Source organism: Mercurialis annua, linkage group LG1-X (assembly GCF_937616625.2).
Source record: "Mercurialis annua linkage group LG1-X, ddMerAnnu1.2, whole genome shotgun sequence".
NCBI lineage: Eukaryota > Viridiplantae > Streptophyta > Magnoliopsida > Malpighiales > Euphorbiaceae > Mercurialis > Mercurialis annua.
In genome coordinates, this window is record NC_065570.1 from 14,741,312 (window position 1) to 14,813,400 (window position 72,089).

General features: G+C 34.2%; 3 protein-coding genes and 1 long non-coding RNA gene across 4 annotated transcripts in view; 2 read left to right on the top strand and 2 right to left on the bottom strand.

Annotated features, from left to right (window-relative positions):
- The first annotated feature begins 17,132 nt into the window (after positions 1-17,132).
- Positions 17,133-27,848, top strand: LOC126685998 (extra-large guanine nucleotide-binding protein 3). Its single transcript, XM_050380007.2, has 8 exons — positions 17,133-18,507; positions 18,627-18,764; positions 22,561-22,665; positions 22,760-22,939; positions 23,706-23,883; positions 26,197-26,444; positions 26,597-26,769; positions 27,101-27,848. Exons 1-8 carry the CDS (start codon positions 17,614-17,616, stop codon positions 27,696-27,698), a joined length of 2,514 nt encoding a protein of 837 aa, XP_050235964.1. The 5' UTR covers positions 17,133-17,613; the 3' UTR covers positions 27,699-27,848.
- Positions 27,849-47,344: 19,496 nt separating this feature from the next.
- Positions 47,345-48,341, top strand: LOC126664764 (uncharacterized). The gene is made up of 2 exons (XR_007637465.2): positions 47,345-47,802; positions 47,882-48,341. It is a non-coding gene; the product is annotated as an uncharacterized LOC126664764 (long non-coding RNA).
- Positions 48,342-51,707: 3,366 nt separating this feature from the next.
- On the bottom strand, positions 51,708-61,177 carry LOC126656528 (DEAD-box ATP-dependent RNA helicase 5). The gene is made up of 12 exons (XM_050351117.2): positions 60,602-61,177; positions 60,415-60,522; positions 60,254-60,334; positions 58,307-58,385; positions 57,291-57,376; positions 57,164-57,220; positions 56,965-57,032; positions 54,852-54,920; positions 54,613-54,706; positions 52,295-52,459; positions 52,132-52,224; positions 51,708-52,040 (listed from the first exon to the last, which is right to left on the bottom strand). Exons 1-12 carry the CDS (start codon positions 61,118-61,120, stop codon positions 51,948-51,950), a joined length of 1,512 nt encoding a protein of 503 aa, XP_050207074.1. The 5' UTR covers positions 61,121-61,177; the 3' UTR covers positions 51,708-51,947.
- A 9,495-nt stretch (positions 61,178-70,672) lies between these two features.
- LOC126658606 (phosphoribulokinase, chloroplastic) overlaps positions 70,673-72,089 on the bottom strand; it is a 6,517-nt gene continuing 5,100 nt past the window's right edge. Inside the window, exons 2-4 of the mRNA XM_050352674.2 lie at positions 71,614-71,698; positions 71,457-71,541; positions 70,673-71,364 (exon numbers count right to left, since the gene is read on the bottom strand). Of these exons, the coding sequence (XP_050208631.1) occupies positions 70,871-71,364; positions 71,457-71,541; positions 71,614-71,698 (664 nt within the window). The 3' untranslated portion in view covers positions 70,673-70,870. The remainder of the gene's footprint in view (positions 71,365-71,456; positions 71,542-71,613; positions 71,699-72,089) is intronic.

Consider the following 72,089-nt stretch of genomic DNA (forward strand, 5'->3'; position numbering starts at 1 on the left):
ATATCATAGGGTATATGTATATGGAAATAAAGTACTTGACACTAAGAAAACTGAATAAGAAAGGTGACGTGATTGTAGAATATGTCGGTACCGATGATATGATAGTTGATCCTTTAACTAAGGGACTTCGACCTAATGTTTTTTTTATAAACATGTTGCTAGCATGAGGTTGTCGAAGTTTCAGATACCTTTGTTTAGTGGGAGGCTAATGTTGTTCTACTTATATTGTTTATTGTACATTGGTACAATGTGTTTATTGTACCTTGGTACAATGATGTTTATTGTACGTTGCTACAATGCTGTTTATTGTACGTTGTTACAATACTGTTTATTATACATTGGTTTAATTTCAGTTGTATGTTTGTACGTTGGTACAAATTTCGTTGAATGTTTGTTATTATGTATGAAATGTTAATTTATTTGCAAACATTGTTGAAATATATGTTATTGTTAAAAGTCTTAAGACACGTATTATCTTAAGAAGAGGCCTGTGACATAACGTTAAAGCCTTGATTGCATGTCTTGTGATAGATAAAGATCTCGAGTTATAAAGAATTGAGACATACAGACTTTTATAAGTCATAAAGGATGATTTCTGATGCGTACTTGTGTTGCATAGAGTAAGAAAGCATGGTGACCGATAAAATAAAGTATGCATTGATAATTTGATCATAAACTAAGCATTGTTATATCTTACAACATTACCACACTTAAAGTTCGATTAGAGCTGGATAAACATTAGAACTATTTTAAAAAGATATTTTGATATTAAAATAGTTTTGAATATATAAAAATGATTAATACCACTAACATCGCCTAAGTGGGAGAATATTGGAGTTTTTAATTCCATTTATTATCTATGGGTGATGGAATAAGCCCACAAAGCTAGGCCCGCCAAGCACCTGGTTAACACATAACCCACATCGACTAAGACAAGCAAGGAATGCACGCTCGCCTATAAATAGACAGGTCCCTTACTCATACAGAGGGCTGGACATCTAAACACACTGGTCGCATATGTAGAATAAACAAATACATGTACTATCAGTCCAATTCTGTATAAAACTCTACTTACAATATCACCAAATCTATCATTTGGCGCTGTGTGGGAATCAGTTCTCAAAACAAAATTTAGTGATAGAAGCGGGGAGCGGTAAGAGCTACACAAACCCACAACATCACTCATAGTCAAGCTGAAGTGGACATGTTCAAAAGAAACCAAACTGGCAAGAGAAAGAGAGTTACAGTAGACAAAGATCCGGAGAAGAGATACAGGAGGAAAAGAGCTGCCTCACTGGTAGTCGAATGCAGCGTAGACCCAGACCCATCGCGAGGTGAACCGGAAGGACTGATCGTAGTAGCATCCAGAGTAGGAGGGCATAAGATCCGGAGGATATTGATAGACCCGAGAGCGAATACCAACGTCATCGTGAAGAAGGCCTATTGGGAGTCGGGAGGAAGCCAGATCCGGATCATACAAAAATCCGGAGACCTACAGGGAATTGGAGGCAGAAGGCTCAGAGCCACGGGAGTAGCAGATATTCGAGTGACTTTTGGCGACACAGGAGGATGGGAAAAGACGATTACTTCCCCTTTCCATATCATAAACAGGAACCTCCCATATGACCTTATATTGGGACGGTCGTTCCTATATGAATCTGGAGCTGCCATTGACACGAGGAACAAAAGGATGATGATTCCCACTGAAGAAGGAAAAATGACGATCGAAGGAAGTTAAGAGGAAGCAGAAGCCAACCACTGCATAGCCATGACCGAACTGCTCGATATAGATGAGATACTAGAATTACCATGTGAAGAATCGACGGCCGAACCAGTGGGAGAGACAAAGCCTTGGGAAGTCCATACCGGGAAAAGCGTGAAAATAGACACCGACATCAAAGAATCAACAGAAACGGAGATCCGGAAAGTACTCAGAAAGTTCGAAGGTACAATCGCCATGAAAGCCTCAGATATCAAGGGTGTGCATCCGGAGGTAGCATGTAATGAACTAAACGTCGACACAGCCATGAAGCCAATCTAACAAAAGAAGCGACGACAGACGGAAGAACGACATAGAATAATAACAAAAGAGGTAGAGAAGCTACTAGGAGCACGGTTCATCAAAGAAGTCAAATATCTGAACGGATTAAGCAACGTGGTCCTGGTAAAGAAGGCAAATGGAAAGAATCGCATGTCCATTGACTTTACGGATCTGAATAAAGCATACACGAAGGACTGTTTTCCCATGCCCAACATTGATCAGCTAGTCGACTCTACCGCTGGATACGTGATGTACGGCCTAGCAGACATGGCGCAAGGATAAGACCAAATTCCGATGAAAAAAGAAGACCAAACAAAAACAAGATTTGTCTAGGACGAAGGAACCTACTGCTACACCATTATGCCATTTGAACTGAAGAATGCAGGGGCAACATACCAACGACTGATGAAATACATGTTCAAGGATCAAATCGGCAAGACAATGGAAGTATACGTCGACGATGTGATCGTGAAAAGCAGAAACGAAGAAGATCACCCCAAAGACCTACGAACGATGATGGAGATACTCGACAAATTCAATATGAAGATGAACCTGAAAAATGCACGTTCGGGGTGGAAGAAGGGAAGTTCCTAGGATACATGGTGTCACAAAGAGGAGTGGAAGCACACCCAGAGAAAATTAAGGCCATCATGGAAATGACTCCACTAAAGAACCAAAGGGAAGTGCATATCCTCAAAGAAAGAGTAACGGCCCTGGGACGATTTATCTCGTCATCAGCGAAAAGATGCCTCCCATTCTACAACACGCTAAAAACAAAGGCATTAAAATGGGGAGAAGAGTGCGACCAAGCCTTCGACGGCCTAAAAAATTCCTAAAGAAACCATTGGCGCTGAGCCGACCAAAAGATGCTGAAACTCCATACTTGTACATTTTTGTATGCAGAAACGCCACTGCCACGGTTCTAGTAAGAGAGGAGGCAAGCCAACAACTACTGGTATACTATGTAAGGTGGACCTTAAAGGATGCGGAGCACAGGTATCCGGAAATCGAAAAGAAGGCGCTAACATTGACAAAAACGACAAAGAAACTGAGGCCATACTTCCAAGCACAACTGATAGTCGTAAGAACCGACCAACCTCTACGACAGGCGCTCCAGATGCCAGAACTCTCTGGAAGAATGGTCAAATGGTCAATATAGCTAGGAGATCATGACATCAGATATGAACCCAAGCAAGCGATGAAAGCTCAAGCATTAGCCGACTTTGTAGTAGAACTGACCGGATGTTCGGCGATGAAGCCGTAAGTTAAAGAGCAATGGGAACTCTACGTTGACGGGGCAAAAAACAAAAAGGGGAAAGGAGCGGGAGTCATCCTTAAAGGCCCGCATAAGGTGCGAATCGAGTGCGTGATCCACCTAAATTTTATGGCAACAAACAAGATAGCGGAGAACGAAGCATTAATAAGAGGGCTGGCACTAGCAGTTAAAGTAAGAACCGAGAACTTGAAGATCCATTGCGATTCACGGTTCATGGTGGGACAAATAGATGGGACGTTCGCCACTAAGGAGGAAAACTTGCTAAAGTACAACAAAAGGGCAAAAGAGCTTCTACAAGAAATTGAGAAGCGAGGAGGACAATGGAAAATAAAAAAGATTGGAAGGGAAGAAAACGTAGAGGCTGACGCGATAGCAAAAGATACATCGTAAAAAAGTGACAAGTTTCAAACAATGGAATTCAAAGAGGAGATAACATCACCAACAGCTGACGTGCCAACAAGTTGCCCCATATAAGAGCAAGACGAGTGGATGGAGCCTATCTAGAGATACCAAGAAGAGGGAAAGACCCCTGAAGACCAAGGAAAAGGACAAAAAGTAAGAAGGACGGTCAGCCGATACGCGATTTACGAAGGAACATTATATAGGACGGCCGCAAGCCACCCATGGTTCAGATGCGTACCTCGGAGAGAATGGTAGTATATTTTAAGCGAGCTACACGATGGGATATGCGGTGCACATGAAGGGCCAACAACCATGGTAAGAAAAGCGTTCTTGCAAGGATATTACTGGCCAAGCATGGAAGAAGACTCCAAGGAATTGGTAAAGAAATGCGACAAATGCCAAAGGCACGGGGACAGGTCGCACATTCCGGCTCAGGAAACAAAGCTAGCGCATAGTCCGTGGCCGTTCACAAAATGGGGAATAAACATCCTGGGGCCATTCCCAAAGGTGAAAAATTAGAAGAAATTCATCTTGGTGGAAATTGACCACTCCACAAAATGGATAGAAGTAGAAGCGGTCTCCACGATAACCGCAGCCAAAGCGAAGGAGTTTTTCTGGAGAGAAGTGGTATGCAGATTCGGTATACCCAAGACGCTAGTAACAAACAATGGAAAGCAATTTGACAGTGCAATTTTCAGGGGTTTCTGCGAAAATCTTATCATAAATCTACAATTCCCATCGGTGGGTGGCGCATCCCCAAACAAACAGAATGATGGAGGTTACCAAAAGAACAATCTGCAAAGGATTGAAAAGGAGGCTGGATGAAGGAAAGGGTAACTGGGCGGAAGAGCTGAACAACGTAGTGTGGGCATACAGAACAACTTCAAGGAAGGGAACGGGAGAAACAACGTTTCGCTTAATATACGGGGTAGAAGCGGTCATCGCAGTAGAAATCAGAATGCCATCGATAAGAACAAAACACTACAATGAAGAAACAAATGAAGAAGAATTGAAGCGATCTGTGGGCCAGCTAGAAGGAAGGAGATATGCGGCAAACATCCGTGCATAAGCCTACATAAGCCGAACATCCAAATATTACAACAAGAAGGTGCAACCAAGAAGCTTCAAGACAGGGGACCTGTTCCTAAGAGATGCTGCAATAGGGAAAGGCAATGCTGGCATAGGAAAGCAAATGGGAAAGACCATACCGAGTGACCAAGACAACCAAGAGAGGAGCATACCGTTTAGTAATAATGGAAGGACAAGAAGTGTCTAGATTCTGGATTTTAGAACACTTAAAATTATATCATGAATAAAACAGATCAAAATGTTAACTTGAAACAACAAAGTCCAAAGAAAAAAAAAGGGCAACAATAACAAACAAACAGGGAAACAATTTTTCAAAGGCAACGGCCACTGCATTAAGAAACATTTCTCAGGAGAAATACAAACGAATAAACAACAAGATAAAGCATTTGGGGGGGGTCTCCCAAAATGCAAAAACAAATTACTCGGGGAACATTCCTCAGAGGCAAAAACACGACAACAGCAATAAGAATAAAACGACAACAGAAGCGGCCATTGGTGTATCATTCAACTAAAATAAATTGCGCTGGAAAATACAACTTGAATATAAATACAGAAAATAATACTCCCTCCGTCCCAATTAAGAAGGGACATAGCCCTTATGCACATAGATTAAGAAAATAATAACTACTCTTGGCTTTTCTTATTTTACCCCTATTAATTATTGTTTTATAATTTGTGTGTAGAGTATTAGCTTTAATTATAGAAAGAGAAAATGAGGGTATAAGAGAGAATTCCTTATAAAATGGCACAAAAATCATGAATTGGCCTTCTTAAGTGGGACAAAAAAAATTGAGATATGTCCCTTCTTAAACGGGACGGAGGGAGTAAAAGATAAATACGATAATCCAACACGGGTACATGGCTATGAACTACCAAAAAGAAGGCTATAAAAACTATTACAAGATCACTCAATCGTTGTTGGGCATGTTTAAAAACCTAAAACCTGCAAACAAGAAAGGCATGATGGGATCCGGAAAGCCTAAAGATTGTGAGGCGAAGGGAGAAGGGAACCTGAAAGACAGTGGAGGAAGGCTCGGATGGCTGACAGGAACCGATACAACAGCAGCAGTGGTAGAAGAAGGAGCAGCAGTAGGAGGTACAGCTTTAGCTTGCTTGTGATCAGCTAACAAGCGCTGAGCTTCTTCCTTCAAAGAGCGAGCATCAACTGTGAGAAAGGAAGTATCCCCACCAGGATTCAAGGACAGATAATTCTCGCGGATAGCCCTCCAATGCAACCTTAGCAATCGAGAGATAAGGAAGGCAGAATCTTCCAAATTTTCTTCCACCACAGCGTGATTAGCCTTAAGTCAGGCAAGCTCGGCGCGAAGATCAACATTTTCCTTTCGCAGGAGGTCTTTTTCGATGAGCACTTCCTTCGCCTACAAGTCGGCAAAAGAGCGATCCGCCTGCTCTGTCGCCAGTTCACACTCCTTAGCAATATAATGCTGCTGAGCAATACGCATGCCATCAGTAGCGGTCAAAAGCGCCTGACCAACCGAATCAAAGAGAACCTCACCCTCCGAATGTTGATAAAAAGATGGGGGCTTCATCATTCCAAGGAAATCACGAATCTGGCGGAAGATACCCAGATCATGGCGATTACGGCCAAACGGAAGAATCAAATGAGAACCCCCATGAGCAACAGGAGGATCAAAGAGACCCTCACCCTCCAAACGTTGATAAAAAGACGGGGGCTTCATCATTCCAAGGAAATCACGGATCTGGCGGAAGATACCCAGATCATGGCGATTACAGCCAAACGGAAGAATCAAATGAGAACCCCCATGAGCAATAGGAGGAGCAACGATCTCCAGCCGAGGGATCCACTGGGGAAGCAAGGGCACCGGTCGAAGTAGGAGGGACAGATACCAGAAAATTTGAGGTCGCTCCGTAATGAGGAGACAAGGACGGTTGAACCATTGGCCGATTACCGGAGGAAGTAGGGAAAAGAACCCCAAATAGTGGCAACGGAACAGAGGGGGCAACAGATGCGGAAGGTCGAGTCTCGGGTTTCTTCTTGTGAAGAAGATCCGAATCACCACTTCGTAAACGTTTTCGTGAAACCAAAGCAGAAGCAGTAGCGGCGGACAAATTTGTTGAGCGACCTACCAATACAAATGATGAGAAACGATATAGACCAACACAAAATAAGCATGAACAACGACAAACAGCAAAAAGGGCTTACCAACAATAGGAGATACGACCGGTAAAGAAGCAATAATTGCAAACACAACAGGAAGAGGAACAGGGGGAGCGGCACGGTTCAACAAATATTCACTGATGTAATCAATGTAAATCCGGAACCCCTCAGCATAGGTAGTCCCAATCCACTGCATGAGAGCATATTCCTCAGTCGAAACCTCATAAGGCTCACGCGGATCAATGCGAGATCGCTAGACTGTAGGGCCAAGGGATTTGATCGAATGTTTGATGACGAAAAATTTACTCTTCCACTTCTTCTTAATCGAGTTAGGAAGGTCCTTGAACATCTTCATACCAAAGCGAAACCCCAAAGAAATAAACGGCAAATCCTTTTTCCGAGGGAGAGTTCGTCCAGTAGTGCACGTGATTGAGAGTCAATCTCTCGCCATTAAGATTGTGAAGCGACTTCAAACATATGAAGTGGCAAATAGCATTGGGATGCAACTGGGACAAGGCGATACCCCAGGACTCCAGAAACCGTAACAATAATGAATTGAACGGGAAGCAAAGACCAGCCTCAAGTTGCTCTTCAAAAACAAAGGAGGACCTGGGAGGCAGCCGAGAAAAGGCAAACTAACCTTCTATCGGAAGATCCATATGATACTCATGTGGAATGCCGTAAGTCTCCCAGAGTGAAACCAGCGACTCTTGGGTTAAGGAACATTTCCACTTCTTTAGTAACTGTCAGCCATGATCAAGGAAGAAATAAATTAATTAACACAAAACAGAGCAAGAGGAGAAAGGAAAACACAAGAAGAACAAAGAGAATAAAAAGGAAAGAAAAAGACAAATTAGGTAAATTTTGAAAATAAAAGAGAAACGAAATGACGGAAGGATACCAAAAGGTGTAAGACGCATTAAATGCCGCATAACAGGCTGTCAGTAAGGCACAGAAAAAGAGAAGGGGAGAAATCAAAAGGACGACCCGGCCCAAGAAAAACCCGCTTCACATTACAGGCATAAATATATATGCAAAGTCGTAACTAGAGGGGGGGGGGGGGGGTTAATGACGGAATAAGCCCATAAAGCACTTGGTTAACACATAACCCGCATCGACTAAGAAAAACAAAGAATGCATGCTCGCCTATAAATAGATAGGTCCATTACTCATACAGAGGACCGGACAGAATAAACAAATACATGTACTATTAGTCTGATTCTATATAAAACTCTACTTACAATATCACCGCATCTATCAATGGACTTTGTTAATGGGCTAGTGTTTTATTAAGTACGTGTGATCAAATAAAGATGGACTCGGCTCTAATTTGTATGTGGAGGATAAAGTGCAAGCTGGAGTTAATGGGCTTTGATGGGAGCCCGTTCAACTCCTTAAGCAGTACAAATAGCTAGGTCTCTTGCTTATTCTCATAAGAAATATTCTCTGGTTCTCTTATAAAGTTCAGATAAAACATAATGTATGAGCAATAGAGATCATAAGGAAGAAGATTTAAGTTTCTAATCAAATGGCGTGCAGAGATCAAGAACCAATGGACGTTTCCAAATCAGGTTTCATTTTTTGATCTCATATTCGATTCAATTGTTTTATGTGTTTTAAGTAACGTGCATATCGATCTGGCTAACTTGGGGATGTTAGTAACATGTGGTATCAGAAAAACAACTGCAAAACGTGGATTAATTATTACGTTTTGCAATTGCTTTTGCAAATGCAAAGCAATTATAAAAAGAACAAAGGGACAACACGGCCCCTGAACTTGTAACACAGGATCGCTTAATTTAGTTTTTACTTTTTTAAGCAACTAATTCTTAAACTCTTTCATTTTAGGTCAAATTGCCCCGTAATTTTGGTTTTCATTGATATGATATAAGAAAGGATTAAAACAATAAATAATAAATATTGATACGAGGTAACTCGGAGAGTGTCTCTCGGGACCTGTATCACTAATAACACCTCCAGATACGAGGTAACTCGATGAGTTTTGATTGGGACTTGTATCTCACCAGTAACCCGGTAGAAATTCTTGAGATTGGTGTAATAATATGAGAGCGATATGTATGATACGAATAGTATACATCGGTTGCCTTCGCTATCGATGTCAGGCGATTCAGTAACATCGGTTGGTTTTACTATCGATATCAGATGGGTGAGGTTAAATGGTTATGAATATGAAATGAAAGCTATAGAATCTGTATAAGATGTGATTGTATGTTCTAAAAAATATTTTATATAAATTTTTCTAAGGGTTTATGTTATAGTGAGTTCAAAAGATAAAGATTTATAAGTATGTTATAAAAGATTATATTTTACATAAAGAGGTTTTAAAATGTTTTAACCCTTTATGTAATATTTATTAGTAATATTGTGAACTCACTCAGTCTTAACTAACTCCGTTGTCCATCCAATTTTTTTAGATAATAGATAGGTTGATTTGAGGAAAGCTTGCGAAGGTATTTTGTATAAGACATGAAAGAAGACTTTTTATTTTAAATATCCGCAGTAGACTAGTGTTTTAATGGTTATCTATTAATAATTAGCGTTTAAACTCTGATGCTTGTTTTAAATGGGGTCATATGTATTATAAAAATATTTTATGAATGAATATTTGATTTGAAAAGAGAAAAACATTTACGGTGTTTTCAAGATTGCTACGGGTTTCAGAGCTATCACTTCCATTCCCTAGCGTCGGCCTCGCCTTGAGAATTTGGGTCGTGACAAACCCAAAGCAATATTGGTTGGAGATTAGTACGAATAGTGTTAACGATGCGAAGCAAGCCACGACAAGGTCAATCTAATCGCTTCTTCTTTTTCATTTTTTATCGGCTTGTCACCTACTCTGTTTACGGGCGATATGATGGAAATGATAAGGTACAGATGAAGGACCTTTTTTTCTTTATTGTGCGGAGAAGAGAATTAAACTATCTTGTGCATGGCATTTTATGCACCATTCACAGAGTTTGTGCAAGCGGCCAAGTACTTTGAGGATTATCATATGCCACCACCTAGGTTCAAAAGGCAAAATCTTGGAATCCTAATTTACAGGGTTTGCCATAAAACGTATTTAAATAGAGTGCCGACCTCCTCAACTTGGACTTATTCATCAACCATTGTGTAACACCCCGTAATTTTAAGTAATTAGAATATGCAACGAGGTCAAATTAGAGTAATAAAAATATTAAAAATAATATTTTGAGGTTTTTGTCACGACCCAAAATATTGAGCTGCAACCGACGCTAGGGAACGGGAGTGGTACCTCCGGAACCCGTGGCAAGCCTCAATTCACTATTAATTATTCGCAAATAATAAATAATTAACATTAAACCACGAAAGAAAATATACATATATGATACATAAACAAATATTTACACTAACTGTTCGAAAACCTCGAGGGCTCTAGTTACCGTACCCTGTACGAACTGGCCTCGCGGTACTATATACAAAAGTTAGTGTAATAAAACATATCACCGACATTTGGGGCCATGAACAAAACATACTACCTGTAGCATATCAAAAACATATAAACAGGACATCAAGTAATATGTACACTCAAAATGTATTGTTGTCTAGGCTACGACTTTGTCAACACGGGACCACTACTGCAGCATTCACAGAAGTCAGAAACTATACATACACAACTGACTTCTGGACTTCAAAATTGGCTTCTAGCTAAGTCCACAAACTAAGCACCTGAAAGACATTAAAGGTGAGGGGTCAGTATTTGGAAAAATACTGAGTGAGTTTCCATTTACTAACGGTATTATTATAAAAATGTAGCATCGCATTTCAAGGAAACAATAATTTAAAAGTAAAACATATAAACAGGTATTTAATCCGTACGAAACTAATATTCTAGCATGCGATACAACTTTCGAATAATCAAATCATACAGATCCAGATAGTCCGACCCGGGAGTGCTCACACTCTACCTCGTTGATCGCGGCCTATCTCTTAGTCCCAAAGTGTGAGTCCAACTCACTAGATACGGGGACTCCAGACTACACCGTAGCTGAGTGCTCACTCTTATCGAATTCATTATCCAACTTCGAAATTCATATTCAAATCATGCCATACATATCAAATCATTTCTCGAATGCAAACACACTAGACTGACTCGATACTGGTGATCACACAGCCTATTGACACCCAATAGGTAACTAGTTTCTTCGGATCGCATACTAGTTCTCGTATATAAACTTGATAGAAATATATAACATTTAATCAAATCATATATTATGCGATGCATATAAACAGTATACATATCTATATAAAATAACTTTAATATATATATAATACACGAAAGTAAAGTGCAATTCACAGTGACCGCAATCCAATCAATGACGTGGTCGATCTGATAGTATGCCCTCGCTAGTCCACGTCTACTGACCCCACTACTCGCTGACACGTCTGACAAATCGTTTAATAGTTAGACGTGAAACTCGTACCTTTACACGTATTATACTTCTAAGTTTTAGGGTTTAGTTTCGTTTTTATTCTTATTTACGTATTCGATAACTTTATTCGTATCGACGACCTAGCGAATACCGCTTCTCATTCTCGAGAATCGTATAACATACTTAGCGTTTTCCATTATTGTTGGCTATCGAAAACGTCGAGCTTAACTCGAGACTATAATTCTTAAAGTCTGAAATCCGTCTTTTAGAGGCAAACTACTCAAAACGTCAAATACCTAGGTCAAATACGATTTGCATACACGTGGGGGCGAGTCGGGGTGTACGGGCGTGCAGTTTGGTGGTGCACGATCGTGCAACCAAGTGCACGTTCGTGCACCTCACTAGTGCACGGTCGTGCACCTTGTAGGGTGCACGGTCGTGCACCACATGCACAACCCCCGGAAAGCCATTTTCCGGGGCTCCCGTCCATTCCGTCATGCTAAAAACTTCCATACACTCAAAACCCATATCCTTGTTTTTGCTAAAACGCTTAAAACGATCCAAAAACATCGAATTCAACCTTAATACTCAATTCTCACCAAAACATCCATATATATCGAATTTTAACAAAATTTCTTGAAGCTTTACCTTAAAATGAAGATTAGGATCGATAGAGGATTCGATTATGAAGAAATCGCCGCGAAAATCACTCGATTCGGACGTCGAACGGCGAAACGGCGGCGAAACGACGGTATCGCTCGAAGGTTTCTCAATTTCTCTCGATCCTTCTTCTCTTCTCTTCTGATTCAATTTCAAAACCTTATATATTAAGGTTAAAAGCTCACTTTGGTCCTTGTTCTTTTTGCTTGTTATCATTTATCTTTTAAACTTTTCATTTGTACGATTTCGTCCATAGCTAAATCAATTAACACTTTAATTATAACTTATACGTATTATTTATATCCAATAAATAATACGAAGCTCGATATTAATATTTTCCCGTCAAAACCTATACTTTCCATTTTCGACACAAAGTGGCTAAATTACCACTTTGGTCCATGTACTTTATTTTGGACTTTTCTTAACATTTTTTCTTTTAATTCCAATTCTAACTTTAGAGTTAAAATATAACCTTAATTTACTCATAATTAATTTCCCAAAACCGACCTACTTGAATTTATTTATCTAAATTTTATCGGAAAACTTTCCGATAACGCCACTCTGACGAGTCCAAACTAGACACTTGTTCCAATTAGATAATTAAATCTTTTGGGGTATTACAGTTTTGAATATTAAAAAAATATTCGAAAAGACTAAATTTAATAGTTAAAGGATAATAGTTAGCTTTGACTATTTAAAATTATTAAATTAAATTACAGGAAGTGATTTAATAAATTCAAAATATGTAAATTAAATTTAAATGTAAATTTAATTTATACGTATCCGTAAAACAGTATCGTAATAATATGAGTTTAAAATTTAAATCGGTAATTTAAATTTAATAAAGGAGCTTGAACGGGACTAATAAATTTGAAAATACTATTTAGCATCGTATAAATTAATATATTGATAATTAAATATCAATATATCACTCTAATCTCTAAACTTTTATTTTAATTAGTTTCAATTATAAACTAATTTTAATTTTATTCGTTAGTCCAAATAAAAAGTAAATAATTTTTAAGTCCCCAGAGAATAATTTTGGTGCCAATATTCGCGAAATAATTTGACGAAGTTACCGTCAAATATTTATGGAATTTGGACGTAGTAATTTTATTCAAATGGGACTGATTTAGACCTAATAAATCTTCCGGAATTTATTAAAAATAAAATATAAGTCGGATGAAAATAAAAATTATATTTTTATTCGTTTTATATTTTATTAAATTTTTTGGATAAAGGTTCAAAGAATTGGAAATTAGTTTCTATTTAGACTACGGACGACTAATTAAAATTAGAGTCAAATGCTTGATTGAGCTAGTACCAAATGGTACTTTAGCCAAATCAATTCCTATATATAAGAGTGAGGGGCAGCTCATTTCACTGCGTCAATTCCATTTGACGTGCTTCCTTAGCAAGCAGAGGGCGCGCCAACAGTACGCGCGAATTAGGTTTCGCGATTTCCGATCCAATTTCGCGATTCCGACTCCAATTTTTTCGATAATCTGCACGTGTTTGAGGTAATAATTGTTAATTCGAATTTTATTATTATTAATTTGGATTATAATAAAATTTATAACGTCGACCATATTGAATCGATCGAATTCGAATCGGTTTAACGTTTTAATTGCAGATTAGGATTGAATTGAATATTTTTGTGTTATTCGGAGCGTTTTAACGCGTGTAAGCATGTCGAAATTGGCCCGGGAAGTATCCCCATGGCTATGCACACGCACAACCAAAGGGTTGTGTAGGCGCACAACCTAGGGAGAGGTTGCGCGGGTGCACAGCCAGGGTTGTGCGGACGAGCTGTGCGAACGCACATGCCCCTCTATGCGGACACACATCGAGACAGAGGTCCGGTATTTGGACGTTTTTGTCCTAATTCGAGTTGTATACTCGATTGTTGATTCAAGGGATTTTCGAAACGTAAGTTGATATGTTTAAAAGGTTAAAAAGCCTAGATGTTTGAGGATAGTCGGTTTATTAAAACAATGTGACGTTTTAATAAAGCCCTACGTTAATCAAAGTGATTAATGGTAAATAGGACTATAAATCCATACCGAGAATGATATTTTAAATTGAACGAGAAGTTTAATATCAGTGTTTAGTTAGAGTGGTTTATAGACGGAAATAGTCTAAAGTCTATACGTCTATATGTAATGAGTAAAGTTATAAGTTCAATGTCTAATAATGTTTTGACGTGTGAATTCCAACTAGATACGACGAGTAGTCGATCTGCCAAGTCAGAACACCAGGGTGTTTGACTAGTGGGCTATTAACAGCATACGCTTTTGGGTGACATCGGTTTTATGAGTTTTACTTTATGGTTTTTACTTTTGAATATTTATATTTAAACTGTTTTAAATAACAAATCGCACTGGTATATTTGAACCAAGAAAGATCCATTAGAACAAGCTTCCTATTGGTTGTCAATAGGGCTGTGTGATCACCAGTAGTGTTCTCAATATGAACCTGTTTCTGACATAGAGGTCAGTTAAGTCATTGGACGTTGGAAATGCTAGCGACCCTGACTTAACAGTGTGAGACGGCAGTAACGGTTACGGTCACAGGTAAAACTGTGATGGCAATTTCATGGTTACGGTCCAGACATCCGGATTAGACGGCAGTGATTCAGTTCACGGTCTAAGGCCCAAGTCGTATAGGTTGAGACCTATACAATAGTCTGTCTTGTAGGGTTTCATTTGGATCAATTGATTGGTAATATTTTACATTTACAAATATTTTAATTATAAAATTGTAGACTCACTTATAAATATTTATATTTCCGACCCTCCCCAATGGTTACCTTTTAGGATATCAAGTTCGAGGTCAAACTTCCACAAATATTCTGGAAGTCAATGTCAACCATACCTCTAGAGCTGGAAGTAGTTGGGTACTGGGAAGTCTGTCTTTCTCCTTACAGTAGTTCAAACTATTTTTATAAACTCTGATTTGAACTACTGTATTTGATATATGATTTGAAACCTGCGTGTTTTCTAAAATGCTTTGACCAGATGTTTGAGAGATATAATGGTTTTATGTCAAAAGAATTTTAGGATTGTATTGGAAACATAGCAAGTACGTCATATGAGATTGATGTTTGCGCTCTGATTTCTTGAAATACAATCGGGGTTTTATGAACCCAATTTTCAGAAATGTGTTTTCGTTAAACAAGAGAAAGGTTTTAACGATGTTTTCTGATAACAGATCATACGTGATGTATGGTCTTGAATTGCGTAAAAATTATAAAGGTTTTTAGACTTGCTACGGGTTTTGGAGCAACCACTCCCATTCCCTAGCGCCGGTCTCGGCTCAAGTTTCGGGTGGAAATCGGGTTGTGACAAAGTTGGTATCAGAGCAATGGTTCTCGGACTCGAGAATTTAAAAACATTACTGATACATGATTTTGTAGTATGGGGTAGGTGTCATAGGTACTCATAGGAACTACTGCAACACATAGGGTTTGAGTCAAGTCTTCTACACATATTCCTATGTTTCATAAGTTTTCAGGCTTCCCTTATGAGATATAAGACTTTGATATACGCGTGCGTATGGTCTAGATGACTCGATAACGATGCTTGAATATCAAGCATGGAAAAACGTGAAGACACTGTCGAAGTCATTCGATAGTAGTACAAGGAGACAATTAACAGAGGAAGTACGAATTCAGAGAAGTAAAGTAGTTGTGGAGAAATCTTACAGGTTATAGAGTTTAGGGCACAGAGGAAACTTACAAAATCAAATGATATAACCTGTTATGGTTATTCATTTAAATAATTTTAAAGGCATTATTGTGCTCGGACTTAGCATCGCATGTTGCAAGAATCACTATAGAAATGCATATCCAAATTTTATATATATATATATATATATATATATATATATATATATATATATATATATATATATATATATACACATACATAAAAAAGATTTTTATAGGACATGCATCATATACATTGATATATTAAAGAAAAGTGATTCGCAAAGGCAACTCTTTGAGGATGAGAGGTGTCATCACCCTGGCGCACAATTATGCAGATGTTTTAAAAGTGAGTTCTTAAACAAATTGTTTTGAAAAAGGGTACCCAAAATATTTATTTTTCTTGTAAGTATACCTAGACCAGAACTCTGTAAACAAAGTAAATATTCGAGATCAAGTAGTAAGCGATTCTCGAGGGGGCAACAAAAGCATACAAGAGTGGAAGATGTAGCTTAAATATTTTTTTAGTGTTTTTTTATTTTCTCAATATATCTTCAGTGTTTTTTTCAATATATTATTGATGTTTAATTGGCCTTTTTCAGTGTTATTAAGTGCCTTTTTTTTATGTATTTGTAGTGTTTTTTTATCGGTATAAAACATTTTTTTTCTTCAGTATGCCGATTTTTTTGAAAATTACTATATACCGGCCCTATTTATTAGGTACCGCCCTTCTAAATTATTTCCTTACCCTTTAACTAAAACATAATATTTTTTTTCTCTCAACTTTACTCCAATCCAAAAATTGTAATGGCTGATTACGATTTCAATTTGTTAAAAAATAAATATTATGATTCTAAAAAAATTTCCAATATAATTTTTTAATTTTTCTTTCAATATTTTTTTTCGGAAACGTCTCCGGATTACGTCCCCACCATATAGCGGGACATTTTGTGCAATTGTGGTGGGACAATTGCATGGAGGGACGTCTTGTGCAAAATGTCCCACCATACGGTGAGATGCAAAATGTGGACGTCTAGTATATGGTGGGACGTAATCCGGGGACGTCTTTAAAATAAATTAAAAGAATTAAAAAATATTTATCGAGATACTTTGTCTTTTTTTTTTTCGGTTAAATTTTGATATTTTTATTCGAAATTTACTGTTATCTTTGATCATGAGTTGAGAGAAATATAATATGAATTTTGAAATTAGAAAAAAATAAAAGGATATTTATATAAAATAGAAGATGATATGTAGTAATTTAGGAACGGTGAATGGTAATTGACATTTTGTTTTTTTTTGATATTTTTGCCGGTCTTTCAAAAAGTATTGTGTTCTTTTGGATAGTTTTGAAATAATCTTTAATAAAATAAAAAGTAAAGTAAAAATGAGTCTTTTCCGTCATGTGTGTCTGTGTGATTCATTTTGTGTGATTTTGTTCTTTTCTTCAACTCTTTTCTTCAGTTCTAAAAAGAAATTGTGTCCTTTTCAATAAAGTTTATAATTTTCAGTGCTTCTGTTTTGAAAATGTTTTTAATTTTTGGCAAAACAATTAGTTATGTTTCCAAATAGATCTTCCTAGGGTTTAATTTTGACTGCTAAGAATTGTTTATCTGAGTTGAATTTGAGGCGCATTCAACTTGGATCTTGGAATGTTTCTTCTCTTTGACTGTAACTACTGAATTTTTCATCACCTTTCCAATTTGAAGGCTTTCGCAAATTCATTCAATGTCCAGTTTTAGAAACGTTTCGGACACTTGATTTCGGACACGGAATTTCATTTTTTACATAGGAATCTTAAAATAACGTCGTTTCGCCGTGTCTGAGTGTCCTGTTTCCCCGTATCCGTGTGATACCTGGGTTGTTGTTGTTATGATTAGTTGAAGAATGGATGAAAGTTGGAGGGAAGTTGTGAAAAAGATGCTTCCTCCAGGAGCATCTCTCCCTGAAGATGAGTCTAAGCTTGATTACTCTATAGCTATTGAGTACCAAGGCCCCCCCTTCCCTTATGATGTTCCTAAAGTTGAACCTCTTGATGTAGCTTGGCATTCCATTCCCACTGCCCAGCCCCTTTCAGAGTCCCAAAGATCAGTTGCTCCAGTCGTTGAACCAATACCTTTGCCTATGTCTTGTATTGCTGCTGCTGTGGCAGCTTCACCTGCTCGATTATCCGCGAGTTCGGAGTCCGTTGTGTCGGTTTTGCAAAACCCTGATTCTTCTTCGGCTTCCGCTTCCGCTTCGGCTTCCCCGGAAGGCAGGAGAGTGGCTGTTGTTACTTTTAACACGGTTGAGCGCAAAGACGTTGATGCGGAGAAGGAGAAACCGTTTTATCCGGAATATGTTGGGGTTTCGAAGGGAAAGAAGAAAATGAAAAGTAGAGTTTGTTACAGGTGTGGAAAAGGGAAGTGGGAGAGCAAGGAGTCATGCCTCGTTTGTGATGCTAAGTATTGTAGTAATTGCGTGCTTCGGGCTATGGGGTCCATGCCCGAAGGCCGTAAATGTGTCACTTGCATTGCTCAACCCATTGACGAATCCAAGCGGTTGAAGCTGGGTAGACATTCCAGGGTGTTGTCTCGGCTGCTTAGTCCTCTGGAGATGAAGCAAATCATGAAAGCAGAGAAAGAGTGCTCTTCTAATCAGCTTCGACCCGAGCAACTCATTGTAAACGGCTTCCCTCTCAAGCCAGAGGAGATGGCCGAATTACTGGGGTGCCCATTGCCTCCCCGAAAACTCAAGCCCGGTAGATATTGGTATGATAAGGAATCTGGTCTCTGGGGAAAGGTGAGTATCATTAGTTGCTTCCTAGTTCTAGCTCGCGTTTTCTAACTGCACTACTTAAAGAAACTTCATATATTATTCTATTGGGGGATTTTAACATCTCAACTTGTTCAACTTTGCAGGAGGGGGAAAAACCAGATAGAATCATTAGTTCAAACTTAAATTTTTGTGGGAAACTTAATCCAGATGCAAGCAATGGGAACACGCAAGTGTATATGAATGGCCGGGAAATTACTAGACTTGAATTGAGGGTGCTAAAAGTAAGTCAACTAATTCTTTTTTCATATTTCTTTATTTTTCCTTGATTTGCAAATGGATTTTTTTATTATGTTTCCAAGTAGAGTTATTCAAGGTTTACATATATTTAAAGGATTTGTTCTAAAACCTATTGTGGTGTTTCATGTTGTCAAAATATTGCGCTCTTTGTATGTTTCTTTGTTCAAAATCCTGTAGGGTATGCAGCTCTTATCATAATGCATTTGGTCAATAAATTAATGTAGGCTTTTTTTCGTCCATAGTCCCGAATTATGTTTTAACTGTAATTCTAGTTCCAAAGGCAACTCCAAGCGAACTGATTGCAGGAACTATTTCAAGTTTACATTCACGTGACCTGATTGATTAGTGCAAGTTGTCTTGTGCCTCTTGCTTCTGTCTGTTGATGAAAATATCAACTGCGTTTAGCTTTATCAAAGATGGATGCATTATAGTTGGCAGTCTTACCAACAGAAATTAACAAACTGACATAACCAGGAAAAGGTATAGTGTTTACTTGTTATACGTAAGTGGTTATGGTAGAATGAGATTGTCTGATGATTGCCATTATCATTTTTCACTCTTTTACTAACAGATGAGGCACAGAGTCCTAGAAGTTTCTTCCCCCGGATTTACTTCTTTTGCTACTAAATTATTATTAGTAACTGTTATTTTTATCCCTCATCAATGACTTGGATGGCGGGATGCCCTTGACCGTCCTCATTGACGAGGGAGTATATCTGGGTTGAGCATTTTATCAACTGTGAAACAGATCCATAAAGGATTATTTTGAAGATGTATTTCCGTACATAAAAAATTTCATAATGGCGTGCATAAAGCATCTAAATGGAAATATAAGTAAATGGTTGTTGTTTAGGGGCTTAATACTTTTCATTTGGCTTAAGTTCAAATTAAACAACAATTAGGAACCGACACATAATTGACATCATATTCTCTCGCAACTATATAGATTATTCATTTGCTGTATCATAATCTAGTTATAAGACTGAGAAACATTTAGAGGCTTGAGCTTGTTAGCAAGCCTATTAGTGAAGCCATCAATAATCTCTAGTCTTAAATAGAGTTTGGAACCTTTAAATGGGTATATGGACCAGTCAAGCTGAGAGCTTGCTGATCTAGGAGTAGTGACTAGTGGTTAAAAACTTGGTTGAGTTCAAGGTAGCTAAAATTGTTAGGCGGTAGTAAGGCAATACATCTGTGTATTGTTGCCTCCGGCGCATTGCGCAAAAAACGCGCCGGCCCAAGTATAGTGAGGTGCAAATTTCTTATAATATACTTATCTTTACCTGGGTTGTTCATGACTTGTGAACAACTCATGAAATGTTAGAGATGAAAAACAAAAATTTAATTTTGTTTATTTGATTTCAGATATATGCTGTAATTCTCTTTTGTAATTAGTTGTTGATTTAAATACAAATACGAAAAATCGAAAAGTTTTCTAGAATTCCGAAGATAATTTAAATTCCTAGAAGACTTTTTCACTTTCTAATATACCTAAATTCTTACAAAATAGCTTATTTTATGGGAAAAATACACCAATCTTATTTAAATTTTTTAGACTTCCTTGTACAAGATATATTAATTTAGGAAAAACATCCACATAATTTGTTTAATACATGTTGACTTAAACATCTTAGTTTAACATAGGCTAAATAAACTCTTAAATAATCTTGCACGCTGTCATTTTTTAAAAATCTTTCGCCTATGCCCTAAAAGGCGTCACTTAATTGAAGACGGCATGCCTTAGACATCTAGAGGCGCTTTTGTTATGTGCACCCCACCTTTGCGCCTAGGCGAGCATCTCATGTGCTTTTGACTTCAATGGTTGAGTTTAGGATCTGAATTTTTTTGATAATGGTTGTCACCTTCCTGGTTGGCCGCATTGGAAAGGGAAGAAACTGATGCAAGCTGGAGATTTAGGCTGAAATAGTGTCTTCTCCATATTGCATCTGGGATCAACATCAGAATAATGGCTAGCTTCTAAAAGGAAATGTGTATGAAATTGAATAGCAATAGAAGACTAGCCAATTCATGTGTCCTTTTTTTACTTTTATCGGTTGCTGCTATTTATTTTAATTCATTTACAGCATGGAATTATTGTTATACTCTCTTCATGTCACTCTGCTTGTTCAATTACAATATCTCAAGTGGCCTGTCATCATTTGCTATGGCTCCCACGTGCTCCTACGCGTCGACTAGTGAGACTGACATGAATCTTCTAGCAGTGTCTGAGCTTCACTCGCGCTATTCCTGCACATGAGCGTAGCCAATTGTTGCCTTATTGCAGTTACATGACTTACATCACATTGTAGTTCCCCTAATCTTACATCATCATCTTTTTGCGTAGTAGTATATTCTTCTTTTGCAGCAATAAGTTCATGTAAGAAGCTGTAAATTTTTGTTGGGAAGTATCAAATGTCGTACTTAATTTATCCTTGGTCATTAAATTGCAATAAATGTTTAAGTAGACTGTAAATTCTAACCTTCTCTGATACCAAAACAGATGTAGAACAACTTAATAAAATCTATTCTATTTACATTTGAGCTGAAAATAATGAAAGCCAAATCTAGATATGGAGTTTTAGGTATGAAAGTAATAGGAAATTAAGAGAAAATAAATTTACTCAAAAAAAAAAAAATTAAGAGAAAATAAATAAAAATTATATAGTTTTCCTAGGAATCACACCTAGACTTAGAAATCACACTTAAGAGAGGAGAGAATTAAATCAACATAATTCTATTTGTAGAATCTTTAATTTTTATTGAACTAAACTTTGAAATAAACTTGATACAAGGCCAGGTATATATGGAGAAATAATCCAATAAACGACTTCTAAGATTTATCCAAATCGGTTTTGGGGTTCAAACACTAAAGGTAAATGTGACATAAAGTAATCATAATCCAACAAGGACTGTGAATGTTACTCAGCAATTAACAAAAACTCCTAAGACACCCTAAACTGACAAATCTGAAACCCTGCTTGATGAACTTCCTAAGTAAATGAATTAGTTGAAAGTTTTTAATTCTGTTAATAAGATTCTAAACTTCTAATTTTATAATTCATGATGTGCATTAGGATCTTATATAATTTGACATACCATAAATGAGTAGTGGTATCAAAACTCTTTGCACTACAAACCTTTGATATATTACTTTGGAGAGGCAGAGAGAGAATCTTCCCCTTTACTTCTTAGACCTAATTCTGAATAACTTCCGCTTCACGTTTAACTCATCAGGAAACAGCTTGGTAGACATGTCATGGAACCTTTGGCTTCAAACTAACTGCCGAACTGAACTGATAAATCTGGTTTAGTTTGGGTTGACACTAAAAAAATACTTTAGCTTTTTGGTTCAATTCGGTTTGAAAAGTAAAAGTTTTCATTTGGTTTTAGTACAAACCAAACTTACCAACTGGTACGGTTCCACTTGAAAACTTTACATTTGATTCGGTTTTGGAAAAACACAATGTTTCTGTTCGGTTCGGTTTTGGAAAAAATATATTTGTTCGGTTTGGTTTGGTTCGAACCAAATACACTCCCCTTGCACCAGAGATGTATAATGTATATTTTATTGTGCAATACCAATTGGATAAAAGAGTTCTTGTACTTAAAGTGGCTGTCATATGCAGTGCAATTGGATTTCTTCAGTCTGTTCTACATTCTAATTGATTGCTTCTGAGTGTGCCGATGATAAATGTTAGTTCCTTCACGAGATGTATGTGTTCATTGTTATGTATTGAAGATGATGATGAAAAATACTGATCTTGATTTTAATTTTTTAAGCTAGCAAAAGTTCAGTGTCCACGTGACACTCATTTTTGGGTCTATGATGATGGGCGTTACGAAGAGGAAGGTCAGAATAATATCAGGGGCAACATTTGGGAGAAGGTATATAGTGGAAAACTCACTGGAAATTCAGTAGTCCCCTTCTTAGTTTCAAATCCTTTCATGAAACATTATGTATTTGCTCTTACCTAGACAGGCATCAACACGGTTTGTTTGTGCATTATTATCTTTGCCTGTGCCTCATGGACAACCACATGGACAGAGAGATGAGGCCAGTAATTATACAACTGTTCCAAATTATCTGGAGCAGAAAAAAGTACAGAAACTTCTTCTGCTTGGTCTTCAAGGCTCCGGAACGAGTACTATCTTCAAGCAGGTACGGCCATTCTATTTTTTTTCTTATAGTTGCCTTTCTTTTGTATTCTTAATTTTCTTTTTGATTTTGATTTTGATTTGATTGCACCTCCAGCAGTAAATTGTGTTCAAATCATTCATTATGAATCAACTTATAGTACTGGTGGCAGAACACTATTCTAATTGTGGCCAGTTTCATGGTTGTCTTGACCTACTCATTTAACATTTATACGATTGCCAGTTTTGTGAAATTTCATTTCATAAATATGGAAATTTATGAATAATGAGGAACTAAAACGATCACAGGTTAAACCATTTTTACGCTGTCATGCACATTAAAAATAAAGGCCATGAAGGAACTGTTGCATGTCCAAATGTGTTCACGCACACTTAAAAGCATCATGCCTGAACTTTGCTGCAAACATATCACTCAATGGATTTTCATTTTTAATATCTAAAGGATGAGTAAACCTGGTACTATTTTTACATGCTTGAGAACAGTGAATTAAATCTACTGTAAATGATTTTTCAATATATACAATTAAACAAATGCAATCTTTCTTCTTCCATATCTTTCACAACCGGGTATATAGAACCAGTCTTACTCTCTATAGTAGGACAAAGTACTTATTCTAGCATCTTTCAGAAAGATAATTTTTTTTGACATAAATTACATTTATATTAATATAGTAAAGTATTCCAATAAGTTTAAGCTAAAGCTAACGGAAGATATAATCTTCTGATAAATCTGATATTTCATTCTAATATTAATTATGAACATTTTACAGGCCAAATTTTTGTATGGCAATAAGTTTACTGCAGAAGAGCTGCAGGATATCAAGTTAATGATCCAGAGCAATATGTATAGATATCTAAGCATTTTGCTTGACGGACGAGAACGTTTTGAGGAGGAAGCAATGTCTAGGATGAAGGAACTATGTAATGAAGTTCAAAGTTCGGTATCAGGTAACTAATTCATCTTTTATCCTGCATTAAATTTTAATGGTCTTTCAGTTATCAACGCAATGCCGGATCAGTATGGCATAAAGTATAAATTCTGTTCCCGTTGCATCCTCTTGTGGACCTATAAGCCAGCTTTTTTACCATAATTGTTTTAGATTTTTTTTTTGTGCTTCTGTGGTGGTTAATTATTATATCCCTACTTACTAGTGTGCAATACTTCTGAGCTGCTGTTTTATTATTTAAGTTGGCTAGTCCAACTGTACCAAACATTAATTTAGAAGTGCTAATGGTCTATTTCATTAATAATAGGCATTAATTCTGGGCTATGACTAATCTTATCCGAGTTTCTCGTGTTAGATTCCATCTTAAAACCAATTGGTATTAAGTGGAGATGCCCAACTAATATGTAAACACATGTCCATTCACACACAACCAATGTGAGATTTCCCACTTCAACACTCCCCCTCAGGCGTAGCGTGTCCGGGCCAAGCAACCAAATTCAAATTGTGTGAATGGACAAGGCTCTGATACCATGTCAGATTCCATCTTAAAACCAATTGGTATTAAGTGGAGATGCCCAACTAATATATAAACACATGTCATCACACACACAACCAATGTGAATGTGGGATTTCCCACTTTAACATCTCGTGGTACAAGTTCTTTGATCAGCATTTTCTCTATACCATAGTATTGTGAACTTCTTATTAAAGATATCCTGACAAACAAGTACTTGAACTTTGAGCTAGTTTCTGTTTCAAATGCTTAAAGTTTAACAAATTTTATAAGTTGGAAAACTAAATGTATGAAGCAAAAGTTGCTATAACCAAGTTTCTAATTGGGGACCCTATCTTGGCCTTCTACTATAACTTATGGGAATGAGTTTAAGATGCATAACCTAGCAACAGGCTAAGCATGGGCATGGAATATTTTAGTCAAGCCTGGCATGACCCATATGAACTGTTTTATATGGTTTTTTGATAATTATAAAAACATCTATTGGACTTTTATATTCATATAAATATGAATATTTTAAAACTTATGAAATTGTGTAGTTATTATTCACAAAATATAATGAAATTGCTTTTTTTTTATCATTTAATATTTAATTCCTATACAAGATTTTATTTACTGACTAATGATTCAACTGATTGAGACACTCTCACCCTTCCAAATTTTACCTTCACCGTATAGTAAGCATTGATCAGTAATAACAGAAAGTTCACCACCAGCCCACAAAATTAAAAAGGTTTGTACAAAGTCCTCAAATGTTCTTAAGATATATGCTAAGCTGGGAAAATAACCTCAACTGGGCGAACAGAGGGCACTAATCTTATGCTAAGTTGGGAAAATAATCTCAATTGAGAGGACATAGGCTACCAACTGCCTCCCCCTCAGTAATCATCTCCTTGCAATTTTAACAATAGGATTTATAGCTATAATGGGAAACTATGTTTTTTAGATCTGCATGTAAATAGAGTTCTACGGTATATGTTGATATATTTCTACAACAGAAAATGACAAAGTACACTTGATGTACGGACCACAAAAACATGTCCCCTATTATGGCAGTATATTCAGTGGTTTAGAGAATGAGACACATGGTTTCTGAAGTACTGGCTCTAACCATATTGTTCAGCTACTGTTGATGCAAAAGCTCACTCTACAACTGTTGAAGCTGTCACTTCACTCTTCACATTTAGAGCGTCCTAGAACTTGTGCGTCAAAACATATCTATTATATGCAGTGATAATATGCTTTTTATATTGCTGGACTAGTTCACATCAGAAACAGAACAAGGCGATGGTTTTTGGAATGGACAAAGACGTAATTCATGAAGTATTGTGCCTTTTACGTATTGATTGATAAGAACTCGGTCATAATCTACTTGAAAGTTCGCTCTTAACTAATTACTCTTCTGGTTATCCTGTGGATGCCATATGGTAGAAAAGCTTAAATTATTATTTGTCACCAAAGATTAACACGGTAAGAAGTGTGATTAAAATTTCCTTTACTCATTCGTACATGCATTTCATTTCTGCAAATTTTTGTCTTGGACAAATGTCCTAGATGGCCTTTTGAGTGTCTTTGACAACTATAAGCTGTATGGGGTTCAGCTTGAAGAGAGAAGTGCATCCAGAGGGCTTGATATTGTACACATCTTTACATGCAAATATTTTATTAGAAACCCCATTCTAAAAAGAGGAGAAATTAAAATCATAACGATACAGAAAACCCTCATACAGTCTAAAAGAAAGGGAGCCAAATTGCTCGATACTATAATAAGGCTTTTGAACATCTTCTATTTTGCCTCAGGTGGAGAGGTCGACTCTGGTGAAACTAATCAATGTATCTATTCAATCAATCCAAGATTAAAGCATTTCTCAGATTGGCTGTTGGACATTATCGCTACAGGGGATTTGGATGCATTTTTCCCTGCAGCAACACGTGAATATGCTCCATTGGTTGAAGAAGTATGGAGAGATCCTGCTATACAGGAAACATTTAAAAGAAAAGATGACCTTCACTTCCTTCCAGATGTTGCTGAGTACTTCTTAAGCCGGGTAATTTCTGACCCTGGTTGTTGGAGCAATTGCTTATCTTAGCAAGAATTTCCACTTTTTTTTTTCTTGTGTTATCCGTAACAGCGTGAACCTAGATAAATTTTTGTAGACTGATATCAAATGGCTATGCGATGCCACCTTCTCTCTTTCAGGCTGTTGAAGTCTCAAGCAATGAGTATGAACCTTCTGAACGTGATATTCTTTATGCGGAAGGAGTCACTCAAGGAAATGGTTTGGCTTTCATAGAATTCTCTCTTGATGACCGCAGCCCAATGTCTGAAACATACACAGATAATATGGAAGCTCAACCCCCACCTTTAACAAAGTAATATTTTAATATGTTCTCTTATCTAAAAATATCTGCATTAGCACAATTTAAAGTAGTGATCAGGCATGACACTCTGCGTACTATAAGAAATATTTGCTTTATGAGAATGGAACAAATCTCATAATTACCGACTTCATATGACCATTTCTTTGTCTGCTTTCTTATTCTCTATCATTTGCTATCTGATTCAAGTTGTCTCTTTTGAATCAAATATATTTACATCCATAAGAACTCTACATTAACTTGTGTCAAAATTGATTATAGTCCCTCTCCTTGATATTGTTTTCTAATTACGCTTTCTGTATCTCTTTCAATTTTCTGTTTCCAGGTATCAACTTATTAGGGTAAATGCGAAGGGGATGAATGAGGGGTGCAAATGGGTGGAAATGTTTGAAGATGTACGTGCAGTGGTGTTCTGCGTTGCTCTTAGTGACTATGATCAGATGTGGGTTGCAGCTGAGAGCAGTGGGAGTGGTTCATTACTAGAGAACAAGATGATGCAAAGCAAAGAGCTGTTTGAGAGTATGATGAGGCACCCGTGTTTTAAGGATACTCCTTTTGTGTTGGTGCTTAACAAATACGACATGTTCGAAGAGAAAGTTAACCGAGTGCATCTTAGTGCATGTGAATGGTTTAATGATTTCAGTCCTGTGCAGCCCCACCACAACAGTCAGACACTGGCTCACCAAGCATACTACTACGTCGCGATGAAGTTCAAAGACCTCTATGCCTCAGTTACCGGGCGTAAGCTGTTTGTATGGCAAGCCAAGGGTAGAGACCGTGTAACTGTTGATGAGGCATTCAAGTACATAAGGGAGGTTCTCAAGTGGGATGAAGAGAAAGAGGAGAATTATTATGGGGGTGGAGCTGAGGACTCTTTCTACAGTACTGACCTGAGTTCTTCTCCATTTGTTAGGGCAGAGTAATGTGCTTTTCCGGGGGCCCTTTTGATAGGAAAAATATGTAAATTAAAAGGAACGGAATAAGATTAATAATTTGTATAACTAATGATAGATTGGTGCTTTGTGATTTATTAAAATAATAAGCTTAGATAGAAATTCTTGAGGATTTTCCAATAGTGTCTACAAGAGCAACTTCTATCTTTAAAATGGTGCCAAAATGTGTCTGGTGCAGATGAAGTTAAGTATGTGTATGACAGTCAATTCACATCCTCACATTCCTAGCTATACTGATGCTACTTCCTTGTGATGTAATTATGAGTGCAAAAGCCGTTGCTACATTATCCCATCTCCGAGCTCTTGCAGATATGCTCGATAACATCAGCAAGTCGATCGGATTCAATTCTTTGCTGCACTCTCTTCTACACCCAGCTTATGGTGAGATTTGTAGGCACTAAGTAGGCTTCGCCATACGACATCATTTGGTTTCCTCCAATGCATCCCTGACTATTCCGGATCAACCATACAATCATAATGCTGAATCGTTGGATCTGTTTCTTGATTCGATTTCATTGTGTCAAAATATTGTGGCTTAAAATCACCCACCGTCCCTGACTTTAGAGCCTCCAATTAGAAATGTCCCTAAGTTCAATGTTCGGTCATAAAATCTCCTGGACTTTCATTTCAAAATCACAAAGCACCTTCCGTCCATTCTCCCTCATGTCGTCTCCTCTCCATTTACATGGATGACGTGACACTGATTTATTTGTCTGGTCCTTTCAAATTCGCCACATGTTTGTTTTGTAACGCCCCATCAATCAAAAAATTTGGTGCCACATCAGTTAAAAAAAATTAAAAATTCACAACTAACAACTGAAGTCTGACAACGTTACGTAATTAAATTTTTACCTCCCCTATTTTCATCCTTTTAAGCCTATTCTTTTCCCATGAAATCTTCGTTCTCTCCTCTTCTTCATTTTCGATTTTCTTCCTCTTCCTTCCTTCTGTTCTTCCTCCTATTGATCTATACCTATTTATTCTTCTTCTTCTTTCTTCCCCATTGTAGATTTGAAATATTCAATTTATTGAGGATGGAGAAAACGAATGTTCCATACTGTAGATGCCATTTGCAGGTTGTTATGAAGACAGCATGGACAAGCTCAAATTTTGAGAGAACATTTTCGGATGTCCAAAATATGACGAAGGTAATGAATGTGGTTATTTTGACTGGAAAAATCTAGAAGTTCCTTACAGGTCAATAGTGGTAATTAATGGACTAAATAATTCAGAGGCTGGAGATGGAGAAACCCGAAAAAATAAAAATAAATTTTTTAAAGAAGAATCACAACCGGAGATGTAATGTTGGTTGCTTTTACCTTTATTAGTACTATGGATTATAGTTAAAAACGATTCAAGAATGTTAAGAGTTACCTTGCATTGTCTTGTAATTCTTAAAAATGAATGAGCAAGTTGTTGATTTCCATTCCAATTAATATTTTGTATATTTCTGTTCTTTCTTTTGTTGATTGATTCAAATTCATGTTGCATGAACTCTAACTGGAAAATGAAACTGATTGTGATAACTAATTAAATCTTAGGGTCTTTGACTGTAAACATTTTAAATCTTAGAGATTTTGAATGTTATCTTTACAATAGACAAGGATGTTGTGTGATTAAATTGAGAATACCAAGTTGATTCATTTCCGATCAGAATAATGCCTACAAGGAAACATGGTAATCCATGCAAAATAATGTTTACAAGAAAACACAATCATCCTCTATAGGATTTATAAAAAAGTGTTTTCCAAGAAACATTGTCATCCTCAACAGGATTTACAATCAAAATCTATACTTCACATGATTCACTACCTACAATCCATATGCACAACCAAAATCTATACTTCACATTCTGTTAAAAAAACATCCAAAATGGACTAATAGTGTTGACAACCTTTTAAAAAATTATATATTAATAGGGTCCAAAAAAATACAATCATAATTTACTTGGTCTTCTTTTGCTTTTTGTTGTTCCCTTGCATGAACCTGGATGGAACAGCCCTACCAGTTCTCTTTTTTCCTTTCCATTTATCTTTTCTTGGTTGACCAGTAGTGTCAACATGACAAGTATCTGCAGTTGTAGACTAGGAAGCAAAATGATCTTCTACAGAGCTCCTTTGACTATTAGGTTGTGAAGAAAAATGATCTTACACCATGCTACATTGGCTATCAGGCTGTTCAACTCCTTGTGGCTCCTGCGTTGCATACGGAAATGACCTTTAGCCTGCCTTGATGGTGAGACATGAGGTACTTGGGTTGTTCCCTAGCCAAAACATTTACATAATTAGGCATCTATATAATACACCAAAACAACAAAATTTATACAATACACCATAACAACAAAATAACAGAAAAATCCAACAATACAATATAAGCGCAAAATTCAAGAAACTCCCATCATGCATCCATTTGACAGTGACTGGACTATCATGTAGGATTGCACCTCCAACGGACTTGCACCCCCTCTTATTTTTGCTACTTTTGCCACTTTTACTACAAGTCATCTTCTGGACTCCTTTCCCGGACAACTTAGCTTGCTTCACTTGTTGTGCCTTTGATGTGCTAGCTTGCTCAAGTTCTTCAGCCTCCTTTCGCCTCACTTTCGGCCTTCTGCCTCGTTTCTTTTTCTAAATTTGGAGATGGTGGGAGCAAGATATAAACAGGATTAAGGTTTGCTTCCCACATTTCAGAGCCATTCATGGGGTTGATCACATAACGGTATACCCTCTCGTAAATGGCTTTGCTGTAACATTCATCAACGTATTGCTCAGGCTTCTCATTATTCTCATAAATGTATGGACTTGCATGCACACATGGAATGCTTGTTAGCTCCCAACGTCTACATGTACAAGTCCTTTCATCAAAATCCATAACAAACTGTCCACCAGGACCATTCACTTGAACTATGGAGCTTCCTGCCCAATCAGTGGTATAGTTCCATCCCTCGTTAACGATCTTGTCAAGCTTCTTCTTAATTTTAGGACAGATTTTACCCCGAATTTTTCTTCCAAACTTTTTCTTCTCATGTATTCTTTCATTAATTGTGTCCTAATCATCTTAAACATTGTCTGAATTGGCTTCTCTCTAGCTGTCAGAATATATTTGTTGAACGCCTTTGCTAGGTTGTTGAGAAGAATGTCACATTTTGCCTCGGTTTGAAATGGGCTCTAAACAAATGCTCCTTGGGTCGCTTTCTTATCCATGTTGCACCCAGAGCATGCTTTTCATCCAAGGCTTTCATATCTTGGTCCAACTTTGCTTTGTATGAGGTTGTCCCTATGTTCAAAATACAGGTTTCAACTCCACTGAATGGAAAGAACTCCTAAAGTTTGCCCACAAATGCCTTCAACAGAATATGTGCTCAGAATAGGGAAATATGTCCTTCAAGTATGAAACAATCTACAATACGCCATGGAAATGGAGTACATACAATCATTGGGACCAAACCCAATAGCAGCAAGCAATTGACCTCCAAACTTTCCCTTCAACTAACATCCATCCAGGCACACCAACTACCTCAAACCATTTCTAAAAGCTTGTCTCATACCATCCAAGCACAAGTACATGCCCTCAAACTTGTCTTTAGGTTGTTTGAATTCTATTGTGCTACTAGGATAAGTTCTCAAAACTTATTTCTCATAATTTGCATACTGTCCATCTTCATCACCCTCCAATTTCCTCATAGCCATATGCTTTGCGCTTCTTGCCTTTGATATGAGATTATGTGTTCTATATCCTTCTTCCCCTTAGCAATAAATTCTTGTGTGCCAAAATTAAGGTTTATTCTATTATCCTCTAAGAACTTCTCTACATATATGCACTAGTCATGTGAAGGCTTTCCTACCCTTAGCACATGTGTGAGTCAAATTAAATGACCTCACTTGAAATGTATTGTCATTAGGGTTTGATGGGGAAACCTGGATGCAAAAATCCAAAACCCAAAACCCGAGAAGCATTTACACCTCACCCTTACTTTATCATTTTTGGGGAAATAATTTTGATATCTATTTTTAATTTCCCATTGTTTGCATGTCTTTTTAAACTGCTCTCTATCAATAAAAATCATCCTTATGGTAAGTGTCAGATCTTTATAATCCTTTTCAACATTGAAGCTATTAAACTTCAGGCCATCCTTTTCTCCTTCTGAATCTGGAGGAGATCTGTTGTCATTAAATGACAAATAATCTGAATCATCCTCTACTTGATCATGGTAGATTGTTTCATCCACCCCAACAGATCCATATTCTGGTTGAGTGCCGACTCTAGGTCTTCCTCCAGAATTTTGCCCTTCAGTTTCAGCAACTTGTGCACTCTCCATAACTCCTTCATCCTCTGGCTGATATTGTCCTTAATTAAGCTGTCCTTCCATATTCACAAAACCTCATGATCTGAAGTTGGACATCAGATCTTCATCACCATCCATAAGGTAGTAGTCAGAATCAATTATGAAATCCTCTACATTGGTGTCAGCTTGCCTACCCTCCTGGTCACCCACCTCAAAAAGATGCCCAAACAGCCCCTCAATTGTTCCTGTAAAAGGGCTTCATTCACCTCAGGTGGATGTTCATGCTGCCACTCAGGTGCATGTTCAGGCTGCCACTCAGGTGGATCTTCAGGCTGCCATTGAGGTGGACCTTCAGGTTGCTATTCAGGCCCATGTGACTCATCACACTGCCCCAATTCAATAGATTCAGTTTCCTTTGCTAAAACAACTCGCCCCTCTTCACTGACTTTAGGCCCTTTTGCTTCATCAGACAGCCCCCCTTTAGTGGCTTCAGTCCCATATGCTTCATTACATGGCTTCTCTTGATTGACATTAGACCTCTTTCCTTCATCAGTCTAGCGCCCTCTCATTGGATTCAAGCACCTTACTAAGCCCCACTTCACTGTGTCCCTCACCATGTTTAACAGTTGGCCCTCATTGTCCATACTATGCCATTCAAGTAGTAATGGACCACTAAAGTCTACCCCACCTGACCACTATTTTCTGCCCTTGATGGACCACCACAATCTGCCCCACATGTCCCACTAATTCTAGACTTTCTCTTTGTAACCCTTTTTAGAACATTGTAACTTGGATTTTGTTCTATTAATTCCACCAACTCAAATGGCTTCCCAAAAGTATGAACTAATCTAAATACATCTAAACAAGTCAACTTCTTGACATACACATCAACACACATTCTTCACTATCAACTGCAGCCCTTGCCATTTCCAGCACATGCCTATCATGTTCTATAACCCTAATCCCCTGATTATAATCCAACCCCGGTTGATTCCAATAATAGTGCACCAGTCCCTTAACTTTCAACTTCCTAGCCCATAAATCAAGCCTAGTTAAAGCTATATATGCAATGTCAAAACATCTACTGCTAGCATCCCTATTGAAGTATCCTCAGTCTCCAAAATCCCATTATAGTGCAGTATAATTTCAAATATCTCTAACTTCAATGGTTTAATAAGGCATGGTAAAAAAAGTAAACAACAACAACCACTGTAATGCTATACTAACCAACCAATTTTATAATGAACGAAGGATCACTTTACCCCCCCTCCCCCCGAACTTGGCACAAAGTATCAAAAACGTCCAAATTAGTAAAACCGTATCACTTTTACCCTGAACTTCGCAAAACCGGTTCAAAGACACCCCTATGCTGATATGGTACCTTAATTGGAGAGTGAGATTCTAAATTTAAAATAATTAACTTTAATTAATCCTAATTAACTTAATCTAATTTAATATTTAACCCTAATTAATCTAAAATCCATCTTCTTCTACCTCCACCACCACTATCCCTCTTTCTCCATCAACCACCACCAAAAACCCATTAACCACCGCACGAACCCATTAATAACCGCCCAAAACACCACCCGTCACCAAGAAATAAACTCAGAGACGAACTGAGTTCGTATGATAGACGAAGTCAATTCGTCTCTCAGATGAAAGACGAAAGCACGAACCCAGATCTGGGTTCGTGTTTGAAGATGAGCAGCTGCCGAAAAAAATTTCTGGCAGCTCATAAGAATTTTAAAAAAAATTATTTTTTTTTGTAAAAAGAACAAAAAGATCCTTTATATTTTTAGTTAATATAATTTTGATATGCAAGGTTTTAAAATAAATTTTTTTTTTTAATTATTATAAACTAATTTTATACAATATTAAAAGAATTAGGATTATTTTAAACCTTTTACCATTAAAAACCACTTAGAAAAAAAAACCACCACTAAAACCAGGGAGTGTATCTCACTCTCTCAAGTGAGAGTGGGGATGAGAGTTTTTGTACTAAATTTGACGAGTTCAGAGTAAAAGTGATCTTGTTTTGCTAATTTAGACGTTTTTGATAATTTGTGCCAAGTTCAGGAGGCAAAGTGATCCTTTTTTTCATTTATAATCAACCACAACAACCAACACAACACAATCCATCATAAATAATAGTTGTTTATTCAACCACAATCATTGTAAAAAAAAACATGCATTTAATAGTAGCTGGTCATGATCAGAATACCTCACCAACGCAACACAGAATAAAAACCTAAACAAAACTCTAAAATAAAACCTAAGCAAAAACCTAACAAAATAAATGTTCATAAACAAACAACAACACACTTTTTATTTTATCCTCTTTGTCCTTATGTACTTCAGTGGCCTGTTCCTTTTCTTTCCTGGTCATTTCTGTGGGACCCACTTAGGGTTTTAACCTTTACACATACACATGTGAACAAAGGTTCTAACTATATACCAAAAAAATTATGTTCCATTAAATGTTCATAAACAATGAACCTCCATTATTTTATAAAAGAAAAAACACAGAAAGTAAGGGTCACTTTCTTACCTAGGGTTTTTGTCTTTCTCTTTTCCTCATGCAAGTAGGACACAACCAATAATGAAAAAATAGAAAGGGAGACAGAATGACACGGCTTCAAAAAAAATTGATTTCCCTCGCAAATGATTGGGGTAGTTGATTTCACTTACTCGATGTTTGAAAGAAAAAACAACAGTGTTCCAAAAGAGAAAATGAGGGAAAAGGAAGGAAATGGAGGAGGGAGAAGTCGAGGTAATTGTTAGAGAGAGAAGTTACTGCGGTTGAACTTTTGACTTTTTTGATTTTCAAATCTTTTAATTAATTTTTTTGTCTGCTTATGTGTTTGTGCAATCCACGTCAAATTCAGACATGTGGCGAGTTTGAAAGGGCTAAACGAATAAATCGGTGCCACGCCATGCGTGTAAATGGAGAGGAGAAGGCGTGAGGGAGAAAATGGAAGGAAGGAGTTTTGTGATTTTGAAATGAAAGTTTAGGGGGTTTTGTGACCAAAAATTGAACTTAGGGACATTCGTGATTGGAGGCCCTAAAGTTAGGGATGGTGGGTGATTTTAAGCCAAATATTGCACACCCTCTTCTACATGCACGCCCTAACTACAAGCACTCAATACACCCGCATAGATAACACCATTTGTCTATAATCCTTCATCAAGCATTTAAGTATGCATCTCCATAACCTCCCTGCTGCTTCCCGATATCATAAAAGGGCGCCCAAATGACTAGTTGACTACACTAACTAATACAATGTCTTGAGGTCTAGAAGATCTCATCATCTCCTCAAAGAGAATTGATAAACCGGTACAAGCATGAGCTGCAATAATGGAACTCAAAGAAGCGTCATCTTTATGGTATATCTAATTAAACAGAGAAGATGAAAATTCAATACTTCCACATTTTGCATACTTGTTCTAGTCCGAGCTTGAGAATATGCCCATGAGTTTGACCATGGGCTTGTTGCTACAAAAAGAATTCCATTTTAGGATTTGACCATGGGCTTGCTCCGATTCTTCCATGTTTCAAACATCTATGCTCTTGTACTCTCAAACTTCCATAATGAACATTAGACTTCCATACCTGAAAAGCATAGTGAACTATGATATCAAATTAAGAAAAAAAAACTTTGGTTAAAGCAATTGTGAATGTGATCCATGTGGCAGAAATATATTGTCACATTATGAGACATGTTTTAAAATGTTCATAACATGTTATGGTTATTTGTTTAAAATGATTTTGAAAGTATAATTGTGCCTAGACCCGTTATAGTAATTTATAACTACCATGACATTGATAGAAATGCATGACTACATACATGAATACATGCATCAGTAGAACATGCATCATTCAAAGAAAAGTAAGTTGTCGCAACTCTTTGGTGATGAGAGGTATCATCACCCTATTGCACAATTATGCAGATATTTTAAAAGAGTTTAAAGTGAGTTTTGAACAAATTGTTTTGAAAGTGTGTCAAAGATGATTGAATTATTTTCAAACAGATTTGTTTTTGATGTAAGTATACCTAGACCAAAATTTGTAATAAAAGTAAATACTCGAGATCAATTTGTAATTGATTCTCGAAGGAACAACGAAGTATATATGAGCGCGAGTTTAAGGTTGTAGTCATAAGGTGCGAGGTTAGTTGTGTTCAACGAGCTATAATGGGTATCCGGATAGCTAAGTATATCCGAGTTACGATGAGATAGGATGGACTCATTCCTTAAACAAGATGTCTACCCTAAGATATTAGGAGTAAGAAGGAAAGAGATAAGATCTCTTGATTGAATGATAACTAAGGCGTTAGAGATACGAGATTTCTCACTAGCAATTGATACAACTTGAGTCTAGAAAGACTCAAGATAAGTGGAAGACACACGATTCAAGGTGTAGTATATGAAAATAATGTATTGATGAAGTGAGTTTCTAATAATGTCTAGAAAACAATAGGGTTTAGTAAAACCCTGATAAGTTTTAATTGAATTGTTGGATCGGTTTGATTTTGAAATAATGATATTCCTAAGACGGTTATCTAAGGTTTAACAGTTGCAATTGTCGAACGGAGAACTAGACGATAGGTGTTTATGAAAGTTATGATTAGATACATGAGTGAATTTTTGGCAATTAGCCAAAAGTATAAGTGACAGAAATATGAAGTGAATAGTGTTATGGAGTTATTTGGGTTACGCGGGTTAAATTTTAAATTCGAGGACGAATTCTATAAGGAGTGAAGAATGTAAAACCCCGTAATTTTTAATAGTCAAAATAGGCCACGCGTCAAGAATTATTCGGGAGTATGTAAACTAAATTTAAGCGTAAATTTAATTTATAAGTGTCCCGGGAAGTATGTCGTAATTATAGAATTATAAAAATAATAATTGTGATATATAAAATAAGAGAGTAAAGTAAAATTGAATTCGGCTTCGTATAAATAAATATATTAATATGCATCTCTAAATGTTGAGCTAAAGTTTCAGACAAACCCGTAAATTAACCTTTCATGTTAGTCACACACACACACAGAGATATATATAAAATTACCATAAAACAATTGGTTTTGCACTGAATATCATTTAACTAAAGTATTTTACACCAGCACGAAAAATCTAATTTCTTTAGATTTATGCCATCTTACGCATTTGTCAGCGTGCGTCAGCTCTGTTGGTTGACTGACGCGCGTCATAGGAGATTCCCGCCCACCTAAGTTTTTATTTTCAGAGCACACCTTCACTCATACACCTTGCCCATCAATTTTGTTTGTATACTTATTTACTATTTAAATTTAAATTTAAAATATCAATATTAATTTTAATTTTAAAAATTTAAATATATTAAATTTTAACAATATAAAAATATATAAATATACAAATGATGTAATTTTAAAAAATTAATTTTATGAACTACATATACATTATTGATACATACCGAATACGTATAAATTATATATCATAAATATATCTATTAAGTACATTTAAAAAATATATTTATCATGTATAAATTACATATTGTTGATGTATCTGTTACGTACGTACATTTAAAAATTTACATTTTTTAAAATAAAAATACATTTTTAATACATATTATATACAATTCAAAAATAAAATATATCTATCATGTATAAATTATGTAGTAAAAAAACATAACTATCATGTATAAATTGTATATCGAAGATGTATCAAATATATATTAGAAATGTATCAAATATGTCTAATAAACCTACAAAAAAAAAGACGTATAAAAAACAAGAAAAGGGGTTTGAACTATCGAAAATGTATCATATATGTATCAGAGATGTATAAAAAATGTATAAAAATGTATCCATTATTTATCTACGATGTATTGGAGATGTATATATCGTGTATAATATATGTATCGGAGATGTATAATATATGTATCAAATATATATCGGAGATGTATTCATTGTGTATAAAATATGTATTTGTTTTTTTTTGAAAGATATATGTATTTTTTATATAAGATTTAACAATTATCTTTTAAATATATTTTTTCATATTTTTTATTATAATTTCTTCATTTTTTACCTAAATTAAAAAAAATTAATTCATAATAATTTATTTTAATAGCTATAAAAAACCGTGTTGATTCGATTATAACCCATCAGTTCAATATCAAGTTACTGCAAAAAAATTCTATTAGAATTTTTTCCTTTTTATTTCCATTTGGTCCAAATTTTATTCGCATTTGGTCTCCTTATCTTCTCAATTAAAAAAAACAATAAACCCTCACTATATCTCTCCCTTATCTTCTCCAATTCATCTACTTGCTATTCACTTTATGTTATCTGCAGCAAATCAAAATATTTATTTTCTACTTTATTTTCAATCAAAAAAAAAATCCTTTTTACTTCATTGAGTCCATTTTCACCAGATTCAGTCATGCCATGTCATTTTTTTTTTCTCGCCAACCCATAAAATGTCACCAACTCTGTTTTCTCCTAACTTTTCTGCTCTTAGGTTCTAATCCTCCGCTTCTCGTTAAATCTGAGCCATTAATTATCCGAGAACCTTAAATTTTGATTACCCAGTACTTGAAGACTACAATGGGTGGTGGAAAAAGAGAGCTTCCATGTGTACTAGTGTGCAAGCACAAATAAAAATATGAACACAAACAGCTACTACATCATGTGTTTTATTTTTGGACACATGTCAGCTTGAGGAAGATGGCATTAAATGAAAATTAAATGAGTTTTGTGCTATTAATTGAAATAATAACGGTAACAAAGAAATAACTCTAGCTAATATGGCAATTGGTGAAAAGCAATTGTGATTTATGACTTTTCTTGTTATTCTTTCTTATATATATATATATATATATATATATCTGTGTGTGTGTGAGAGAGAGAGAGAGAGAGAGTGTGTGTGTGTGTGTGTGTGGCTAGTCTTAAGTCTTTCGTGCATAGGAATGTGTAGTCTTCTAGCTAGAAGTTAAAAGCTAAGAAGGCGAATAGTTGATACAAGTTTATTGAGCGTATCGCCTTCCCGAGAGTGAGCAAGAGCTAACATGAAAGGTTAAAAAAAGCTAAAAATATAAGGCAGAATGAGGTATGTATAAGCTCTCATTTTGAAAATGGCGACGATATGTTTCTATTCTTCATTTTTTAAGTTAAATTTTAGTTTTTAGATAATTAAATATTAATTAGATAGTACATAAATAGAAAATGTATAGTTAATTTACGACTCTAGGAGCGGTTTGTAAAATTGTTAAAATAATTTTATATTCTGATTAGGATATCAATGTTTCGACATGTTACATTGAGGTCGCAGTAATCGTAGAATTTTGGTAATCGACGATTTCGACGGTAACGTCGCCGATTAGCCGATTTTAACGAAACGCGAGTCTATATTTAAATAAGATACGATTAAAGTTAGGGATTCGACACTCGAATATATTTTGACGTTTCAATCCCAATTAGATCTGACGAGTGTCGATCTGCCGAGTCAGAACACTAGGGTGTTTCTCTAATGTGCTATCAGGAGCATATATTTTGGGAGCGGGTTCTGTGAGTTTACAATTTACTTTTGTTTATTAATATTAAAAGTTCTTTATTATATTATTATAATAAATGTATCGCATATAATACGATATTGTTTACTATGTTTATTATATCATATTTTGTATAGTAGTATGAAAACCATTATGGAGATCCGACGAAACGAGCTACCTATTGAGCGTTAATAGGACTGTGTGATCATCGGTGTTGGTTTAAGTCTTATGTGTCTGTCTTTAGTGAATGCGAATAAGAACAAGTTGGACATCGTTTGTTAGATACGAGGTAACTTGATAGAACTTCTCTGGACTGGGATCTCGGTGGAGTGGAATTCTCAGGACCTGTAATTAGATAGTAATTCGGTAGAGATCTTCAGGACTCACAACTTGAATTTCACAAATGATATCGGTAACTCGGTTGATATTATCCGGACCATGCTGCTTGGATTAAGTTTGTTTTGATTCGATATGGTTTTATATTAGTATAAAGTGTGTACTTTAGATTAGGGTTTCGATCAGATTGAATATTTGACTATGATTATAAATGATTTTTATAGTCGATCTTTTTTTTGCATTAGTAAAGTGAACTCGCTCAGGAAATATTTATATTTATAGCCCCCCAATGTTTTCCCTGTTAGGTTATTGAGTTTCGAGGTTAGGCTTCCACAATAATTCCGGAAGTCGTCGTCTGTATCTCTAGAGTTGTAAGTAGTTAGGTATTAGGAAGTATGTCTTGTGTATTCAGTAGTTCACTATATTTTGATAAACTCTGATTTGAACTACTGTATATGTATATCTATATGTTTGAAAAACTGTGCGTGTTTCTAAAATACTAATACTAGTCATTTAAAGTGTTACACTGGTATTACGTTATTAACATTTTAACATTATATTAGAAATAGAGCACGTACCTCATAAGAGATTGATGTTAGTCTCTGATTTCTAAAAAACAATCATGGTATTAGGATCACGACGCGTTTTCGATCAAGGTTTTAAAGGGTTTTTCTGACGCAGTTATAAACCTTTTTATGATTTCAAAACGCAGAAAATCTATTAAAGTTTTCTAGGCTTGATACGGGTTTCAGAGCAACCAGTCCATTCCTTAGCGCCGGTCTCGGTTCAAAATTTTAGGTGAAGTTCGGGACGTGACAGCTTCTAATTATGTAATAGATCCGACCAGTCGACGGTTGCAAAATCAAAATGTTGGAGTATCAGACAGACTTTTTCATGACATTTTATTGTTAGAAAATATATGTTCTGTGAGTTTACATTGTTTACTTTTGAATGTTTTCATTTTAATTGTTTTAAATAATAAATCGCACTAAGTATCAAATGACCAATAAAGATTTATTGAAACGTATTTTCTATGGGACAAAAATAGGACTGTGTGATCACCAGTACTGGTATTAGAATGAGTCAACGTTTGTCATAGGCAACGATAACGTAGTTCACGGCCTATACCTAACAGGTATCTTAAGGCGTCGGTAACACTGTCCACGGCCCAGATACCTAATATAGAACTGGACGTCAGTAACATTGTTCACGATCCATTGTATGTATGTTATTATGGTGTGTGTCGTAGTCATACCATAGGTTGTCTATAGGGATATTCCGGATTAGGGTTTCATCTGAATCGACTATTTGGTATTACTTTTTATACAAATGTTTTGTTGTATATGCAATTTTGAAAATTTAACTGGAAACATGTATACTCTCAGAAATATTTATATTTCTGACCCGTTGATATTTTTTCCTTTCAGATGCTTAGCTTATGGAGTACTAGGCTTCCTTATCCTTGTTTTGGAAGCTTCAATTTTGTTTCTATATATTTCTACAAACTTCAGCAGAGTTCCAGTAGTATAACTAGGACATGTTTATATTTAGTGTGTAGTAGCCTTGACAGTGGTTTCTATGTATATGACACTGATGCAAAACCACTTTGTCACGACCCGATTTCCACCCGAAACTCGAGCCGAGACCGGCGTTAGGGAATGGGAGTGGTTGCTCCGAAACCCGTAGCAAGCCTAAAAACCTTTATAAATTTTTCGTGTTTTAAAACATAAAAAGGTTTGCAACCTCGTTGCAGAAATACTTTAACACCTTTATTAAAAACGCGATCGCAATTCAAGATCATATATCACATATGATCTGTTTTTAGAAAATACCGTTAAAACCTTTTCTCGTTTAACTAAAAAATATTTCTGAAAACTGGATTCTTAAAACCCCGATTGAATTTCAATAAACCAGAGCACAAACATCAATCTCATATGATGTACTTGCAATGTTTCCAATACAATCCTAAAATGCTAAAAACATAAAACCAGTGTAGCTCTCAAACAACTGGTCATAGCATTTTAGAACACATGCAGCTTTTCAAACATATATTATATACAATAGTTCGATCAGAATTTATCAAAATAAGCTTGAACTGCTTTTAACAAAAAGACAGAATTTCCAGTATCCAACTACTTGCAGCTCTAGAGGTATGGTTGACATTGACTTCCAGAATTATTATGGAAGTCCGACCTCATACTTGATTACCTGAAAGGTGAGCATTGGGGAGGGTCATAAATACAAATACTTTTGAGTGAGTCTACAATTTTACAATTGGAATTCATATCGCAAATACATAAAACGTTTGTATATGTAAAATATTACCAATCAATTGATCCAGATGAAATCCTACAAGACAGACTATTGCATAGGTCTCAACCTATATGACTCGGGCCTTAGATCGTGAACTGAATCACTGCCGTCTAAGTCGGGTGTTTGGATCGTAACCATGAAACTGCCATCAGAGTGTTACCGGTGACCGTAACCGTTATTGCCGTCTCAGACTGTAAAGTCGGGGTCGCTAGCACTTCCAACGCCCAATGAATTAATTGACCTCTATGTCAGACACAGTTTCGTATCTAGTGTACTACTGGTAATCCCACTGTCATATTGACAACCAATAGGGAGTTTGTTCCAATGGATCTTTCATGGTGTAATTATATTAGTGCGATTTGTCATTAAAAACAGTTTAAATGTAAAATATTCAAAAGTAAAAACAACAAAGTAAAACTCACAGAACCGATGTCCCCATAAAAGCGTATGCTCCCGTTAGCCCACTAGTCAAACACCCTGGTGTTCTCAGTTGGAAATTCGATACTCATCGCATCTAGTTAGAATTCAAATGTCTAACAATATCAGACTTTAAATTCCTAACTTAAGTGCTATCATATAAATTATAGAGTTTTAAACAAACTCTGTTTATAGGCGATTCTATAAACAATGCCTATACACTAATCTCAATATTGAACTTCTTGTTCAATATATAATACCATTCTCGGTATGGACCTATAGTCCTTTTAACATTAATCATTTTGACATGTACGGTTTAATTAAAACCTAACATTGTTTTAATAAACCGACTATTCTCAAACGTCTAGGTTCTTTTTAACCTTTTAAACATATAAGCTTCGGTTTCGGAAGTCCCTTGAATCAACAATCGAGTATACAACTCGAACTAGGACGAAAACGTCCAAATATCGGACCTCTGACTTGCTGTGCATCCGCATAGAAGGGCATGTGCATTCGCATAGCAGAGCTGCGCGTCCGCACAGCCCTGGCTGTGCGCTCGCACAGCCTCTCCTGAGCGCACAGCCATTTGGCTGTGCGTGTGCACAACCACGAGGACACTCACTGGACCAATTCTGACGTGCTTACACGCGTTAATACGCTCCGAACAACACAATAATATTTAATTAAATCCTAATCTGCAAGTAAAATGTTAAACCGATTCAAATTCGATTGATTTGATACGGTCGACGTTATAAATTTAATTATAATCAAAATTAATAATAATCGAATTCAAATTCACGGTTATTATCTCGAATACATGCGGATGATCGAAGAAATCAGACTTGAAATCGCGAAACGGATCGTGCCGCGGCGGAACCTAATTTTCCGCGCGTCCTCTACTCCTCCTATACCTAGCAAGCACCTCAATTTAAAAAACTGAGATGATTTGAGCGTACCCCCTCTCCTCTACTTATAAGCATTTGATTTGACTAAAGTACCATTTGGTACTAGCTCAATCATGCACTTTAACTCTACTTTTAATTAGTCGTCTATAGTCCAAACAGAGACTAATTTCAAATTTCGCGAAACTTTACTCAAAAATCCAATAAAATATAAAACAAATAAAAATATAATTTTTATTCGCATCCGACTTATATTTTATTTTTAATAAATCATAGAAGATTTATTAGGTACAAATCAGTCCCACTTGACTAAAATTACTATGTCCAAATTTCATAAAACTTTGACGGTTGTTTTGTCAAATTATTTCGCAAATATTGACACCAAAATTATTCGCTCGTGATTTATAAATTATTTTATTTTCATTTGGACTACCTAATAATATTTATTAGTTAATAACTGAAACTAATTAAAAAAAAGAAATTAAGGACCAAACCACACTTTTACCTTTTCTTTCTCCCCACTCCACTCCACGCCAATTCATATTCTTTTTTTCTTTTTCTTTTGTCTTTTATATATATATATATATATATATATATATCTCAACTTATATCCTTTGATTTAACATCGAAACTTTCGAGTTTCGACATTTTAACTTTGAGGTTTTATCCGAAGCATTAAACTCTCAATTTCGAGTGGTATATTGATATATCAATTTATACAACATTAAAGAGTATTCTCAAATTTATTATTTCCGTTCACACTCGTTTATTAAAATTTAAATTTTCAATTTTAATTTTAAACTCATGTATTACGATACTCTTTTACAGATATCTATAAATTAAATTTACATTTAAATTTAATTTACGTATTCCGAATTTATTAAATCACTTTCCGTAATTTAATTTAATAATCTTAAATAGTCAAATCTTACTATTATCCTTCGACTATTAAATTTAGTCTTTCCGAATATTTTTCTTAATATTCGAAACCTCAAATATTATTTTCAATATTTTAATTACTCCAATTTGATCTCGTAGCATATTCTAATTATTTAAAATTACGAGGTATTACACACTTGTCCATGTTTATATGATTTTTCTTGCTACGTGCTATATGTACAGTATACAATACGCTTTTCCTGTTGTTTTTAATCAGTATGGCTATATAGTTTGTATATAAACATGATGGTTTATATGTGTGCCGATCATATTTTTTCCGGTTTTCCTATACATGTGTTTACTGTTGGATATAATAATTTTTGTATAGTTCTTTGAATGCATTATATTCTTTAAATACTTATTATTAGGGATGTGCGTTCGGTTAGTTTGGTCGGTTCGGTCACAAACCGAACACCGAAGTTTGGTAAAAATCTCAAACCGAACCAGACCGAATTTTAATCTTAAATTACACCAAACCGAGCCGAAAAGTTCGGTTTGATTCGGTTCGGTGAAAAACCAAAATTTTTTGCTTTCTCTATTTTTAAATTTTTTATCATAAAATAAATTCTAATATTAAATAATAAATGTCTAATAAATATTTTTATATAGTTATTAACATAATTATATGTTGTTGAAATTTATTAACTTATATATCAACTATAATTAAAATATTACAACAAAAAAATATAAATTTACATATATTTATATATATTTTTTATTTTTTTATTGAATTGTTAGGTTTTTCGGTTTTTTCGATTTTTAAAATGCTCAAACCGAACACCAAATTTTTACCTAATTACAAACCGAACCAAACCATAGTCACCAAAAAACCGAACCGTAATTATAATTTCGGTTCGGTTCGGTGAAGCGGTTCGGTTTGGTTCGGTTTTTACACAGCCCTATTTATTATGCGAAAAAATTATATAGATTTTCAGGCTTATTACGATATCCAGAGCAACTACCGACATTCCCTAGCGCCGGTTTCGCCTCAAAATTGTGGATCGTGACAATATATTTATTTTAATATAATAGAAAAAGTAAATAATAGGTGTTTATTTTGTACATCCGGTACTTTTTTGAAAATATATCTCTGCTACATTTTGGCTTTATTATAGGGATAATGGTGATGTTGCATTATATAGGCCTAATTACTTAAAAATCACTCACCTTATAACTTTTTTCATTTATATCACGACCTAGAAAAAATTTCATTTATACTTTATTTTTGATTTTTATGTTTCGTTTGTACCTTAAGAGTAATTTTTTTTGACAATTTAATTAATTTAAAGATGAAAATATTAAAAACAAAATACATAAATGATTAACATTAACGTTTTATTAGAATATAGGTTAAAAATGAAGGACTAATTTAATTTTTTTTAAAAGAAAATAGGTCAATTCAATTTATTAGGGTAGAGATGAAACATAAAACTTAAAAATAGAGTACAATTGAAAATTTTGCTGTAGACTTGTGCGAATCAAATTTGAATTCTTGTTGAGATCTTTGCTGATGTGGCGCGAATCAATTGGTTTGTATGGTTGAAAATAAGAGGTCATGTGTTGTAGAAGTGGGGTTTTTTTCTCCGCATTTGGCAAGTGACGGGCACGACGTGGCAGCCAATGAATGCAATCGTACTAATCGTAAACTGTCAGCGATTCTGCGTGCTGTTGTAATTTTAGTGGCTGGTTCGTATTGCTATAAACTTTAACCATTTTAATATAGTTTTGTTATTTTTCCATAATAACATAATTTTTATTTAAATATATCAAAAATATAAATTTAAAAATTAAAGTGATTTAGTTATTATTATTTTAAAAAAAAAATTAATCCTTTAATTTAGTTGACTAACATAATAAAAATGGACCGAGCAATTAAATTATTGATTGAGATAAAAATAAAAGCCATATCATTTGATTTTTAAATAGAAAAAATTAAAATGTGAATTGGAACAAACGTTAAAGGCCTTAGAATAATTTACTCTTACAATTTCTATATGGTCTCCCTCAGCTTCTTTTTCCTTAAGAAACTCCTTCCAAAAAAATGTGATCATTAAATTTTAACTTTTGTATAATTGGCCCCTTTAAATTTTAATCCTGGCTCTACACATGTTTTTAATGCAATTCAAAATACAACCTTACCACTGGAGTATTCGGACATATTGGAAAAAAAATGAAAAAAAAATCATTCCTGGCTGCACACCTGGTGAAAAGAAGCTAGGGTTAATGATGGAATAAAGGATCAAAAAACCCCCTTAACTTGGCACAAAATATCAAATATGTCGAAGGTCATAAAACCGGATCAATTAAGCCCATTACTATGGCAAACCGGATCAAACACACCCTCCCCCACTCTCACCCCTGCATTTGAAATACACTCTCCATTAACAAATGAAAAAAAGTCAAAAGTAATCCTTGATTTTTATTTTATTTTCAAATTAACATTTAATAATTTTAAATTTCAATTTAACTCTCTATAATTTCAAAAGTTTATGTATCAAACAAAACTTTATTTAGAAATCTAGTGACATTTTTTATACTTTGTGCATATTATCTTAGCTTAATTACTTAAAAACCACCTACCTTAAACTTTTTTTTCGTTTATACCCTGACCTAGGAAAAAATTCATTTATACCCTGACGTATGTGTTTATGTTTCATCTCTACTCCGAGGCACTAAATTAACCTCTTTTCATTTAAAAAAAGTTTAAAATAGTCCTTCATTTAGAGAAAAATTTATTTTTAATTTATTTAGGTTAAAAATGGAGAACTATTTTAAACTTTTTTCTTAATAAAAATAGGTTAATTTAGTGCTTCGGGGTAGATGTGAAACATAAATACATACGTCAGGGTATAAATGAATTTTTTCCTAAGTCAGGGTATAAACGAAAAAAAAGTTCAAGGTGAGTGATTTTTAAGTAATTAAGCCTATTATCTTCTAAACCTATTTCGATTAAACCTTATTTCCTTCACTTGCAGTGCCGCCGCACCATCTTCTTTTGCGACCTTCTGCCGCGCTGATACCACCTGTTAGCAACCCGTTTCCACCATCGCCATCTAATCTAAACTTTAACAAACATCAATATCTATAAATCTAATTAAACTTCTGCCTCCATCAACTTTGATGTTGCTTCTGCTGTTTGAAACGAAGAACATAGCTTTCGGTGCTGGAATCGAAGAACAGAGTTGCATCATCTAATTCATTGATTCGGCGGTTACTGGAAACGAAGAACAATCCGCCGTTAACGGGAATGAACGGATAACAGCACCGTCGCTGCGCGCCAATCGTTATCCTTCAATTTTTCTTTGTTTAAAGCTTCACTTGACGATGGCACCAACAATTCGACGGCGGCAGGTGTGGTGGAGGTTTGTTTTAAGCTTCATCGTCATTCTTCATTTCTTCTTAATTGTGATGAATGTTGGGTTTGGTGCAGGTGTGGTGAAGGTTTGTTTAATGGCGGCAGCAAGAAAACCCCTATGAAAGAATGAGGAAGAAGATGAAGTTGGTTAGGTTAGATTTTGGAAGATTGGTGGAGGCCACGGAGGAGAAGAGAAGACCGACGCCAGTGAAGTTTTAGTTTTTTAGGTTAATTGGTTTTCTTGTGCTAATTAGGTTTATTAGGGCTAATTTTGGTTAATTGTGGGTTTCATTCATAAGGATTAATTGGAATTAGAATTAGGTTTAAGTATGATTAATTAGGATTAAGTATGATTATTTAGGTTAGAAAATCAATTCCACTCTCTTTTTATGTCAGAAGGATGTTTTTGACTGATTTTCGCAACTATTGGTGTTTTTCGACCCCAACTCACGAACTTGGACATATTTGATACTTCGTGCCAAATTGAGGGGGTTTTTTGATCCTTTTTTCGTTAATGATGTATTTAATCAAATAATTAGCGAAAATTTTCAAATTATTCCCTGCATGGGAAAATTTCCCATTTAATGTCAAAAGCCTCATGCAACTCGCACCATTCTTCTACAAGTTGGTGTAACTCGTAGAAGAGTTATGCGAGTTGCACACGTGGCTCTATCTGGCTGGTCAAGTGGAGCTACGTCACATTTTCAAAATGACTCATAGAAGTGATTTACGGGTCACTTTAAGCTATGAGCTTGAAATCATATGATTCCATGTACAAAGTCATAGGGAGAAGATTCTCCCAATTGAGAGAATTTTCTCCCTATTAATAATTTTTTAATATTTTTTATTTTATTTTAAATTAAAATTTGTTTATTAATTAAAATTTATAAATATTAGAAATTATTTCATACTAAAATTAGAACGTTAAAACAATTTCAATAATTAAAATGTTTAATATTTATAAATTTAAATTAGTAAATAATTTTTTTATTTAAAGTATATTCACATTTTAATAAATAAAAAAAATTAACATTGGGAGAAAATTAATTCCGATGGTCTTAAGTGAAAAAGTACACGTAAAACTGTTCTGTGAGTTGTATGGCACAAATTAAGAATTTTTATTAAACGGGGGCTAATTTAATATTTTTTGCTAATTAAACGGCTAAATACGTCATTAACCCAAGAAGCTAAGCGTAGCTAAGCGGAGCGAGGTTAGACAAACTACAAGGAATGGTGGTTTGGGGCACAAGAATATGTTGAAAATGAACCAAGCATTAAAAATGAAAGTTAGGTCGATTATAATTGCAATTTACAAATAAAGATTTACTTTGGTTAGGCTCATATAATTTTTTTGAGAAAATAACAAAAAAGCCACATTAACAACTCACTATTTCACATAATGCAATATTAATTAATTTATTTACTTTACTACAATTTTTCTTTTATAAAATACCAACTTCTATTGTTATTTTTCAACCAATACCACCTTTCTCCCAAACCAACACGTGTCCACCACATGTGTCTTATATAATAAAAAAAATCATAAAAAGGACCAAAAAAACCCATATATAAAAAGAACCATGCGTAATAAAAGGACTAAAAAAGCCTTCCGCTACACATGACTACCTTACCAAAATTAAATTTCACCATCTGCTATAATGAATGACCCGCGCATCACACGCGGGTCATTCTTAACAAATTTCAGGTGCACCTTTTGGTGCACCTGACATACTTTTTTTTTTATTATTATTTTAATATAAATTATATATTTATAGATTTATATATTAATTTAAATTGTACAAAAAATTTAGTTATTATATTTAAATTTTAAAAATATAAATATATTACTCTTTTTCTTTTATATCTCTAATGCATATTTGATACGTCTCTCATATATTGTATAATATATTTGTTTGATTTATATTTTTTGGATAAATATTCGATTATTCGAACTTATTTTCTTATTTTTTATATATATTTTTTATATTTATTTGATACATGTTTTAGACATATTTGATATATATTTGATACATTAATAGATATATTTATTATATTTTCTTATTTTTTATATATATTTTTTATATTTATATATATTTCTTATCTTTTATACATATTTGATATATCTCCGATACGTGATAGGTACATTTTTTAAATTTATTTAATAAATACATCTCTGATAAATTTAATTGTAATTCGAATATATTTTCAATACATCTCTGATACACATTTTATACATGATAGATACATATTTGATACATTAATTGAATTAACTGACTAATTCAAGTGGTTCGTTTTTATAATTTGAAAAGGTTATAAACATATATGTAATAATACTAATTAAAATGAACCAAATATTTATTGTTTTATATATATTTGACTGGTTTATTTTTATGATTTGACCGAAAGCCCTAGGTGGAAGGAAGGGAAAAAACGACTAGGAGTGCAAAATATTTGATACATCTCCAATATATATTTGATACATCTCAGATACATATGTGATACATTTTCGAAACATAATTTATACGTGATATTTATCCAAAAAAAGAATAAACATGATAGATACATTTTTTAAATGTACTTAATAGATACATCGCTGATACATAATTTATACATGATAGATACATTTTTTAAATATACTTAATAGATACATCGTTGATACATAATTTATACACGATAGATATATTTTTAAATGTATTTAAATAGATACATGATAGATACATTTTTACTAAATATATACACGGTATATATATTTTAAAAATATACTTAATAAATACATCGCTGATACATATTTTATACATAATAGATATATTTTTAAAATATATTAAATAGATAAATTGTTAATACAAATTTTTAACTATTTTATTTTGTATTTTTATATTTTTAAAATTTAGTTAATTTTTTAAATATATTTATATTTTTAAAAGTTAATTATTATTATTAAATATACTTAAATTTATAATATTAAAAATAAATTTATATATAATAAATAATTTTTAATATAATTTAATATAAAAATTTTATATTAAAATAAAAAGAATTTTTATTTTAAAGAAAAGACTCATTAAACTGATGCATGAATGAGTAAGCAGGGCTGACCCGCGTCAGCCCTGCATGGCCTGACACGCGTCAGGTCACCACATCAGACCTGACGCGCGTCCTTTTATAACAGTATAATTTTTTTAATAAAAATTTATATATTTAAAAAAAAAATCTATGTGTCAATAGTGGATAGGTGTTATTTATTTTTGTAGAGAAAAGAGGAATCTTCACTAATACCCGTGTCCCTATTCTAATGGAATGGTGCTAGTGAAAACTTTTTATGTTTTATGATAAGAATGATAAATAGGTGATATAGGTGGTAATGTGTGTAAATGTATATCAATTAGTTGGTATTTTTGTGATTTACTCAATTTTCTTAGGGCGAAATATAAATTTAGGAATAATAATTTGGAAAGCCTTAAGAAGAGAAGTAAAGGAACTTCTCAACTCGTTTGAATGGTATATGAAATGATGTTGAAGGAATTAGATATATTTCACTGCTAATTGCTTTGTTAGTGATGGTGGGAAAAGATTGTGATCATGTTCTTAGTACACCGACCGTGGACTAAATCAATCATGTTATAACATCTCATTAAAATGGGAGTATTCTTGTAAATCGTTATTTAAAAGTGTATGCAAATAATAAATAAAATTACAAGAATACCCTCATTTTAATGAGTTGCTATGATATGATCAGGGATGAAGTGGTAAACTTAATCTATATAAAAATTTCTCGATTATGGGATCATTTTACTAACATGAAAATGCTGGATTTGTTCTTTCTAGACTTTGGCAGCAAACACTGAACACTAATGAAGCTGTTGAATGGGTGTAGCCAAAGCTGTGGAACTGACAAAAACTATTCATCCTAATAAACCTCTCTTAACTTGATCAGCCTTTGGTCTAAATAACAAATATAACCCAATTTCTTAGAAAAATCAAAATACATGTGTGTTTTTTAGCTATTTAAAAAATGTTTTTTCAAATTTTAATCTAGACTGGTACATAACTATCATAACAAAAATTCCTATAAATTAACTGATGGAAGGAATGCTGTTCCTGAAATTATACAGCTTTGTTGGCTGTTGTGGAACAGATGGTTTCAATCTTCGTCGTCGGAGTTGAATGTGATCTTTTTAGCCTTTGGAGCATCTGCAGATATTTCTCTGAAGTGAGACCCATAAAGCTTCGATTCCTGCATACGTTATTTGACAAGAGACATAAACAACTAGCCAGCCATGAAAATAAAATCAAATAAAACAAAAACCGTCATTCTTCTACAGTACCTTTTTCTTCACATGAGTCCCGAACTTCAAAAGGGCATCGGGCACAACTTGCCCAGCTTCGCGGAGTACATTCACTAGCTCTCCAGCAAGTCCCTGGAGTACAGCTGTGTTATATTACTTGCCTGATTTTTGACCCACAATCTTAACAACGCCAATTAGTTACCTTATTATGATGCGTAAAAAACGTGTGGGCAACACCCTTCTTGCCAGCCCGTCCAGTTCTCCCAATTCTGTGGACATAATCTTCTGTAGTGAGTGGAAAACTATAGTTGATCACCACTTCAACGTCTGGAACATCTAATCCTCTAGCAGCAACATCAGTAGCTACCTACAATTTCATATATAACAACAATTTATACATTACACAGATCTTTGAAGTCGAACCGTCTGCATTTGTACTCATTTCTGTTGCCCAAATAATTCATTCACTGATCTACAATTTTTGCACAGTTAATCCAACATTTTTAGTCTTGGTCGATTCCAGCAATAGATATTTATGCTTTTGGAAAATTAATCATTAAAATGGAGAACAGAAGATAAAACTAAAGAAACCTTAATCTCTTTCGCTTATACTAATTCAGCTGTAAATTGCATGTAATACCAGATTCTTTGAGATTAGCTTAGTAAACAAAAGATTGTGTATCAAATGACTTGGATAAGAAATAGTTATGAAAAAATGGCCAGTTGAATTGAGTTTACTTTGTCTTCCTTTCTCTGAGCAATTCACCAGCCACCAGCCACCAAATTCTTCTTTTCCATTTTTACCAGTCCATGAAATTACCTTGTCACTAGAAAAATATAACCCCTAGTTCTTAAATATCTGTTCATTCATTATTGCACATTGTTTTTGATATTCTAGTCATTTTTTAAGGAACTCGTAGAGGCAATAGTTATATAAGTGTAACTTGTTTCCGTCATTTTATTTAAACTTAGAATTCTATTAAAACATTAATTCTGATTACGAATGATATGCTATCATCTAAATCAGATGGAAAGTGCATTGTATTTATCTTTGAATGAATTTGTAAAGTGTTTTGATATTATCAAACACGATTATTCAGGAACTTAGTTTTATTAAAATAAGAATTCTAAGTTGCTAATGAATACAATGAATAAATCAATTTAAAAAAACATGTGCATATCTTTATGTGGGATAAAAAAAAAAAACCTCCACGTTAATCAAAAAAATAAAATTCCACATTAATTATGTTTGGCCTAATCACTCAAAAAACCCTCACCTTTAATTTTTTTTTCAATTCCACCCCGACGTTGAAAATTTGTCAATTTTACCCACTTTTGAATTTTCCGTTTTCAATTGTACCCCAATTTTTTAATTTTTGTTAATTTTTTAACTTAAATGATGAAATCATTCAATTAACTAAGTTTAAACATGAAATTAAATTCTTTTTTATTCAAAAAAGTACAAATAAGTCCTTTATTTTTAAAAACTAACTAAAACCCATAATCATATTAACACTAACTTAAATTCCTAATTAATTTTACTAAATTTAAATAAATTTTAAAAACATACAATTAATATATGCTAGACATGGAGAATGTTTTAAACAAATGTCCAAACGAAAAAGACGTTAATTTAATTTTTCAGGGTACAATTGAAACACAAAAATTCAAAATAGGGTAAAATTGACAAATTTTCAACGTCAGGGTATAATTGAAAAGGGGATAAAAGGTCGGGGTTTTTTAAAACATTAGACCATTATGTTTTGAATGAGAAAGAAGATGGTACAAAGTTATCCTACGAACTGTTATTTATGTAATTACAGGCAAACGTTCCAAATAGAGTGGTTCAACTTACCAGAATTTAAAAGAACATACCGACTAAGTGTACCCCCAACGTATTCTTAAAAAATAACTAATGTATTCTGTATTTGTTCACATACCACGAGCCAAAAGGCTCGTCGTGTTCCTAGTAACTAATGTTCTATATATATCTCAAATATATTTTTCAACCTTCTATCAATCACTTTATAATTTATATATATTTAAAAATTAGTCACCCTCTTGTCAATTGTCCCTTAAATGTTACCTTTAAAATTTTAACCCTATTTTTCGACACCTAACCAAACACCACCAGTTTTCCTAGTTCATGAGGATTAATAATTTTAAGAGTTTATAAATGTTTTGCCTTAAATTGTTTCATTTATGGGAAGAGAAATAATAAAATTAAAGCATTATGCTACTTGGAACTGTGTTGGCTAAATTCATCAAAACCTTGGACTCTTTTCGACACGATTGCTAAAAACCTCCAAGGTGTAATTCTTAAAAGAGCTATAATCTTTTCTGTGTTTTCTTATCAATTCAAATCTGAAACTTTTTGATTAATTATAACTTCTAACCTATTGAAACCGTAAATACATTGGTAGAACAGTATACCTTAAGCTGTCTTGCATCGTAATATGACTCTTGCAGAATTGAAATGAATATATACTTGCAATTAGAACTTCAATTTGCAATATTTACCATCAAAGGACAGCTTCCCGTTTTGAACAATGATAGTGCCTTAGTCCGTTGCTCTTGTGCTTTGTTTCCATGTATGGAAACAACCTTCCAGCCACTGCAACACCAAAAAAGACGGAGAAAGGGACATAAGTATGTTAAATTCGTTAAGCAGTTTTTCAGTTGTATTATTAATTGTCTATTCTCTTTCCAAAAAAAAAATTGTCTTTGGTAAAACATAATGCAGATCTCAATAAATCGACCTTTTTCTTAGCATTCCATCAAGGCGCTCAGCTTCCTTCTGGTACAAGGCAAAAACTAGTACTCGGTTCCTGATCATATGCACATCTCAACCAGTGAACATTTAGTAGAAATAAGCATAATCTTATAGAACCTAAAAACTGTTAACTTCTAGCTTCAATAATCTAAAATTAACAACTGAAATCAAACATATGAAAACCAGAATGAAACCTTCCTTGCATGTTATTTGTCATAAGAAGACACAATCACTTTTCGTTTCTACACAAAATCCATAGACAATTGATAAGATCAAGTGATTTCTGAAAAACTCTTGATATTTGTTTCAGTTTTTAAATCAATTTGGTATCTCAGAAGTAGTAACTGGCAGAACCAACTTTCTGTTTGTAAAACATAAAATTGTTATTTTCTGTTATAACTAAAAAGAAATTGCATTTCATTTCTTATAGATTACGATGACTTACATCAATAACATACAAATCATAAACCTTAACTTCTCCTATAAAGTTTCAAAAATTGAAGTTATTGTGAATTTCTATTTGGCAAATCAAGTAGATTGTTAATTCAAAAAAACCCATTACTTTAATACCCACTTTATCATAGTTTAAAATCAGGCCAAGCTGGATTGAAGAGAGACCAAACAGATCCAATTTTTCAGATTTGTAATCGGGAAACTAAAAATTTAGAGCAAGAATTGAACCAAAAGCCCCCAATTATTCTTTGATAATGCTATCAGACTGCCACTGTTACATGATTTTTTCTATTCATTCTGACTTGCTATCATACAAGGTCTAGCTCGAGTAAGATGTGTGCAAGCATTCTCCTATGAAGAACAGACACAGGTACGGGTAGGGCACGACGAACGGCATTTTCTATAAAATTAGACACTGAGGGGACACAGAAAAACAATTATGTATTAAGGTATATATATATATAAAAAGTTATAGAAATTTTAAAAATAGAATAAGTGAAATACATTAAATCTAAGAAAAATAATTAAGGTATGTTTTTTGTGTTCAAATTGAAGAAATAAGAAAAAACTAGAAGAGTAGGATTGAACAGTGGGCTGCGTTTTTGCTTTTAAAAGAAAACGGTGTTGATGTTTTAAAAAGAATTGATGTTTTAAAAAATAATAGGAGAGCTAGATTTATGTTTTAAACAGGACCATAACTATTTTAAAGATCTCTTGTTGCGTCCCATGGCATGTCTACAGCGTGTCTCCCGATGTGTCCCAGGCGTGTCTCGTGATGTGTTCCCGGAGTGTCCCCCTCCTTTTCAACAGTAAATTTGTGGTGACACTTATTTTGTCGTGTCCCCGCAGTTTTGAAGAGTCCCCTGCATATGTCACCTCCAAGAAGTTTCTGGTGCTTCATAAGTATTCCCATATATGCCACTTAGTAATGAATGATGTGCAGTGAACAAGCCTCACAACTTTAAGTGTTAAAAAAGATCGAGTTAAAATCAGAGACATGCCTGATAAGAGATAACTAATTTCAAATAAGCTCAAAGAGATGTTACTAATGAGAGTGACAGCAGGTTTGATTGCCAACAGCTCCGAATTTAAGTGCATACAAGTCAGAAGTAAAATCACACAACAAGAGGATCATGACAACACAGATTTCAAGAAAAAGTTAACATCTCAGGTTATTTCTTAGAATTTAGTCCTTTGTCAAATCGAGATTGGAATCGAGAATCGAAATGCTTGATTAGTGAATCAAGAATCAGGAATCGAATCATAAGATTTGGTCTATATTTTTAATATTATTTTAAAAATATTTACTTGCATAAATTATATGTAAATTTTATATATCTCTAAATTTGAACTATATAATTATTTATCACATGAAAGTCTTAGCAAAATAGAGGATCAAGGTTGAGTCAATTTGAGTTACAAATAGCCATTGTAGTTTTCATTAACTAATTACTCTTTAATATCAACATATTTTCTGGTTAGTTTTCTCTTAGCAACACCGAAACAAGTTCATTGTAGCCAATTTTTTCATAGAAAAAAAAAGGAGTGGAGTTATCAAACCAATAGATTAAGAAACCAAACTATAAAACATGCACATGCAACAAATAAAGCATAAAAGAAAAATTCACATATGAAAGCAAGAATACCTTTGAGAATTGTGATATTTTTCTAACAAAGCAAGTAATCGATTGTCACGGTGATGATCATCCAAGACCTACATTCAGAGAAGTGAAGGTGTGATGTAGACTGTAGTAGCAGTGGTGTCAACACAAAGCATTATATTAGTGTAGCATACAAACATGTTAAATATCAGGAAGTTTAATTGCAGGCATTGAGAAACGAAACCTCAACAATTTGCATGACATCATGGTTGGCAGCAGTGTCCTCTGAACCTACAACTACCTGAAAGAAGCTCAATGATTTCGCTACATGCAGATAACTAAACAAAAGAACTTATAAGAAGATCCCACACCTTAACAGGGTTAGGATCCATGTATTCCTCGGCCAAGTTATGAACATCTATAGGCCATGTAGCGCTGAACATTATCATTTGGCGAGCTACATAGGTTAAAATAATTTATATCAATAATCAAAAGAATGTGTATGCTACCCTAAGACTATTTATATGAAACTTACAATCTATCAGAATGAACTAAACAGATAAACTTTAAGACTTAACTAAAAAGATTATCATAACTCTAAGCTCATTTGTACATTAGAATGTCTCCCATTATTTACTTAATGATAATCCCTGAGTCCCATAAACTCATTAGCTGTTTACCTTTTTAGCCATCCAATATTAGATCAAAAGCTGAAGGTTAAGCTTTTGACTTACTTAAGTTATCATGCGTTACAAATACAAAGTACATATAGCTAATTAGGAAGAGAAGAGACTAATTGATGCAGAAAAACATTGAACAGTATGCCCAGAATTGCTAGCAACTATGTTTTTAGTAACCATAATTTGGTTCTTTCATGTTGATGATTCTATCAGGAAGACTATTGAGTGAAACGTGGAAGAAGACAGTCAACATCCACAGAAATATGTTAGTTCTTCAATCAAATACCAAAAAGGAACAGGCATAGAACAGTATATGACATATTAAACAATTAAATTTTCTGTATAGAGACTGAATTAGTAGAAGCGCAAACTTGGTTATGAATCACAATCATTCAGCCTCATAAAAAAAATGAAATGAAGTATATCACAGAACATGAAATAGCAACTTCTCGGAATAAGAACCAAAAACATAAACGACTTGGATTTTAAAATCACAGAATAAAGTAAAGAGTATGAACTGGAGTTCTATTCATTAAATGATTTCAGGGAGGGATGGTAATTTAAGAGGAAAAGACATGACAATATCAAGGAACCAATTATTTTAGTAAGACAGGGGTATCAAGAAACCAACATTTTCTTTTTCTTATTCTTCTTTTCACTATGAATAAAGAGATCAATGTGAAGAGGGGGAATAACAATTCACATACCAGAACATGTCTTGCTCAAAATGGAGCGAACTTCCTGTCTAAATCCCATATCAAGCATTCTATCTGCTTCATCAAGAACCTGCATGTGTTGATGTGAAAAATAAGACTCAAATGTAAACAGCAAAATTTGATTCCTGCAACTGCAACTTCTGCTGCTTACTTCTTTGTTTAGACTGTAATAGTGTAATGCATAATAATCAACCTGAATTTTGCAAGGAACCCATAACATTTAAGCAATAAAGTTTCCTACATGATCATCTTTATATGCAACTAAATTCGGCAAAACCTTTACAATATCTAAATTTACAAGTTTCTTCACATCTAACATCAACATAATAAGCGCATGTTTACAAACAAAAGGGAGTAATATTTAGTAGAACCAAATTACAGATAAGTATTTTTTTTTCCTTTTCCTGTGACATCATTTATATTTTCTGATAATCTGATGTTTCTTCAGAGCATAGTTATTAAAGGTGAAAAGGTGCTTCAAGGCGCCAAGAGGTCCTAGTGCCAGAGAAGCGAGGCGCCCGCCTTTCGGAAGAAAGGCATTCGAAAAAAAAAAACAATACAATGTATAAAAAGCATCATGATCATAATTGGTTGTTTTTTCTTACTGTTGACCTCTTTCTAAATGTTCCAGTTATAGTTTCAGTTATGGTTCATGTTTGCAGATTTAAGAAAGAAAAAGGTTAAAACTTGTTTGTTGAAGTTGGTGAAGTGAAACTGATAAAAGGTCAGAGGATGTGATGGCCTGTTACTGATCAATAAAGAGAACGTTTCATTTATTTGAAGAAGGGGAAATGTTTAAACATAGGCTTAAATACTATGAATATATTTGAACTTTTTGTTTCTATCTTTAACATTTAATATCTAACTCTCTCTTCCTTAAACTCTAACAACAACACATCCTTTCTTTTTTTTTCTCTAATGTTATTCTCTTTCTACTCTCTTTGAACCTTCATTTTCTGGAGTGTAAATATGGATCTAAAAACTTCATATTAACATCCATGCTTATCAAGTTAGCACTTTTCGTCAAAAATCAACATTCCTTGAAGGATACGACACAAAAGTGCTTAAGAGTCTGAGGTGCGCCTTTCACAACAGTGCTCAAGAGTCTTTTGAAATTCATTAACCAAATATTGTGGCACACAGCATAATGTGATGTTTTAGAGCTAATTGATGGAATGATTTTGTGTAGAACCGCATAACTAAGCAAATCGAAAAGCTCTAGATCCGTCAATTCTGGCTCCATCGAATTTTAGTTTTTTTCAGAAATATAGCAGTCTGCTTAACAGTGAGGCAAAAATGTCTTTCACTCAAAACCCAAAGTAAGAGCTCACTAAATGAAGCCAGGTGCAAAAAATTTAAGTGATTATCCAAGAAAGCAACAGACATAAGATTCAAATAAGATAATGAATTAAAACCAGAATTGGAAGAACATAAGTGTGTGAAGAACAGATTTAGTAAAATTAAAAAAAATGGGGAAAGTAGAACAGTGAGATAAGAAGAAAAGAAGCAAGAATTAGAAAAGGGGAATAAGAAGTCAGAAAGAAGAGAGAATGCATATGCCGTAATTAACTTAGCATTAAGGTTTGATTGAGTTGAGTTGAGTCATACCATTGAAGAAAGAAGAATCATGATCCACAAAAGAAGAATCAAACAAAAATAAGATATGAGCATATAACTAAATGAAACCAAAAATAAGATATGAGCATATAACTTAATGGAAGGACCAAGCCAATCTAACAAATATAGTCTTCCTTGATCTTTGAAGAAAATGAACCCTTTCCTTTATCTATTACATTTAATGTATTTTTACTTGAACTGCATTTAAGGCCTTAAGCATGAAGTTTGGGGAATTTTAACTAACTTATCTAAGCTGCCTGCACCTAAAGCACATCAAATACAAGATAAAAGGAAGATGATAATCTGCAATAGCTTACTTACCACGAAAGATACTTCTGTTAGGTGGCACACATTCATTTCAATCAGATCCTTCAATCGACCAGGCGTGGCAATGACAATGTCCTAAAACAAGAATACACAATAAGTATGACAGCAAGTGTAGCACAACAATCAAACACATACGAGAAATGCGAGAATCGTACAACACCAGACTTGAGAGTAGATATTTGGGGTCCCTTGGATGTTCCTCCATATAAGCAAACTGACTTCACACCACAAGGTTGTCCAGCATCTTGCAGAACAACAAAAATCTGCAGCCAAAAAACCATATGAATTGCCTTGCTTGTTAGTCAATAATACACACATAACATAGTTATATGGGAGCCTTACTTGGTCAGCTAATTCCCTCGTAGGGGCGAGCACAAGACAAAGAGGATTCGCCGCCCTCTTCTGCTGCTTTCGCTTGCTCAAAACATGCATTACCGCTGGTATTCCGTACCCCAAAGTCTTACCTGATCCAGTCTTTGCAATCCCAATAAAATCACGCCCATTCAACAGAAAAGGCCAAGCATGAGCCTGAATTGGAGACGGATTCTTAAAGTTTTCGCAGCATTTCAAAACAGTATCGGGCAATTTCGACTCGGAAAACGACTTTAAAGGCTCATATTTTGCTTCTTTCACATCCTTCCCGGTCACCACAATTTTCTCTGCATCATCGCCTTCTTGGTTCTCTGTATTATTGGCTTCATGGGTTTCCTTATTCTTCTTCTTCTTCTTCTTCGGTGATTCTGTTTCCTCAAGCTTTCTCTTCAGATTTAGTTCGGATGACTTATTCTTCTTTTTCTTCTCCTTTTTATGATGTTCTTCTTGCTGGGCAGCTGGCTCGTTTTCTTGAAGCTTTTTACCCATGGCCGCTGCGAATGAATGAAACACACAACAAAGTGGGTTTTATTAGGGTTTTAGTGCTTTCTTCTTCTTTTCTCCCCAAATTACTTTTACGTTTACTTCAAAATAAATAAAGGATCAATTCAACCCCTGCATTTAGCACAAAGTATCAAAAAAAACAATTGTAGGAAAATGGACAAACCAATTCACCTCTTTGGCGAACCGGGTCAAATACACTAATCTCAAAAAAAAACAAATAGAGTTTTTTATATGAAATACTGTTTTTGTCTAAACTAAATTACACAGAAAAAACGTGAATCACCCAAAATAATCTCAGGATTACGATCTCAAGTTTGCTTTTAGATATATACGTTTTATTCTTTTTGTTTTTAATTTTTATACTTTTGCTTTTTAACAAATACTATTACTCCACTAAATTCTTTCTATTTTGATTTCATAGCAGCCAACTCTAACTTCTTCATCATTTCAAACCATAATTATATCATCTCAAATCCTAATCTTGAAAAGACAGAAGAAAAGTTGCCGCCGATTTGGAGACCCAACTACTGCCGCCGGTGATGAAACGGAGGAACAAACGGTTGCCGCGGATCTTGAAAAATGAGCAAGCTGCCGTGGTCGGACCTGAGGGATCCTTTGTTTTATGACTAGAAGATGAGGAACTGCCGTTCTTTTTAAAGAAAAAGGAGAATTCGTTGCTTCGCCAGAGTTTAATCAGAAGAAGAGGGAGAAATTAGAAATGGCAGAATTCAGGTGAGTTTAGATAATGAATTGATTGAGCGTTGGATGTTGATTCCAGTATCTAGATCAGGAAGTAAGCTTAGTTCCTCCATAAAAGTTAGGATAAACGGTTGTGCGGCGGCTTTATTTACTGCTGCAGCTGTCGTTAGTGAGCCACAAATTCAAGTATTTTGGTGATGAATGAAGTTTTTGATTTATAATTTTTATGACCAGGTTTGCTGTTGGTTAACCAATAATTTTAGATTTAAAAACAACCTGCACTCTAAGTGTTTGAAGATATGCTTATGAAAATTGTAATATTTTTGGGTTTTAGGTAAATAATGGTTAACATTCGGTAAACCGTTGGGTAACTTCTAATAAATGTTATTTTGTAAATATTATTAATAAAATAGTTAGTTAAATGTTGTTGAATTTTATTTTGTTGCTATTTAACCAATGGTGTACTAAAGGTATACCAGTTACCTTGTTTTTAGTACACTGTTAGTTTACAAATGGTTAACTAATGGTTAATCAATAATTTTGGATTTAAAAAAAACGATGTAAGTTTTATTGGACGGTTGCTCTTGCGGTGATGAAGGCGGAGGTATTTGTAATAAAATTTTCAACTAGTTTAACAGAAATGGAGGTTTGAATTTGTTATAGTTTTGTTTGTTGGTCAACCAATGGTGTTAGTATACCGCTAGGTAACTAAAATCATATTTCTGAGATTAAAAAAATTATTTTTGAGAATAACAAAAGTCATTTTTGCAAAGGAAAATACAAATTGTATTTTTAAAAACAAAATTTGAGGTAGTATTCTTGATACTATTTTATCTCCTATAATAGCATTTAACATAAATGCCACAATTAGGTTTCAAATTTTGCCGTGTTAAATTTTTTTAGAAGCATTTTATATAAACTAGTATTGCTTTACGTGCTACGCACGTGGCTCGTAATGTGACATGTCAATAATTATATAATTTTTAATTAATAATAGTTTAAACTAATAAAGTTTTTATATACTTTTAAGGGATAAGTGTAATTAAAAAACGACTTTTATTTATTTAATGTTCATTTTTTTTTCAGTATTGCTTTACGTGCTACGCACGTGGCTCGTAATGTGACATGTCAATAATTATATAATTTTTAATTAATAATAGTTTAAACTAATAAAGTTTTTATATACTTTTAAGGGATAAGTGTAATTAAAAAACGACTTTTATTTATTTAATGTTCATTTTTTTTTCTTTTCATTTTGTCCCCCATAGCCAAATGTATTTAATTTTATGATGGAGTAATAACCAAAAAAATATATAAGTTTGATTTATGTAGCGTAAGGATCTAAAATAGCTATTTCATAAAAAAAATTATGATATAATGGAATTCCTAATCCAATTATGATTTCGATAAGTGGTCGTATATCTAATTCAATGAAGAGTTTATATTGTTCATTAATACAAAATAAATAATATTAGAATTTATAAAATATAGTATTCTATATTAAGCAACGAATATAAAGCCCAAAAATAATCAAAAGTTATGGCCCTAGCACAAAGTAAACGGTGATAGAGTTTGTATCTATTATGTTTTTTTTTAGGGAAAAGGAGATTATATAAATCAAGAAGCTGTAAAATCAGCCATTACAAATTGTTCAATAACATTTGGGACACTTCCCATCCAAATTGCAATCTGGTCTACTTCTCTAAGAGCCAAACTAGCTAAAGCATGTGCAGTCTTGTTGATGTTCCTGCCTGCAAAGAAAAAACCTTCACAAGTCTCTTTATTAACCATACTATAACAGTCCAGACCAATTAGGCCAACATCATTACAAGGCAAATCTTTCGAATTGAAGGTATCCACTACAACCTTTGCATCAGAATAAATGACAAAGGGAGTTAGATTAGCTTCTTTTGCCAAGCTAATGCCATCTCGAATTGCATAAGCCTCTCCTAAACTAACTTCAGCAATTCCTTCATATCTTCTATAGCCAGAAGCTTGAACCATACCATTCTTGTCCCTGATAACAGCAGCTGTACTATAGCATTGATTCTGACTATCAAACCCAGCATCAACATTAACTTTGAATAAGCCTGCTCTTGGTGGAATCCACCTACTGTCTTGGTCTGTCCTTCTAACCTCCTGGCTTCTTCTCTGCCCAGTGAATGAAGCAGATTGGTACTCTTCCACATAATCTTTCGCCCAGTCTATAAGTTGGCCTTCTGGTTTGGAAACCTGCTGAAACAGAATGCACTGTTATGCCAGATAAGCCACAGCAAGACACAAAAGATCATAAACTTCTGTTTATCTAAAGCCTTATGAGCTTGGTAAATCAAATCATGCATATGCCATCCTCTGTCAGGTTTCAATCTATATGAGTCCTCCCATCCTTTCCAAACCATATTAGCTTTCTTGCAAAACCACAAGGCATGAATGAGGGATTCTGGATCTTTACAACAGACAGGGCAGGTCTCATCCACCTGCATTCCCCTATGCCTCAAATTCGTTTTAACTGGTACCCAGTTATTGAAGCTCTTCCAAATAAAAATTTTGACCTTAGAAGGTAACATTAATTTCCAGAAAAACTTTCACCATCTCATTGTATAAGTAGGATCAGAGCCAGCAGCAGTATCTCCCATCTCTCTAGCCAAACGATACCCACTTCTAACACTGTACTCCCCTTTTTTTTTTATCAAAATGCCACCTAATCTCATCAGACATGTCTGCATTAGCTAAAGGAATACGAAGTATGCATTGAGCATCCTCCTCTACAAACAATCTGTTTATTAAATCTTTATCCCACTGCCCATTCTGTCTAAACAGCTCCTTCACTCTAGCCTCTGGATCAATCGCAGGATTTTTCAGAAGCCTAAAGGTCTTCTCCCTTGGAATCCATCTGTCAGAGAGAATTTTAATATTCTCCCCATTACCAATTCGCCATCTAGTGCCTGCAATCAGAATCTCTTTTCCCCAGCAAATACTCTTCCAAGTATATGAAGAACTTCTAGGACAATCAGATTCCAAGAAAGAACAGTTTTTAAAATATCTCCATTTCAAAATTTTAGCTACCATACTTTCAGGGTGTTTCAAGATCCTCCATCCTTGCTTAGCCAAAAGACTTTTATTAAACAACTCCAAATCTTTAAACCCCATACCTCCACTACACTTAGGTTTAGAGACAACACTCCATTTAGCCCAATGAATCTTTCTAGCATTCTCCTTACTCCCCCACCAAAAACTATTGCATAAATTTTCTATTTCCTTGATAAGAGCTTTAGGAAATTTAAAACAATTCATATAATAAATGGGTATAGACTGAATAACAGCCTTAAGCATGATTTCCTTGCCTCCAGATGAGAACAAACTATCTTTCCACCCTTGAAGTTTATTCCAAATCCTATTTTTGATGGAAATGAAACTATCACCCTTTCTCCTGCCTACTGCTGAAGGCAGCCCTAAGTACTTTTCATGACAAACTACCACATTCATCTGCATAAACTGTTGAATTGAATTATAGATAAACTGTTGTATCGATTATGTTATTCTGTATTAATTATAGATAATCAAGAATTTTTATATTCTGCAGTTAGTCTAGCATCATTATCTGATTTAATTATATCAAATTTGAGATGAAATTGGTCAAAGCAGTAAAAGTTTGAATAAGAATTTGATTGTTTGTATAGTTCTATGTTATCAAATTGTAAAAGAAGGAAAAAATAGGAATGATAGAATTTGCCAACTTGAAATTTGTACAATTTTATATGTTAATGAAACGTAAAACAAATCTACCAATTTGATTTAATCAAGAGTTTGTGCACTACAGTTATTCTATTATCACTATTTAAAAATAAAATAGTAATAAGGACAATAACGTAAAAGTGCCTATCCCCCCCCCATCCGTGCTTTTATATATAGTATAGATGAAACTAAATAAATGCCATAATAAGATATATTTGGTGTATGCACCTTAGGATCACTCGTTAGGTATAAGCAATTAACTTTCCACTGTCAGCTGACCTAATTCAACATGCATATGCTTATGATACTTACAACTCGATCTGCTTCATTAACACCGGTAATCAAGCAGTTCTATTGTTGCCCAATAAATAACTCGTTCCAATAGATCTCTTTTGGCTAATTTTCATACTTAGTGCGATTTCTGAATTTAAAACCATTAAATACTTGTAAACTCACAACACTGCTATTTTTGATACTTATTCATGTTGTATGTGTGATAGACTCCCCATGGTCTTGGTCTGACTGTTTGACAGTTGGTTGGATCAAACACACAAAACAAATAAGATAAAACATCAATACATGCTTCTTTTATAAACTTCTAGGTTCGGGAACCTAGTTCCAAACAAAGCATTCAATCATATAAACACATAGCACTTATGATCTCTTTCTTTTTTAAGACCGTATGAACAATTCTCACATTGAGAAACGTTTAAACTTCTCTTTTAGAAGTCATTTTAGGTATATCCATACTTAAAGAAAATCACTTTATATTATGGCCAAATCCCCAAAAAAGGCCCAAACTTTGAAGAAAGTTTCACAAAAGTTTAAAACTTTCAATTTTATCCAATTTGTCCCGAAATGCATGATTTTGTTTCAATTTTTTCCAAGTCTCAATTTTGAATTGATTTTGCATATGTGGCGCTGACCAGGCATGCCACACGTATGCCACCTGGGTGAATGCAATGTAAAAAGTCCAAATAAATTCTTAATTTTTTAAGAAATAACATTTACACCCTCAAACTTTTAATCGTTTCAACCTAAAGATTAAATTTTTTACCAATTTTATATTTATAATTTTTTTTGAACATTTTAACCCTCTTCTTCATTTATTTTATCTATAAATAAATAAAATATATAAATTAAAACTAATTAAATAATCATCCCGTCCCCCTTACATACAACAATTTTTCCGACCATTTAAAAAAAATTAGAAAAAAATTAATTTTTTTTCCGAGGAGCCTCCTCCTCGTGGAGGAGTAGATCTACTCCTCCGGTGAGGAGCAGACCTGTTCCTCACATGAGGAGAAGCAGCTCCTCGCCTGAGGAGCAGAACTGCTCCTCGTTTGGAGCAGATCTGCTCCAAACGCATCGGAGCTGCTGCTCCTTAAAAGAGGAGGAGCAGTCGCTCCTCTGATTTCGAAAAAAATAAAAAAATTATATAAAAAAATTAGTGTATAAATTTTTAATTTTTTAGATTTGTTTGTTTAATTTAATCAAAAAATAGTGTTAGAGGTGGAACGGTCGGAAAAGACAAACATATTTTAGTTATTTTAAAAAATAAAAATTAATTTATATTTAAAAATTCAGTTTAATTATAATATTGATTATTTAGAGTATTTTTAAAAAAATTAAAAAAAAAGGTGAAATGATTTAAAGTTTAAGGGTATAGATTTTTTTTAAAAAGTAAGAACTTAAATTAATATTTAACCTGCTGATAGATATGGTGGCACATTATGTGGCACGCCACATCAGCGCCACATAAGCACAATCATGTGCCAATTGAGACTTGAATAAAATTGAAACGAAATCATGCATTTCAGGACAAATTGGATAAAATTAAAAGATTTGGACTTTTGTGAAACTTTCTTCAAAGGTTTGGCCTTTTTTTGGTTATTTGGCTTTATATTATACACTTAATTGTTAAAACAATTCCAAGTCATATAACAATTCGTTTAATTAACTTCCGATCCTAGATAACAAAACCTCTTTTTTCTCTCTAAAAAAACCCTAGCCGCCAAGAGTTTTCTTCTTATTTCTTCTCCGGCTGCTGTCAATGGTTTGATTTTTGTTGTTGACGGTAGCCATCCCTTTATTTATGTTATTTTAATTTGATAGAATATAATAAATAGCGACTCTTTTTCATTTTTTTGATGGATTAAAACCTATCAACGAAGCGCAATTCATTTACCAAGAAGTGAAGATAGATCGAAGATCTTTCATCAATAAAATGGAATCGTTTATGAGCTATATTAGTTTTATTTGTTTTTCATTGTTTGTTTTTTTTCTGAATGTTTTATGTTGTCCTTTCATTATGAAAGGTTTGTTGTCCTTTCTCTGTGAAAGGTTTGTTGTCTCCTTTTTATGTAGGAGTTTGCTGTCTCTTTTTTATGAAGGAGTTATCAAGTGGTGATTGAATGGAATGCTCTGAGTTTGTGGGTGATTGGATAAGTTTTGATCGACGAGTGATCGAAGACTGCACTTATTTAGCGAAACAGTTAATAATTTATTTTTATTTTCGTAAGTAAGATCTGCGAATCAGGCAGCATGTTGTCTGTTCCATGTCAGGTCATCGGATTTAGTTTTCGAATTATTCCGAATTTCTTACAAATGTAACTGTTTCATATTCGATTTAATGAGATTTGATGATTTCAAAAAAAAATATAACAATTCGTTTAGCAAAACCGATTGCTAAATCTTTTAAACCGTTTAAACGTCCACTTTATATCTTTAAAAGTCCGTTTAAAACGTTTGATTTTAATTTTAAAACCCCTCTTTTAAACATTCATGTTTACGTTTAAAACATTGGCCAAATACTGTAAAATACAAAAGTTCAAACTTTTCAATTTATCCAATTTGTCCTAAAACATAAAAATTTCGTTTTAATTTTGTCCAACTTTCAATTGGCACACGGTTTTGCTGATGTGACGTGCCACACAATGTGCCACTATGGCAATTATTAGGTTAAAGTGCAAATAAATTTTTAATGTTTATAAACTTACCAATTTTATACTTATAAATATTTTTAGCACATTTTATCGTTTTCTTAATTTAAATATCAATAATTAAATAATATTATAAATCAAAACTTAATTAAACTAATTAAATACTTTGAATCCCGATTAAGTCAATCAAACTAATTAATTTTATTAAAAACTTAAAATCTTCAAATTAATTTTCACAATTAATAAAACCTAACTAAGTATAATGAAAACTATTTAATAAACCAAAATATATTCAATTAAAGATTTAATTAATTTAATTTTTTAAACTATAGAAAAATTGAACCCAGTTGAACTGGGTTCAATTTTTTTTTTTAAATAAATCTCTAATTAGATTTGTTTGGTGTATTTAATTGAGTTTTTATTACACTTAGTTAAGTTTTATTAATTGAGAGTAAATATTTGTTCTTTCCATTTGGGAAGAACGGTAGCCGGAAAAAATTTGTGACGGTGTTGGTAGGGGCGGGTAGAAAAAATTGGAGCGGCCAAAAAACGGTGCCGGTGGTGGAAGTCGGAGGAGTACGATAAAAATATTAAGAAACAGATGAATTATTCGTAATAAAATTATTTAGATTTGATTGAGTTATTTTTTTAATTAAATTTTAATAGTTAAGTTGAACTGATTTAAAGTTTGAGGGTGTATTTTTTTTTAAATGAAGAACTTATTTGCACTTTAACTATTAATTACCATGGGGGCATACGTGTAGCATGCCTCGTAATCACCACGTAGACGCCACATCAGCAAAATTGATTGTCAATTGAGGGGTGGACATTATTGAAATGGAATCCTGCATTTTAAACAAATTAGATAAAATTGAAAGGTTTGGACTTTTGTGAAATTTTCATGAAAGGTTTGTCCGTTTTACAACATTTGGCTAAAAAATTCATTCAAAACGTTTAGAAATCGTCGGACAAACATGTCGAGTTATTAGGCGAAAACTCCTCGAAATTTCCCCCGGAAGTCCTCCGTCGAACCCGGAAAAGTCCTAAAACACGCCCCCCGTCCGAGCTACTTTGTGCCCACAGCATTAGCTCACTGTGATTGCGCACAGTCCCGAAGATCAATCTTTGGATCTTCCCGACCTATTCCGAATGTTTAAAAATGTTAATTCGATATACTATAACACGTATACACAATCCAAACACAATTCAGACATATACTAGAATGAGAAGATCGAAGAAGAAATACACAAGTATAACATGGTTAAAGTACTTGAAGATTGCAGTGAAGTTCCATGATTGAATTTTTAATAAATATTATGTAGTTATGAAAAGCATGTCGTTTATTAAAAAGTTTTGTTAAACACATAACATTAAAATGTATTTATCACTAATTTAGTAAATTAATATTGAAATATTTAGTGTAGATAACAATAAATTGTTGAGATATAAAATATATTTAAGAAAAGAAAAGTTCCCAATAAGTGGCGGATAATCGAAGGGCAGCGGTGGGTAGAAGATGATGGGCACAATAGTAATTTTAGTATTTAACTAAAAAAATTAATCTGGAAAAAGTGGGATCAAATAGTGTTTTGTTGTCATGCCAACTCATTTTCATGCATCATATATTTTGACACTTAGATAAAATTTAGGCCAAATAAAAAAAAAGAGGCCAAACCTTTTATAAAAATTTCACAAAAGTCCAAATCTTTCAATTTTATCCAATTTATCTTAAGTATTTTGTTTCAATTTTATCCAATTATGTAAATTTACTCATGTGGTGCTTACGTAGCTGATATGACATTGCCACACATCAGTGCCACATAAGTAAAATTGTGTAGTTGGACAAAATTGAAACGAACTTATGCATTTCAGGACAAATTGGATAAAATTAAAAAGTTTGAATTTTTGTGAAATTTTCATAAAAGGTTTGTCCTTTTTTGATCATTTGGCTTAAAATTTAACATTGTGTAAGAACCGTTATTAACAAGGGCATATTTGAGCCGGATTGAAAACATTAAGCGTATATTTGCGACTAAAAATTCATGAGGTGCTGATATGTTTTTCAGCCTAAACATTAAGGGCATATTTGCATCTTATTAAAAAAATGCAGTATTTAAGTAAACATCCTTGAGGCAAATATAAAAAAATTAAGACATGGTGATGCAAGAAATTTTTGAACTCAATTTCATATCTGCTTTTTGATTATCTATTTTACACAAATATGCATAGAATTAGAAGATTAAAGTAGGTAGACAAGCGTTGTGATGTTTATGAAGAATATAGCCCTAAATCTCAACTGAACAACATCATAATTCATGATAAAATGAAAGAAAAAACTGAAAGATGATAGATTTCAGAATCAGGCTTTTGCTTGTACAGGAGTTTTGGCTCTAGTGGCGAGGATTTGCTCGTAAAGATCGCGTATTTTCAATCCGACAATGGTTTGGAAGAGACCGGTTCCGTTGTTACTTCCAGGGAAATCTGCATGTTTCAGCATTTGTTGGGTAACTTCTCCGTAGAATTTAGTGGAAATGTTACTGAGATGGCTTTCGACGTAAATCAGCTCATCTAATCGGTCAAATTTGCCATCCATCTCCAAAACAGACACCTCATGATCGAAATAAGTGTCGGGGCCGTAGGAGAATTTGATGCCAGGGTAAGAGCAAGTGAGCTTCCTACCACAAGGAATCCATGAGATGGTAGAGCCTTCGTCAAACAAGTAAACAGGGCTGAAATACTGCACCCCTTCTTTCATTATCAATCTCACTCTCAAAACTTTTCCCTCGTTATCGTCCGGAATCAGTTGCGTTGGCAACACTTCAATCACAGCATCCGCGTATTGCTTCTGTGTATCTGCATCAGCCCCATTTGGAATAAAATATCAATTAAGAACAAGCACACGATTCGTGATAAAAATAATTTCCATAAATATTCAGAGAGTTTACCGATATACGCATCAAAATCAGGTTTACGTGCTTCAATACTCGCTTTAATGCTTTCTAGACTGTGTCCTCTCTCTGCCATATCTCTCTGCAATTTAATTCATTTGCATAAAACTTATATTTAAAACATGAAAAGGGCAAATTTAGTAAAGAATTTTACCTGGATTTTCCATGCAAACTTAACCTCATTGCTGATGTCCAAATATATACTGAAGTCTAAAAGATCTCTTACGCGTTCATCATACCTATATAAATTACTTAATATAATTAAAATCCGCTATTATACAAAATATTATTAAATTCAGTTTAACAATGAAAAAAATTCAGATCCTACAATGTTCACCTTAAGAAAACCAGTAATTCCTACTGAATTTGCTACATCAATTATGCTTTCAGTATTTGAAGAAAAAGCTCAATTTTGTCCCTCTTATAAACAGTATTGAAGTTTCATTTAACTGAGGGGCTTAATTGAGCAGTTTTAAGACTTTTAAAATGTATTTGATTGATTTTTAAGATAAATATTAAATATATAGTATTTGATTATTTTTTTAATTTTTTATTAAACTTTAAAATTTTAATTTTTTTGAATTGAAGATATTTATTATCATAATGAGTAATGTGTTAATTAAATGTTAA

Coding starts and splice junctions, on each gene's coding strand:
- LOC126685998 (XM_050380007.2), top strand. CDS start 17,614: ATGGATGAAAGTTGGAGGGAAGTTGTGAAAAAGATGCTTCCTCCAGGA. Junction 18,508..18,626: donor AATCTGGTCTCTGGGGAAAG/GTGAGTATCATT, acceptor TCAACTTTGCAG/GAGGGGGAAAAACCAGATAG. Junction 26,445..26,596: donor CTGAGTACTTCTTAAGCCGG/GTAATTTCTGAC, acceptor TCTCTCTTTCAG/GCTGTTGAAGTCTCAAGCAA.
- LOC126656528 (XM_050351117.2), bottom strand. CDS start 61,120: ATGGGTAAAAAGCTTCAAGAAAACGAGCCAGCTGCCCAGCAAGAAGAA. Junction 60,335..60,414: donor CTACTCTCAAGTCTGGTGTT/GTACGATTCTCG, acceptor TTCTTGTTTTAG/GACATTGTCATTGCCACGCC. Junction 54,707..54,851: donor GATGGAATGCTAAGAAAAAG/GTCGATTTATTG, acceptor TTGGTGTTGCAG/TGGCTGGAAGGTTGTTTCCA.